We start from the raw sequence: 72,089 nt of genomic DNA on the forward strand, positions 1-72,089 counted from the left end.
GAACTCCTCATTTGTGACCGCACTGAATAAAGCATTCAACGTCTTGTTGTTGAAGTTAGCCACCTTGATCTTAGCATCATCCTAATCAACTGGTGCTTCCTTTGGCTTGGTCCAGCCTATCTCCACAACTTGCCACACTTTTTCATCTAATGACTGCAAGAAAGCTCTCATGTGTACTTTCTAGAATGCATAGTTAGTGCCATTAAATAAATGAGGTATAATTAAAGATTGTCCTCTATCCATGACAACAGGGGTCAATGGATCACACAGTAAAGATTAATCCTAATCAGAGTATGCTTGCTCTGATACCACTTGATAGGCCAAGAATATATTGACCCCTTGTGATAAATTAACCAATTAATTAGTCAAGTTAATTAATTTATTCAATTACCATGCAATACGCATGGTAGTACAAACAAATCACCAACGAAATTAATATACAGCGGAAAATAAAGTTGACACGGTGATTTGTTTACGAATGAGGAAAACCTCCAAGGCAAAAACCCCACCGAGTGATTTTCAGGTCACTACTCCCGAGAATCCACTATTATCACAAGCGATTACAAGTAAAGGAATCTCAATACCTTATACCAACCTACAGTTGAACCCTTACCCCAATACTCAATTAGACTTGTTCTATAGTGACAATCTCTCCTTTTAATGCACAACTTCCAGTACGTGACTAACCAATCGATGCACGGATCCAAGTACGTAACTAACCATCAACTTGAGAAGGATGTTGGCTGCAAAGTTCTTCAGTTCATCAATACGATGAAGATCACGAAACTCCATGGTTACAAAACCCTACGACATACAAACGTAACAGCTTCTTAAAGAGGAAGATGAACTAGGGCATATGTCTCTAGTCACAATATGCTTGTGAAAAACTTTTGCATTGAGTTGCATCAATTATGACAGCCCTTAAAATAATCCTTATATATGTTTAGGGTTGTGAAAAAAGAAAGTCTAAACAAATATACACGAATTAGAGTGAAATCAAAATTGAAAATCTTATTTTTGTAAATCTCGATAGATAGCTTATCTATCAAGCAACTGTCGAGCATCAGGCTTACACAGCCTTTTAAATGTCGATAGATTCTATATGTCGAGATAGCTATTGAGCTTTAAAATCCAGCACTTCTTCACTTGATTCTTTGACAGATTTGTATGGCTTTAACACTTGGACTTGAAACCTTATTCCTTGAAGTATTAAACACGTCCTAAATCTACCCAATTACAAGTAAAGTGTGTTTTGTCAAAGGATTAGTCAATTCTATATTGACATATGTTCCTAACAAACTTGAATTTAAAAAACTGATTGATGACATAGCTATTAATCTTTGATCGCCTTGAAATTTTGCAAGCATGGAGAATATACGAAGTTAATGTAATTTAACGGTAAATTTGTCAAAATTTGTATCCAATTAAAAAATATTGAGTGGTGTAATATTGCTTAGAATTACACCAAGTGTAATTTCAACCCAACCCTATATATATATATATATATATATATAGTAGTAATTCTGAAACTGTAATTTAAACCTCTTCCACTATTCCACAATCACCTCGACGTGACTAATATTAACATCTAGGTTTTTGTTTTTGTTTTTTTTTTCATATTATTACTCTTATTATATTCTATAAATAATTGAGTGATACTTGTCACTATTACTATTATTAAACTAATATTTGGGTTTAAAGATTACATATTAGTTGAAATATGTACTTAAAAGTTACTAATTCATATGGGTTTTTTTATGAATAATATATATATATATAGGTAAACCTGAAACAGTATGTAACGGTTTACCGAAACAATATTCAAATTGGAAAAAAGTAGAGAAATTTTTTTTGAAAAAGAAGTATTGTGTCAATACTTTTAGAATCTAATCCAACATGTGAGTAATGAATAGATAAATAAATAATTTTAAATATAAAATTGAATTTGTTTTTTTTTTTTAAATCTTGAAAAATATACTAATGAGATAAGGAAGATGAAGAGCAATACAAAATATTTGTAGACACTTTAAAAAATTACTTTGAGTATCTAGGAACGTCACATAACAAAGACAACAATTTACTTCTAATTTGTCAAATAAAATATTTACAAACAGTTAAAAGAAACTACACAAAAACCATCTTCTTCAATTACATAAAATTTCTTCATTATATTGTCCACACTATCTTGTTCTTATCCAAATAAACTAAAACCTAAAAACAATACAAAATATGACAAATTATACTATGATTTTCCCCCAAATTAGGTCACAACAAACATCATTCATTAAAAGCATTTAAATTACTTGCATCAAGGAACACATATGAATTAGTTCATAATAGAATAATGGGCGTACAAACCTCTTGTAAGAGATTTGTAACTCTCTTGATTCGAACTCCTATAGGGTAGTTGTTAGGTTGTATCTTTTTTAACATCAAAGATTAAGCAAGACTTGTGAATACCTTTTTATAGAAATTTTCTTTAAAAAATTTCATTGATTTCATTTTTCAGTTGCAAACATTTAAATTAAAGTAGATGAACATGTAAAGATAAAATTATATGTAAAGTTAAAACTACCAAAATGAATATGTATAAATAATATTTTTATTTTTATTTTTCATTGATTTATTATTTATTTATAGCATCAAAATTAAAGTAGATGAATGTGTAAAGTTAAAACTGTCTAAGATGAATTTGTAAAGTCAATATATTTATATATATATATATATATACTAAACAAAAATGTAGCAACAATAAATATTGCGTTTCAGTTTTATATATATATATATATATATAGGGTTGGGTTAAAATTACACCTGGTGTAACTTTAAGCAATGTTACACCACCCAATATTTTTTAATTGAATGTGAATATTGACAAATCCACTGTTAGATTATATTATCTTCATATATTCTCCATGCTTGCAAAATTTCAAGATGATCAAAAATTAATAACCATGTCATCAATCAATTATTAAAATTCAAGTTTTTATAATTTAAAATAATGCATAAAAGATAAGTTTATGGATCAAATGGTAAATAACATCCGACTGATATGAAAATTGGCATGCATGTTAAGAACATATGAAATATGTAATTTAATAGTTGGATTTTCAATGTATTAATTCAATAATAAATTATTGGGTAGTGTAATATTGCTTAAAGTTACACCAAGTGTAATTTAAACCCGACCCATATATATATATATATATATATAGATTAGTGTCATCTATAATCACATAAACATGATATAATAACAATTCTAAAATGATGCATAAATCAACTTAACATAAACATTATATCATAAAAATCTTAATAATAAGTTGTTCTTGTTTCCTCTTCAAATCTTTTTCTTCTTTGATACGTTCTGTTTAGTAGTTTGGCCGCGTTTGTGAAGTATTTGGATTGGCATATTATTATCATCTGATTGTAAATCTTCAACAATTTTGGCAGCTGTCAATGCATCATATTTAACAGAGGTTTCTGATACTTCAATTAGTTGATTGTTGAAGGAGTTGTGATTCTCTGATTTTCCTACAAATGCAAATTTGTTTTCCTGCAATGATTGACAATTTGGTTAAACAGAGCATCGCATTATATACAAAATATTGTGTTGTTAATATCGTTTATGATGATTTTGATGGCAATTGAGATGTCATGTATATGCTGAAAATTAACTTATTATAAGAATGAATTAGTTAACAATTACCTTTTGGATTTCAACTTCATATGAGATATTCTGTTGTGTGAGATATCTGTCTCAAAGATTCTTGAAACCGTGTAGTCCTCTCTTCCATTTCAAATTATATTTATCAAGAATCAATTGGAACAAACAATCCTTGCCAACTATGTTCCCAATCTCCCAAGGTAGGCTATTATCATTCAAATCCTGTATAAATGAAAATGTCATAACTTTATAAGGTTATAAGAAGAGAAAATATGATGTATTGTGTGTGTAAATATAATATTTAATGTTGTTGTTTCATAACACAAATGTACAATTTGTATATTTTAATTACCTTTTCTTTCATCTCTTCAAGTTCTTTTGCAGTCTTAGATATAATTTTTTCAGCCCCTCTGTCAAACAAAATGAACATGTTGACCCGGTTTCATCTTCTACTTTGGTTTGTATCATATATCTATTTCATTTGCAAATTTGTTAGTAGAAGTGTGTATATATATTATGTGTGCGCGTGTGTGAACTTTAAAATACATTTTTAGAATTGCTACTATATATTTGGCATTCAACATCATTTGTGGTTAACCTTGGTACTGCAGATTTAGGCTCGACTTTACAACGCTCACACCATTTTGACCTTATTCTTGCATTTAAGACATGCATTATAATACCATCTGCATCTATTATTGACATTAAAGATTTTGGCTTGGCATGTCACCACTATGACCTGCAATATAAACGTTTTTTTTTTGAAGTTATTATAGAACTACTAAATAATCATATACGACAGCAAATTTAAGCCGAATAAGTACAATTGATACCTCTGTCTTTGAGTTTCATTCCATGTCCTTTAATTCAGCTCTCGTCTTTCTATCATGTAGGGGAAGTTCTCCATCTGCTACTCTAGGTGATCCTTTTATTGTGTTGTGCAATCTATTCATAATATTTTATATAATTTTTGGTTAGTTTGCATAATTAAAAAATAAAATAAAATAAAAGTAAAAAGCATGGTAGTACTTTCACTTGTCTCCAGCTCCTGTAACCTCTGGAATGTCAAGGTTGATGTACAGCTTTGTTGCACATGTGGATGATAGATGATAGTCACCTACAAAAAGTTAAACAGTATATATTAGGATTATTGATCTTGAGGCATTATATATATTTTTTTAAATTGCTAAGTGAAATGTTTTTTTAGAGGAAAATAAATTCATTCATTAAATAAAAGTGCAATCCTCATTCACAGGCCGTGCACAGAAAAGGCACAAAAAAAGTACAAAAGAACAAGAAATAGGAAAATAAAATTCATATAAATTTTAAAAAAAACATCAAACAGCTAACTAAATTACTGAAGTACAAAGAATCCATGATATCTAATAACCCCTCAATCCAGAAGGATACAAGCAGCGAAGTTCACTCATAACGTTTTCAAAAACAAATGTTCCAAAACCCTCTAAATTATCTCCAATTTATCAACAACGCCCACAGGTTATCAGGCAAACATGAATCAGAAGAATCAGAAGTCAGAAACTAAGAAGAAAGGAATGAAGAACAGAACGACACAGTAGCTGGAGAATGTTGAATGAATAGCCAAAGCTACAAGTAGTTTAGGCATTATTTTCAGTAGCAGATAAGTCTCACGTGTTGTTACTAATCCTTGCACGTGCTGTAACTAATTTCCTCATAATTAGGATAGTTAGTTAATTAGTTATGCTCTGTTATGGACGTTTAGGTCCAGAGGTTGGGGATTACTGTATATAACTCTAATTTGTGTACAGATTCATTTCATTCAATAAAATTCAGAAACTTCTATACCTCTCTCTCTCATTTTCTCTGTGATAGCTTAGCTTCTTTTTCCTTTATTCTCTTATATGGTATCAGAGCTAGAGCCATCATCAATGGCGCCGAATACTCAAGCTACACAGACCAATTCATCTTCCTCCTCTCAGCGAGAGCTAACTCCAATGGAAGATCCACGAAGCCCATTCTTCTTGCACCATGGTGAAACACCAGGTGCGATTCTGGTTACTCAGCCACTAACTGAGGATAATTACCCTATGTGGTCCAGAGCAATGAGAATGGCTTTGGATGCCAAGAGCAAGCTTGGATTTGTTGATGGCACTGTCAATGCTTCCATGGCAGTCACGCCATTAGAGAAGCAAGCTTGGTCCAAGTGCAATTCAATGATCTCATCCTGGATCTTGAATTCCGTTTCTCCTCACCTTACTGCTAGTGTGATTTACAGAGACACTGCATTTGAGGTATGGAATACTCTCAAGAAACGATTCTCTCAAGCAAATGGACCAAGGATCTCTCAGCTTCAGAAGCAAATCACAACTATGTTGCAAGGTGCTGCTACTGTAACAGGATTTTTCACTGATCTTCAAGCTGCATGGGATCAATTGTTGAATTTCAAGCCTCTACCGTGTTGCTCATGTGGAAAATGCATCTGTGGAGTAAATGACAAAATTGCATCTTTTCAACATCAAGATTCTCTCATGCAATTTCTGAATGGCTTGAATGATTCTTACTCTCAGGTCAGAACTCAAATCCTTATGATGGAGCCTAGTCCTTCCATTGATAAGGCCTTTTCCTTAGTAATTCAAGAAGAAAGGCAAAGGTGTTTGGGATTTCCTGCTATTCCTTCTGTTGAATCAACTGCTCTTGCAGTCAAGAATCAAGGATTCAACCAAGGAAATTCGTTCCAAGGGAACAACAGTAAGAACTTCAAAGGAAGTAATGCAAAAGGGAGGCCTGTGTGTAGTCACTGTGGGAGGCTCGGTCACATCATGGAGAAATGCTACAAACTGGTAGGATTTCCTCCTGGCTACAAGCAAAAAGGAAGAGTAGCTATGGCAAATCAAATCTTGGTTGAAGATGATCAAACCAATTCTGGTACTCAGCAGATTAATTCTTTCCCATTCACTTCAGAGCAGTATCAACAGTTGCTTTCAATACTCAGCTCTCAGGCATCTACATCTGGTGGTGCCAATGATGCTTTACACTCAGCAAACTCTGCTCTTTCAGGTAATGTCTGTAATACTTGGTCTGATCATGTTTCCTTAGATTTGCATCATTCAGTTTTTGCCATTAACCCTGTCAACAAAAATGCTTATGGTAATGATGTATGGATTCTTGACACTGGAGCCACAGACCACATAGTCAATTCCCTATCCTTATTTACACATATCACTAGCTCAATTTCAACCTTTGTTCAACTACCTAATGGTGAAAAGGTTACTGTCACACATATAGGAACAATTCAAGTTACTGCAACCTTAAAGCTTGAAAATGTCCTATGTGTTCCTTCATTCAATTTTAATTTGATTTCTGTGAGTCAATTAACCAAAACCTTATCTTGTTGCCTTGTTTTTCTGTCAAACTTATGTTTTATACAGGACCTTACTTGTTGGAAAACGATTGGAATGGGTGAATTACATGACAACTTGTATCTGCTTCATACAAATTCATCTTGCAAGTTTGTTTCAGAAGCTTCCTCAATTCTTGAGTCTGTTTTTCATTCTTTTGTTAATTCTGTGTCAGAGTCTATGTCCATTCCTAGTGTTACTAAGCCATATCTGTGGCATATGAGATTAGGACATGTATCTGATAATAAGCTGCATGCTTTACACAGCTGTATTCCTGATGTACATGCCTTTCGCAGCAATAAAACTTGTGTTCTTTGTCCAATTGCTAAACAGAAAAGATTGCCTTTCCCTTCTTTTAATCATATTTCAGACAATGCATTTGATTTAATTCACTGTGATGTCTGGGGTCCTTTTGCAAAATTTACTCATGATGGTTATAGATATTTCCTTACCATTGTAGATGATGCAACTAGGTCCACTTGGGTTTATCTTATGAAATCAAAAACTGATACTAGACCTCTATTGGTTTCATTCTATAACATGATTAAAACACAATTTCATGTAGGTATCAAGAGCATTAGAACTGACAATGCTCATGAATTTTTCTTAAAAGATTTTTATGCCAATCATGGCATTATCCACCAACATTCATGTGTTGCCATTCCACAACAAAATTCAGTTGTGGAGAGGAAGCATCAACACATTTTGGGCATTGCAAGGGCATTGAAGTTTCAATCTAATGTTCCTATTTCTTATTGGGGTGAGTGTGTCTTAACTGCTGTCCATATTATCAATAGGCTGCCTTCCAAAATTCTGAAACAACAAACTCCTTTTGCAAAGCTTTATGGTAAACCTCCTTCCTATGCTCATTTGAGAGTTTTTGGTTCCCTATGTTTTGCATCTACTCTATCTCACAACAGATCAAAATTTGATCCGAGATCCTCATCTTGTGTTTTCCTTGGTTATCCATTTGGTGTTAAAGGTTACAAGTTGCTTGATTTAACTACCAAAAGGATTTTCATATCTAGGGATGTTCATTTTCTTGAAACAGTGTTTCCTTTTGTCTCATCTTCTCATTCTTTTTCTCCTCACACTAACATCCCTTTGCCTCACCTTTTCCCATCAGTGGCTCAACCATCTGTCTCTTTGTTTGATTTACCTCCCTCCAACCCTGCTTCTTCCCTGCCACAAGTTCCTCATTCTGATACTCCACCTAATCCCATTCTTCTCTTAGATAATTCATCTTCCCCTATTGAAGCTCCTGCCAATTTACCTACTCATACTTCTGCAGATTTACCTACTGTCATTTCTGCTGACTTATCAACTCATAATCCAACTCCTTCTATTTTACCTGTTCCTCATTCCACCATTGTTCCATCTGCTCCTTTGAGGAAGTCTTCTCGGGTACATAAAACACCTGCTTACTTGGATGATTTTAAGTGCAGCACAGTTGTCAGTGATCCTCTCAATTCTTCTGCCAACAAGTCAGGTACACACTACCCTTTATCCACTTACCTTAACTCCTCCAAACTCTCCTCCAATTATGCCCATTTTTGTTCTCTCATTTCTGTCATCCCTGAGCCTACATCTTACCAGGAAGCAGTCAAGGATCCTAATTGGCAGGCTGCTATGGCATCTGAAATTGCTGCTTTGGAAGCAAATCAAACCTGGGATATTACTCCATTACCTGTTAAGAAAAGGGCTATTGGGTGTAAATGGGTCTATAGGGTTAAGTACAATGCTGATGGCTCTTTGGACAGATACAAAGCTAGGCTTGTTGCCAAGGGCTTCACCCAACAATCTGGTCTGGACTTTACTGACACCTTCTCTCCTGTTGCTAAGCTCACCACTATCAAGACTTTGCTTGCTATTTCTGCTGTGAGAGGCTGGCATTTGGTTCAACTTGATGTGAACAATGCCTTTCTCAATGGTGATCTCCATGAAGAGGTTTACATGCACTTGCCTCAAGGCTTTCACAGCAAGGGGGTGAACTTAGTTTGCAAGCTTAACAAGTCTTTGTATGGTCTCAAACAGGCATCAAGGCAGTGGTACTCCAAATTCTCTTCCACCATTTTGAAGTATGGATTCAAGCAGTCTAAATCCGATTACTCCTTATTCACTAAGAAGTATGATCAGATTTTTATAGCATTGCTAGTGTATGTTGATGATATCCTAATTGCAAGTAACAATATTCAGGCAGTTGAAGATCTCAAAAGTTCTTTGAATCATGACTTCAAGTTGAAAGATCTTGGAACTTTGAAATACTTTCTTGGTCTTGAGGTGGCTAGATCAGAAAGGGGGATTTCATTATGCCAAAGAAAATATGCTATAGAGGTTCTTAAAGATGCTGGCATGACTGGTTGTAAACCCAGCAAAGTGCCAATGGAACAAAACTTGAAATTGAGTAAGTTTCAAGGTGATTTGCTGCCTGATCCTGGTATCTATAGAAGACTAGTTGGGAGGCTGCTCTATCTAACTATAACAAGACCAGACATCATGTATACTGTCCACAAACTTAGTCAATTCATGGCTAAGCCTAGGAAACCACATCTTGATGCAGCCTACAAAGTTTTGCAGTACATTAAAGGATGCCCTGGTCAAGGCATTCTCTTATCATCAAAATCAGATTTGCACTTGAAGGCTTACACAGATGCGGATTGGGCCTCTTGTGTAGACACTAGAAGATCTACCATAGGTTTTTGTGTGTTCTTAGGAGATTCATTGGTCTCATGGAAATCTAAGAAACAATCTATAGTTTCTAGATCATCAGCTGAAGCTGAGTACAGGGCGATGGCTTTAACAGTGTGTGAAATGACTTGGCTACTGTCATTGTTGAAAGATTTAGAAGTTGAACATCCACAACCTGGCATGCTTTTCTGTGATAACCAGGCTGCAATTTACATTGGAGAGAACCCTGTCTTTCATGAAAGGACAAAACACATAGAGGTAGATTGCCATTTGGTTAGAGATAAAGTACAAGACAAGGTGATACGTTTGTTCTTCACTCCTACACATACACAGCTAGCTGACTTGTTTACTAAAGCTATTAGTAGTCAGCAGTTGAGATTCCTAATTTCCAAGATGAATGTGTTGAACATACACAGCAGCGAGTCTCATCTTGAGGGGGAATATCAGGCAAACATGAATCAGAAGAATTAGAAGTCAGAAACTAAGAAGAAAGGAATGAAGAACAGAACGACACAGCAGCTGGAGAATGTTGAATGAATAGCCAAAGCTACAAGTAGTTTAGGCATTATTTTCAGTAGCAGATAAGTCTCACGTGTTGTTACTAATCCTTGCACGTGCTGTAACTAATTTCCTCATAATTAGGATAGTTAGTTAATTAGTTATGCTCTGTTATGGACGTTTAGGTCCAGAGGTTGGGGATTACTGTATATAACTCTAATTTGTGTACAGATTCATTTCATTCAATAAAATTCAGAAACTTCTATACCTCTCTCTCTCATTTTCTCTGTGATAGCTTAGCTTCTTTTTCCTTTATTCTCTTATACAGGTAAAGGGAAAAGAGAAAAGAAATAAGTGCAAGGCTAGATAAGTACTCTTAATAAGTGTGAGGCAACCCCCGTTGGACAAATTCATCCTCCAATCAACTAATCTCCTTAAAAGAAGCTCCCAAATACTTCATGGGAAGGGAAGAGATATAGGACCCAGTGCATCTGCCAACTCCTCAATATTTGGAATTGGAACTTCTCCTACCGGCACAATTTCAGATTTACCCAAATTAATTCACACTTTAAACTGCCTCAAAACACACCAAAATACAATGAAGATACCAAATATGTGTAGAGTTTGCATCTCAAAAAAAGGAGAGTATCATTTGCAAAATGGAAATGAGAAATAACCATTGAGTCCCCTTTATTATCAATAGAAAAACCACTTAAATAACCTCCTGACAATGCTTTAGTGATCAACCTACAAACAGCAATGGGGAAAGCGGGTCTCTGGGATGAATACCCCTACTACTCAAAGAAACCAACTGGAGCGCCATTTTTTAAAACTGAAAATTTAACAGTTAAAATACAAAATTCTATCCACTTTCTCTATTTTTTCTCAAAATCACGTCGTTGAAGCACGTAAAATATAAAGCCCCAATTTTCATGATCACCCACCAAGCTTACACAACTCCCTCAGTCTACTAGATTTTAGGCGGCTATCCAAACACTCATTGGCTATTAGGACCAAATTAAGAATCTGCCACCGTTAAATGAGGGCATTTTGCTTATCCGACACTATCCTACCCAACACACCCTTAAGACGATTGGCTAAGAGGGGCTATTATTTCACGAACTTAAAATATATACATATATACAGTATTTTTTTTCCTTTGCTCGTGTCTGTCCCAAAAAATGTCTCTTCACATCTTCATTCATACTCACTATTAATCTCTTCGGACCCTTCCCTAAACTGTAACACCTCTCTTCACAAGTTGAGAGATTTCCTCTCTCATGGGATGCTTTCCTTTATCATTATCCATGAGAGTTTTCAAAGAAATTGCTTCATTGTGCCTTCTCTAACCACCACCAGATATCTGAAAAGATATTATGCATAGACAATAGGCGATTGAATAGGATGACTGTAGGGTTACCATCAACTCAAAGTTAAAAAGGAAGATCTTTCTCAAAAAAAAAAAAAAAAAAAAAGAAGGAAAGAAGAAGAAGAAGGAAGATATTCTTAAGATTGCCATTCATACATGTTATGGACAATACAGAGTTTTAGCGATGCTAATTTGGTTGACTAATATCTCTCTTTTTTCAAGGACTAAGGTATGTCAAGTTTAGAGGACTAAACTTATTTCAAGGGGGTAAGAGTGTAATACCCCAATTTTGTTTTTATGATTATCACCGTATCTTGTCATTTTTAATATATAGTTGATGTACTATATGTGTGTGCATAGAAAGATGGGAGTAGACAATTTTATGGTGCTACAAATAGGTGAGAAGATTAAATTTTAGTGCATACAATTTAGTGCGGCAATTAAAATAAATAAATAAAAGAGGAAGGTGTTTTATGGGTTTCTTGGAGACTAAAGAGATAAGCTCAAGTGGATTTTAAACTCCAGCCCACTACCCCACCAAACCCACATCTCTGATGTGTTAAAATATAAGGTGGAGGAAAAGATAAATTAGGGTTTTCATAAGAAGGGTTTCATCACTAAGGAGGTTAGAAGGTGTATTTTTCCTTGGAGTTAATTGAAAAGGCAACCAATTGTTCCAAGTATGATTTTTCACTTGCTAGAATCAGAGAATTAAAAGAGTTAGTGATGTGTAGATTGTTAAAAAGGGGGTATTTTCCTAGAATTGTTATTTACACTATTAAATCTTAGATTGCCCACTGCCCATGATGCGGGTTCTTGAAAGATTCATGGAATTTCAATTCCTAATTCAAGAACACGGCTATAAAATTTCAATTGTGGTTAATATATATATTATAGGATGGCTTTAACGTTAGGATGGCTTTAACGTTGTTTCATTGGGTATATATATATTAAATCGGTACTTCCTTTTCATTAAGGGCTTTGCCAATCTTTTTCCCCAATTTATTTGGAGAACCATACACTCCCAAGTAACTAAGGACATAAGTAGCATACCATCTTAGTCCATGAGAAGATGTGTGAATGCAGATCCCCTGGAGGTTGCTCACATTTTGTCAAAGTCCAATCTCTCTGATTGATGGATTAATAGCCTTGGTAGCCTTTGCCTAGACTTTGACTAGTCCAAACACAATGAACCATTCAGGTTCAACACTTCTACAATTGTTTTAAAGGATAATGACAAATTTGAGATTTCATACCAAAATTCTTATATTAAATCCGTAGAGTCAACGGATGTTAAATTCATGAGCGGAATCATATTGGTTTTGGCCCACCGTTTGCATTGAGGATATATTAAATCCTGAAGTGTTGCCTATTGCATTCCTCATGGTAAAATGAGTTTCGATTAATGCAAGGAATGCATTATTGATTAGAATACCATCGGTTAGAAAAATGTTAATTTAGTACTAAAAGTGTTATTAGTTCAGCAAAGTATAATCCTAGTGAGTCCATTTGTATAGTTCTATAAGCTTTATATTTTGTAGAGGATATTAAGTATATTTTACGATTGATGATAGGTCCTATTTAAGAGAATTTTGAGGCTTTTTGGAGGTTGTTTCGGCTGGACTTTCAGAGACATTCAAGTGCAGTAAGTAATTAAGCATAATATGTACAAGTTTTATTCTTTAGGTTCTTAAAAGTTAAAGGTTTTCAAAAGTTATGTTTTTAAAGCTTACATTTTCTAAAGTTTATCGAAAGCATTATTTTTACATCATTGAAAGAGAAACTTCGACTTTTAGACAATGTTTTAAAGAGAAACTTTGGATATTAAATAACATTTTGAATGTCCAAATCTCATTTAAAAGATGATTTCTAAACTAAACTATTTTCCGAAAATAATTGAGTTTCAAAGTAAATTTTCTAAAAAGGTTCTTGTTCTTTAAGTTTTTTTAAAACCAAGTGATTTCAAAGTCATATTCTTATTTTTCAAATGGTATTTAAGACGTTTCTTTTAGCAAATTGGGTTTTTGTTGACACCCCATTTTGCAACCCGCATTTAACCTCACATGGAGGGTAAAAGGGTAATTTCACCTTGAAAATATGCATCTTGATTCTGGTCACTAGTCCTTAATCTCACTTCACCAAAATAATATTGATGTTGTAACAATCAAATCGACTAGTCATAAGCCCTAATCGGACCATCAGATTGAAAGTTATCACCAAATCAAGTTTCAATGACCGAGATGCACTATCACAAATTAAGTCTGACTATATGTGATTATGAACAATTGATTCCAATTGGTTATAATTATAATCAATTTGAGATTAATGATGTGTCATAATTTGCTTGATTAAGACTACATTTTATGATGAGGTTGCATACACCTAATTAATTAGATAGTTAAACATTAATTATTAAATGAGTAATTTGTGCAATTATCTTTTAATTAGGGTAAATTTGGAATCAATTAAGTCTGAAATGGGAGTGATTAGAGCCATTTAATATTAATTGGGAGCTAATTTGGGACCTATTAATGTTAATTATGCTGAAATCATTTTCTAACAAATGACCTCTACTCATCATTTCATCGATATATCTCAGAATATTTTGAATCTATGAATGAGGTTAATTTTCCCTGAAAATAGACATTAGGGGCTTCAATTTGAGCACAAGAACGAGACAATTTCGATCCGAAATGAGTCAGATATGATTTTTCGAAATTGGCTCTACAGGCTGTTACAGTAGTAACGGGAAAACCGAATTTTGGCTTACTCCTCACTTCCACCAATCTCTCCATCTAATGCACCATATTTTCCCCAAGGCTAAAATGAGGTCTAGATTCATGATTCTTTTTCAACCCTCATTAAATGGTCTTCCATTCATATTTCCTCCACCACTACTATATAAACCCTCCATCTCCTTCATTCCAAGACACGAAAAAAACCCCTTCCCTTCCCCTCTCTTGAGTTCTAGTGATGTTGAGTAGTCTTGTCATATCTTGGTCTTCCTGAGACTCAAGGTATTGAGTGAGACTCACTCTTCCTCTCTTAACTTTTCTGTTCCTCCACCCTTAGGACCTCTACCAAGAATCTCCTCCTGCACTATATGGATTTTGCATGAAGGTATAATCCTTTTCTCTAACTTGTTTTTTGTGTTGCCATAATGAGAATTTAGGATTAAAGCATGATAGTAACTATTTAAATTCTCTTGAATATGTTTAAATGTTCTTAAATGTTCTTATGTGTTCTTCATATGTTCTTGGTTGTTCATCACATGTTCATGCATAACACTAGTTTCGATCTTAAATCCACATAAAAAATATGACAAAAATGTTTGTTTAATAATTCTTTTAAATTCTTGAATCTAGGATATCACCATTCACACACATTCACTAGAATTTATTTTTCAATTCAAATTAAATGCTTAATAAATTGAATTAGGGTTTATCACGTGCACATACAATGAATTCAACATACAAATTAATTGAGAACATATTGGATGATGTAATATGAATGTTGGCCACCATAGTCTAAAAGACCGGTTTCACTGGGTAAGGTGGGTGCCTAACACCTTCCTACCTTGTAACATAGCCTCCGAACTTAGATCAAGGGCTGATAGACCAATGTTTATCCTTGTAATTTTCAATTTTTAGAATGTAACTAGGAAACAAAGTTATGTACTTTATCTTAGATTGTATCTAGGACCAAAGCCATGTAACTTTCCTATGATCAATGTAAATTCAATTGAAAATTAATAAAATGAGGAATTTTTCAATTTTGGTTTTCTTATTTATCCCAATAATTAAATAAGTAGTGACTCCATTGTAAAACCCTTAATCTAAAGGGGAAAATATAACTAATCGAACCTCAATTTTGAGAGGCAATAACACGACTCTACCCATTCACGTGGGTTTGGCCCAACATCCTGAAAAAGGCCGGGAGCGCGGTCTCTCACAGTTTTCAAACTTACTTAAGAATTGTAAAAAATATTTATGTTAGGTTCTAAATGTTTAGAACAATTGGCAAATCGTGAACACAAACTTGTCTAGATATAGATCTTAGAGTCTATATGTTTTATTAGACAATACTCAAGGTGATTCAAGTCAAGATTCAAGAACATACAAGCTGCAAGAAGAAGATTTCATAATCTGTCTAGTTTGATCGATCGAAAGACAGGCTCGATCGATCAAAAGTCGTATCTGCAGAATTTTAATTAAGCCCAAACAGCAGTTCAAGCCCATTTAGGATTAGGGTTTCTAATCTACTTCTCCCAGTATATAAAGGAAATCCTAAGCATGTTTTTACGTGGCTTTTCAGAGAGAAGAGAGTGTGTCTTTTTTGTATTTAGGGTTTTGTTCCTAAAAAACTCTCTTATGTCTTCTACCGGTGCTATTCCTTGAAGAATCTCAAGATCCGGTGTTGTAGAAGTTATTGCCTTCTCTTGTCATCAAAGGTGTTGATGATCTAAATCTTCAAGGGTGGTCTTGGAGTCACAAACAGGAGAGTTTTTGTTGCTAAACCTTTGAGTGGGATCTCAAAGTCACAAACAGGAGTGTTTATGTTTTGCAAAGGCCAAAGAAAGAAGGAGTCCGTGGATTCGGAGCTTGCACGTGGTCGTGTCAGTAAGTTCTACTGATTGGTAGAAATAAGAAGTCGAGCATGGGGGCTTGTAAGTCTTATTGTATGAACTTCGATTCTTTCTAGTGGATTTGCTTTTTACCTTGAGGATAGCTAGGTTAAATCCTCCCCAGGTTTTTTACCGGTTTGGTTTTCCTAAGTGATCATATCTTGTGTTATTTATTTTCCGCTACTTTGCATGATTTGATCTTTGTTATTGTGATAACCTATACTTGTTTAATTGGACTAAGTAACAACTTGGCTAATTACCTAGGTTAAATCAATTGTTTAAGGGGTCTAAAAACTAACAATTTATATAAACTCTTTAGTTCTTATTCATTCCCTAAGAGAGTCAAGCATTCTTTGATTTATGTTCAATTCGATATTGTGATATTCGCTATGCCTTTATATTTGGAATAATTATTAATATTAAGAAAATTATTCTATTTTGTATATATTTTGTTTTGTGATATGTGACTCAAAATGAATGTTTTTAGAATTGATCAGATAAATGTATAAATCCACTCACAGGATGGTATGTGAGAATATGTGTTGATCCCTCACCAGCAAGGGTTAGATGTTGGTATCCGTTCACAGGATTGTATGTGAGAATATGTGATGTGCATATATGACACTGTGCTCTGATCAATTATATGTATGTGTTTTCTAATGATTTTCAGATGTGATTACATTTGTATTAAGTGATTCATTATATGTTTTGGAATAATTATTTTTGATATCATTGAATGAGCTTATGAAAAATCAAAATACTTGTACTTTGCTTGACTCTATTCCGTTGTATATTCTGTATAATTAATTACTAGATGTGTGGCTCACCCATCAATTACTGTTTTCAAATTAAAGTGTATTTGGGAATATAGAACCTTTGGATCACTTTGTAAGGTGCAAGGTAAAGTGTGGAAGTTGGAGGCGACTTCAGTATTACTTGAAGACTTATAGAATTTTAGTTACCTTTATTTTGTAATTCATGTCTTATATAGTGGAGATTATTTCCAATTTGTGGAGTTTATATTTTTGTAAGAGGTTTTTTTTTTTTAGAGTATTGTTTCTTTGGAGTTGTAATTTATTTTGGATTAATTATGTTTATTGAGTTATATAAGTTCAACAAATTAGTCATGCATCTAAATTCATGTTCCATGGATTTGGGTCGTGAAATCTACCCTTACCATATTAACAAAATAACAAACTATGAAAATGCTAATTATTCCTCTCCCCCTTACTTAATTTTAAAAACATCTAAACAATGTGGAGGATAACCATTCCCCTCTACTCTTTCCTCCCTTCAAACTTCCAAACATAGCATTAGAGTTGGTTCTTGTAACTTCTGGGGCAATTCTCTGACTTGGGACAAAAGTACATCATTTTCTTTTTTTTTAAGATAAAGGAGATTTTAGTTTTGATGTTTAATTGGAGGTGGAAAAGTAGAAAGAGGTAAAACTCTTTTGTTTGGTAAAGAATAAGAATGAGATGATGAAAAGAGAAATTAGATATTAAAAAAATGAACAAACCAAAAAAAAAAAAAAAGACAAATGCCAAAAAAAAAAAAGACAAAAACCAAAAAATCAAAGAAAAAATGACAACCATGTGAATGTTGCACAAGGTCATTTTGGTCTACTTATGTGAGAACTTTTTGTTCCCAATTTTCTTTCTAGTTTTCTCCTGTTTTGGGAAGAAAACACTTGGACCTTACTAGTTTTCTCTCTTAAAATCACTCTAATCAAACACCTACACAAATCATTCTCTCCCCCTCATCTCTTAAAAGGAGACAGTATATTAAAAGATTCGTTTAACGAATATTCTAAAAGCATTTAATAATAGCTTTAACTGACATGCAATAAAAAAATACATAATGGGCCCCACTATTCTTAGGAGAACGAAAAAGATTAGAGGTTAGAAATGACGTTTATGATAAATTGATTTTTAGAGCATTCATATTAGTCTGTAAAAAAAAAAAAAAAAAAAAAAAAAATTTGTTTATTTTAGTATAAAAACCTACTTTTTCTATTTTACACAAACACTTTTCAAAACTACCTACATTTATCTCTTTTACACTATATTTCATTAAAATACTTTTTTTTTTCAATTTTTAATTATTACCTCAAATCATATATCTCTCTTCCTTACCAAGACTACAACCCCATAACTGCAAACACACTGCTCCCATCAACTAGAATTTCTAGCAAGTTGAAACCAAATAGGAAGAAAAAACCCAGTCAAAGTAACACCATAACAAAACATCATAATCCATAGTTTTCTAAAAAATTAAAATTAAAATTCCTTAGATAACAAACAGAAACTAGAAACTTCTTCTCAACAAAACCCACAAACTTCTCAAATATCAAATACCCATACCCAAAACAAATACCCACTGCCATTGAAATTTTCTTTCAAATCAAATTTCTTCCACTCCAATCTCTCGAAAAAATCCCCAAAACCCAGGTCTCAAATATCAAAACCCAACAAAATTTTCATCTTCTGCTTTTCTAGCTTCTCAAATATCAAAGCCCAACTTCTGCTTTTCTAGCAAACCTAAAACCCAACAAATTTTCCAACAAATCTTACCCAAAAATTTCGATTTAAGACTACACCATGAGAGAGAGAGAAATCAGTGTGAGAGAGACCGATATTGCGAGAAGAAAAAATCACCGTCGCAATGGTGGTGGCAAGTGATAGCAAGAAAGACCTTGAAGTGAGATCGGCCATGGTATGTGAGAGAGAGAGAGAGAGAGAGAGAGAGAGAGAGAGAGAGAGAGAGATTTTTGGGTTGGGAATGTGAGAGAAAGAGATGAGAAATGGTTAAAAAATGAAATGCAAAACTATAGTAATTGTGTATATTTACATGGTTACTGTAACAAATGTGTATATTTGCACATTTAGAGCAATCACATTGATGGTTTTAAATTGTTAAAAAGTTATTTTTAGTACCACAAACCACAAAAATTAAGCTACATTGATAGTGTTAAATTGCTAAAAAGTTGCTACCTACTTTTATTTTATTTTATTTTTTATTCTTTTTCTCATCATTCAGCCTCTCTCTCTCTCCCTATCTCTCTCTCTCTCTCACAAAAATCTCACACCGTGGGTTGTTGTGACTAAGGGATATAAACTCAAGAGACTACTTGTTGCCTTTAGCGTGGCATAAGGGTAAATAGAAGAACTCTCCCCTAGATGTATTGCTAATAGAACTCAAGAGACTAATATGACCAACGAATGCATTGCTAATTAAAATCCTACTGAATGTCATAGGAAAAGTCATTCGTCCTTGGATTTTATTAGCAATACATTTATCCTACATCGTTGGTTTTTGGGTTGTGCAAATGGGTCGTGGGTCAAAAAAATTTGGTTGATTTTTGGGTGTTGATTTGTGGGTCTTTGTGGTGGTGGATTGTTAATCGCATTGTGGGTGTGGTAGGTTGGTGGGTCACGCCATGGGTTATGGGTGTAGCGGGTCATTGATTTGGTTTTGGTGTGGTTGGCTTGTGGTCACAGTGGTGCTGGTAGTGTATAAGGAAAATACATTTGAAGCCAAAAGATGTACTTTGTTTGAGACATCAAGGCTAAGGTGTCCTTTGATGTTTTATCATCAGGGTTAGGGACCTAAGTCATAGGCCAATACAAAATGGGGTATCCATTTAGGTTCCCTAATTAATTTCAATCATGTGGTTTATTGGACACAAGATGGTTTCTCAATTTTCTCTCCTAGTTGTTTGATCAATGAGAAACTAATGAAAAAGAAAACAACAACAACAAAAAAAAAAAAAAAAAAAAAAAAAAAAAAAAAAAACAAATCTGATCTAGTATATTTGATATCATTTAATTTGATTTCAGTAAATAAATAAATAAACAGATTAAATCCAAAATTTGATTACAAATCCTACTTATATAAACGAGAAAAAAAAAAGATATAATTAATTAATTACACATCCTCTTATTCTCATAGCCAAACAAATAACATTTCACTCTTCTCCCTCACTCATACAAGGTCACACTCAAAATGCATCATCAAAAGCACCAAAACTACAAGTAGTAGCCACCTTATTCAGTTACACAAATCTTGCTGCCACAATCAACAGCGTTATCACCATTATCAACCCGAAGTTGCCAACTTACATAAACCCCGTGCTGACATAACAAAACCGAACACACAAATAAACTCATCAGGCAATACACCCCTAAATTGATTTATGCCATCTTTAGCCACCATTCAAAACTCAAAACCTACCTAAACAAGATACAACCCAACATAACTCACTAACCCAATGAAACCAACCCAACCCGACTCCCTATATATATTAGTTCATTTTCCTTATTTAAGTTTTTAGTTTTATTTATTTTAGTACCTTTAGAAATAGTTTTGATGAATTTGGAAATTTGGAATATAATTTAGGTATATAATGTGAATTCAAATAATTTATTGAAAACAAAATAGTGTTTAAATAGCTTATAAACGTCAATTTTTTATAAGACATGAAACATGTAAGCACAAGTGCATAACCCATTGACCTGACCTAACCCAGTCCATTCCAACTTATGTGGATTGGGTAAGATGGTCTAGGAGACAATGTGAAATTCTAAGGGCAAGATGGTCACTTCTCATGGGTAACCTTAAAACCTACCCTTACCTTCATGTATTGGCATATTTAGAACCTTCCCATAGGTCAACCCACTTATGTAGAATTTGCATTCCATATCATGCTTATGATTGGTCTTTGAATGATTTTGTGTGAACTTTGTTTGGTGTGCAAATAATGGGCTTTAAAAGGAAAAAATATATGTAAAAGGCCTAATTTGTTTTAAGGTAGAGCTTGATCTTGTGATATTGAAGGGGGCTAAAGCGGGCTTCACCAATTCCTTCACCATCATCAAAAGTTTGGAATCCAAGCATAGTTAGTTTTTATTTCTTAGAAGCTCAATTTCAACTAGAGAAGGACCATTGGTTCTTGCTCCCAGGTTAATCCCTGCTTGGGATTCCTCCCCCTTATTTTTAATAATTTTTCTACTTATTTAAGAGAAATATATATAGTAGGGTTTATTACAGTAGACTACTCTGAGGTTTGAGGAAATACCAAGCACATCCACAACTTGTTAAAAATGGGCAATTTAATCCTTCAACACAAACAGTGTTAATTTTTGTTGTTAATAACAAAGTTTTCTCAAAAAAATTTGAAACTCAGATCTGACTCTCTCTCTCTCTCTCTCTCTCTCTCTCAACTTTCTTTTTCTTTACTTATCCAAATCTTAAAATTTTGAATAGTCCATTTATGGACCCAAAGATTCATTCTCTAAAATTTCCTCTATTTTTCTTATTAAAATCAACAACACAACAGTGCTTTTCTTTGGTTCTTTTTCCTTAAAATAAAATTTAACAAAAAGGGTAATTACTTTGCTATTTTGCGTTTGGTAGCCAAGAAAATCAAAGAGACAAGTTGAGAAAATCAAAAGAAAAACCATAGAGAAAGTCTCATCTCCTCCCTGTAGTGTTTAGTAGCCGAGAAAACCAGAAGAAAAAGCTCTTTAAAAAAAACAAACCCTTTTCTCCTCCACAAAGAAACCTAGGAAAACCCAATCACACCAGCCAAGATCCTAATACCAATGTCAACCAAACCCAAATCCAATCCCACCACTACAAGATCTCCATCATTGTTCACTGAAATAGAGATATGAGAGAGAAAGCAAATCCATCATCCATCACCAGCAAGATTTAGACAACCAAAGGTAAAGAAAATTGAGAGAGAAAAAGTGTTTGATGAGATTGGGAAAAAGATAAGAGAGAGAGAGAGAGAGAGAGCTAGATTTGGAGAAAACAAAAATTGAGAGAGAAAGAGAGAGTACAGTGATATTAGGAAAAGGAAAAGAGGGGAGAGAGAGTTAGATAACTTTGTTTTTAACAGCAAATGTTAACACCGTTTGTGTTGAAGGATTAAATTGGCTTTTTTTAACAAGTTGTGGATGTGTTTGGTATTTCCTCAAACCTCAAAGTAGTTTATTGTAATTTACCCTATATAATAATCCCTGCATTATTTTGCCCTTGATATGTTTTTTCAAACCAAAACAATCATCCATGTTATGAACATGGCCACAATGGAATCAATGATATTTGTCCCACAAACTTTTCTCTACCGGTGTATGCAACTTGTGGGTCACTTGAGATTGTCAGGTCATCTTGGATCCACAACAATACTCAATAAGTGCATTAAATTGAATGTAGCAAGTGAAACAGCTAGCCCAACCTCTCTTCAATTGTGGATTAAGAATGTCTTCTAATTCTTTATACTATGATCTAGAGCTCAACCTCTCAAGCTTTAGGTCTTGTCCAATCTCTTCTTGTTCTACCAACTTCCTTTCTAGTCAATCTTGATCCCTTCGACCATTCATGACATCCTCAAAGTTTGTGTGTTTTTTAGCTCACAAAATCAACTCGAGGGATGCTTTTGTCCAGGAGAACAAAACTCAAAGGGCCACAACCTCACCAAGAAGGTAGCTAATGCCTCTTTTTCATCAACCTCGTTTACTTGTAAAATCTCTATATTAAAATATAAATATTATTCCCATAATATTTTCATAACAAATCTTATGTGATAAGTTATTATTAGTTATGACTTAATATCACTATTAAAATTGCTTCTTCTTTTTTTCTCCAAAAAAAAAAAAAAAATTGCTTTTTACCTACCAATAACTATCCATAACAACTTATGTTAAAGTGTTTTGAATTTTTTTTTTTTTTTTAAAAAAAGAACAAGTGTTGTGTATAATATTGATGGCTTAATGATCAACTCTTTTTCTTTTTTCATCATAGCTTTAGGTCTTGTCCTATCTCTTCTTGTCCTACCAACTTCATTTCTAGTCAATCTTGATCCCTTCGACCATTCATGACATCCTCAAAGTTTGTGTGTTTTTGAGCTCACAAAATCAACTCGAGAGGTGCCTTTGACCAGGAGAACAAAACTCAAAGGGCCACAACCTCGCCATGAAGGCAGCTAATGCCACTTTTTCGTCAACCTCATTTACTTGTAAAATCTCTATATTAAAATATAAATATTACACCCATAATATTTTCATAACAAATCTTATGTGATAAGTTATTATTAGTTATGACTTAATATCACTATTAAAATTGCTTTTTTTTTTCTCCAAAAAAAAAAAAATTGCTTTTTACCTACCAATAACTATCCATAACAACTTATGTTAAAGTGTTTTGAATTTTTTTTTTTTTTTTAAAGAACAAGTGTTGTGTATAATATTGATGGCTTAATGATTGACTCTTTTTCTTTTTTCATCATAACCCCTCCCTAGTCTCTAATGATTGTAGCCAAGGGATGTACCAACGATATTTGGCATGGATGGCCTTGATGCACCTTGAGCTTTCACTGGAGGCTCCAATACCACCAGTAGACTAAAGAGGACGAAATCTAGGGTAATTCTTACATGCTTCGAGAGCAATGCTCCCTCCTCTCACATGAGGGGTAGGCTTTATGGTGGGACCCACGCATGGGGCCCACCCCTTATGTGAGAGGAGGGAGCATTGCTCCCAGAGTACCTAAGTTTTTTCCGCAATCTAGCCATGTACGGACATGGGCAAGAAACTCATGCTAATGTGGGACCACACCATATATAAACCCCTCCTTCAGATCCTCCACATGCATGCCCCAACTTCCATAACCGTTCTCTCTCTCTCTCTCTCTCTCTCTCTCTCAAAATTTAGAGAACCAAATTACCAAAACTGAATCCTCACTAAAAAAAAAATCTCAATCGGAATACAAAAATTCAAAAAAAAATCATTCACAATGAGAGTAGCATTGATAAAGCGAAGCGAAAACTCGAAACAAAACCAACTCCGCTCATTCAAAAAAATCTTGTTACTTAGCCAATTTTTTTTTTTTTTTTTACTTACACCCATTGAAGGGATCTTGTCATTTTTGGTTTCATTAGTAACTTACATCCGTCTAAGCAGAATCTTGTTACTTAGCCAATTTTTTTTTTTAGCTTTACATGCATCACGCTGGCTAAATAATTCTTTCATTGCTTTATTTCAAACATGAATACAATTGTCAATTACATTTACTGATGGTATTGTTTCAAATGCTCAATATTCCATGGTCGCGGCCGTCTCCTCCTGTCCAGCGTTTCCAGGTGATAGCTGTCTTGCCTGGAATAATGGGTGACTTTGGAGGGTCCTTCCCAGGTTAGGCCAAGATTCCCCTGAGTTGGGTCCTTGGTAGCCAGTGTGACTTTGCACAGGACGAGATCTCCTATGTTAAGTCATCTAAGCTTCACTCTATTATTGTAGTACTCGGTCATCTTTTGCTGGTACTCTGCCATTTTGCGGGATGCTCTATCTCTGGATTTGTCCAAGCAATCCAAGTTAATTCTTAGTTGATCGTCATTGCTGCCTTCATGGAAAACCTCTTGTCTCATGCTGGTGTCCCTACTTCAACTGGGATTACTACTTCGGTGCCATAAGTAAGACTAAAAAGGGTCTCTCCTATCGAGGTCCTCGCTGTAGTACTGTACGCCCACAAAATGGTTAGCAACTCTTCTGGCCATGCACCCTTTGCCTCGTCTAACCATGCCTTGATGATCTTGAGCAGAGTTCAGTTCGTCACTTCTGTCTGGCCATTAGCTTGGGGGTGACCAGGGATGAGAATTGGTTCTTGATTCCTAGCCCCGAGCAGAAGTCCCTGAAACCTTAACTATCAAACTGCCGCCCGTTGTCTAACATGATTGTCCATGATATCCTGAATCGGCAAACTATATTCTTCCACACGAAATTTTGGATCTTTGCCTCCGTTATGGTTGATAGTGCTTCTGCTTCAACCCATTTTGTGAAATAATCAATGGCAACTAGTAAAAATTTTACCTTTTTTTACCTTGGGGTAATGGGCCAATGAAGTCAAGTCCCCACTGGGCAAACGGTCACGGGGAGGCTATTATCATCAGTTTCTCAAATGGGATACGTTGGACATTTCAAAACCTTTGGCATTTGTCGCACTTCTTGACGAACTCCTTTGCATCCTTTTGTAGGGTAGGCCAAAAGTAACCCGTTCGGATGACCTTGCTAATCAGGGATCTCGGGCCTACATGGTCTCCATAAATTACTTCATGGATCTCCTCCAGAATATAATTGGCTTCCTCCTCGTTGACACACTTTAGGTAAGGCATGGAGAATTCTCTTTTGTATAGGGTGTCATTCAGGATCGTGAACCTTGTTGCCCTCTTCTTGGCCTTCCTAGCCTCTTCGACGTCCTATGGAAGCTGTTCGTCCTGAAGGAAGGATAGGATTTGGGTCATCCAGCTGTTTTCACTCTTATTGTGAAGATGTGGACCTCTTCGATGCTAGGGCATTTCTGGACTTACAATCTTCAGGTCTGCACTTGTTGGTCCTGCTTCTGACGAAGACTGTTTCACCAACTCATCTGCCCCCATATTCTGGCTTCTGGGGATCTATGTGAACTCCACCTAATCAAACTCCTGTGTCAAAAGTTTCATTAACTTTAGGAATTTTTGCATCATTTCCTCCTTTGCTTCGAATTCCCCCTTTATTTGACTTGCAACGAGTTTTGAATCGCACTAGAGAAGTAAGTTTTTGACTCCTAGTGCCTTCTCAATCCTTAGTCCCGCCAGTACTCCTTCGTATTTTTCTTCATTTTTGGTGGCCCGGAATGCTCGCTAAACTTCGTATTTGAGCGTCTCTCCTTTCGGGGTAATGATAATGACCCCTACTCTGCCCCTCTTTCGTACTAATGAACCGTCAGTCTGAATCGTCCATCTTTCCACTTCGTCTATAATTCCCTCCTCATTGGGGACTGTAAATTCGGCGATGAAATCTACCAATGCTTACGCCTTAATAGATGTTCTGGGGTGGTACTCAATGTCGAATTAGCTGAGCTCGATAGCCCACTAAATCATCCTTCCTGCAACCTCGGGCTTGGTCATCGACTTCTTTATAGGTTGGTCCGTCATCACCAAGATAGGGTTCACCTGAAAGTAAGGGTGCAGCTTGCGTGAAGCTACAATCAAAGCGAATGCAATCTTCTCTATGCGTGGGTATTTAGCTTCTGCCCCTTGGAAGGTCTGGCTGACATAATATACTGGGAGCTGCCTTCTATCCTCTTCTCAAATCAAGGTAGCGCTCACAGCTATTGCTGACGCTGCTAAGTATAAATACAGGTTTTCTCCCTCCTTGGATAGGCTCAAGAGGGGTGGATTGCTCAGGTAGCGCTTGAGTTCCTAGAAAACTTTCTCACACTCGTCCATCCAAGTGAAGGCCTGCTTCAATGTCTTGAAAAGGGCAAGCATTTGTTTGTCGCTTTCAAGATGAATCTGTTGAGCACTGCTATCCTTCCTGTGAGCTTCTAGACTTCTTTCACGGTCTGGGGCGATGCCATCCCTAGTATGGCTCGTACCTTCTCTAGGTTCATTTATATTCCTCTCTGGGACACCATGAACCCTAAGAACTTCCCGGAAACCACCCCAAAGGCGCACTTGCTGGGGGTTTAACTTCATCTGATATTGTCTGAGAGTGGCGAACGTCTCTTACAGATCCTCCAGGTGTGCAAACTCTTCTTTACTCTTGATGAGCATGTCATCCACGTACACTTCCATGTTCCTCTCGATCTGTTTACTGAACATTTTGTTTACCAACCTTTGGTATGTTGCTCCTGCATTTTTCAACCCAAAGGGCATCACCTTGTAGCAGTAGAACCCTTGGCTTGTGATGAAGGCAGTTTTCTCCTGATCTTCCTCTGCCATTTTTATCTGGTTATACCCCGAGAATGTGTCCATAAAAGTCAGGAGCTTGTGTCCTGCAGTAAAATCCATCAGCTGATCTATCCTTGGTAAAGGGAAGCTGTCCTTTGGGCAGACCTTGTTTAAGTCTGTGAAGTCCACGCACATCCTTCATTTCTCATTTGCCTTCTTTACAAGGACGACGTTGGCCAGCCAGTCTGGATAGTAGACCTCGTGGATAAAGCCTGCTGCTAGTAGCTTGTTTACTTCATCCATGATTGCCAAGTTTCATTCTAGAGCAAACACTCGTCATCTCTGCTGGACAGGCTTTTTCTCGGGGTCCACTTCTAACTTGTGTTAGATGATCTCTATGGATATGCCTGGCATGTCCTCGTGGCTCCAGGTGAAGATGTCTAAGTTCTCTTTGAGGAGTTGGACTAGTTTCCTCTTCATGTCTATACTCATGGTCGTCCTTACTCTTGTAGTCTTCATTGGCTCTTCGTCTACCAACTCCACAGTTTCTAGGGCTTCCACCTTCTCCTCTTCTTTTTCCTCGATCATCCACGTATGGTTTTCCTTTGCTACCAACACTACTTGGTAGCACTCCCTAGCCGGTACTTGATCTCCTTTTACTTCACTTACACCATTTTCCGTTGGAAATTTTACCTTCAGGCAATAGGTGGACGTGGCTGCCTTCCAACGGTTGAGTGTGGGCCTCCCAATGATCACATTGTATGAAGAGGGACAATCTACCACTAGGAAGTCTAACTGACAAGTTAGCTATCGTGGATAAGATCCCACTGTGACCGTCAGCGTCACTATACCTTTGGGATACACTCTATCCCTACTGAAACTGACGAGAGGGGACTCAAAAGGGCGTAGCCTCCTTGAATCTAACTTTAGCTGTTGAAAAGCGAAGAGGTAGATGATGTCTGGGGAGCTACCATTATCCACGAGGATCCTTCTGGTATTGAACCCTTCTATCGTGAGCATTATAACCAGGGGTTCGTCATGAGGCTACTTCACTCCTCTAGCGTCCTCTTCCGAGAAAAAACATGTCCCTATCCGTCCATCTTTGCTTCAAGGTTGGTATCCAGTGGATGCTGTTTACTTGCCTCTGATATGATTTCTTAAGGGATTTGAACGACCCACCTGTGGACGACCCATTGCAATCGTCTTCATCTCCCCAATCACACTTGGCGAACGTTGGGACATGAGGTCTTCGTCCCTTGGTGACGCTTCGCGCTTGTCCTTGTTGTCATCCTTGGACCTATTGGGTTCTCCCTTCTTTACAAACCTCTGCAATTTCCCTTTTCGTATGAGTTCCTCTATTTGCTCCTTCAGGTCCCTACAATCCTCTGTGTAATGGCCGTGATCCTTGTAGAAACGGCAATATTTCTTCTTGTCACGTACATTGGGTGATGAATGTAATGGCCTTGACCATTTGAGGTAGTGCTCATCCTTAATCTGCGCCAAAATTTTGTCAACAGGCATAACCAAAGGAGTGAATTTTACCGTTCGAGGAGCTTTATTGTCTTTCCTTTTGTCCTTGTCCCTGTTCTAACGATCTAAACGCTCCCTTTTTCATCCTCTCCAATCATCTTCCTTCCTTTCCTTTTCATTGGTCTTCTCTACATCTTTTATCACCGCTAAAGCGTCTTCGGTGTTCATATACTTCTACGCCTTTAGGAGCATCTCTGCCATCGTCTTTGGGGGATTCTTCACTAGTGAGACCACAAACTCCCTAGATTTCAATCCAACTTTAAAGGTTGAGCTGCACTTTGTCATCAACTTCGTCGACCTCTAATGTTTCTCGTGTGAAACGCTTCACGTACGACCTCAGGGTCTCCTTTTCTCCTTGTCTGATGGTAAGTAAGTGGTCTGCTGGCCTCTTCGACCATTGTCCCCTGACGAAGTGGCGTAAGAAGGAACTGCCCAACTGCTTGAAGCTATAGATGGACAATGTTGGTAAGTTCGTGAACCACTCCCTTACAACTCCTTTGAGAGTGGTAGGGAATGAACGGCACAGTACTTCGTCAGAAGGCTGTTGAAGGCCTAGGGTCATCTTGAAAGTGTTAAGGTGATCTAGGGGGTCCTTCAGTCCGTCAAACGGTTCAAGTTGAGGCAAGCAAAATTTTGACAGCACTGGGCATTCCAAGACTGCCGCTGTGAAAGGTGAATCTATCATCGTAACCATTCTATCCAAGCTTCGATCTATTTTCCCTTTAATGGGGCTCCTTAGCTTGTCCATCTCCTTTCTCATTTCCCGAAGAAGATCCGAGCTTGGTCCATCTGGAGTGGCTTGTCTTCGACAATCACTCTTTCTATAACTATCTCCATTTTCCTCCTGATTAGACCTAGACCGGTTCTCCTCTTGTTGAAGCCGCAACGTCATCTCCTAGTTTTTTTTGGTGAGTTCTTCCATACTAGCTGTAAGTGTATGGATTTGCAGGGCTAATGCTGCAGAATCTTGATTGGACTCCATCTAAATTTGGAAATTGATTGGAACTACGCTTTCGAACCTAAGTGCGAAAATGTCATTCCCCACAAACGGCGCCAAACTGATGATGTGGAAATTGTCAGTTGTCGTCCAGATGGAGCTAAATCCTCGTCACTATACCTGCAAATGTAGCGTAAAGGCTTTCTTCAAGTGATCACCGGTGTAGTGTCTGCCACAACGCCTCCAATGCCAAAATCAATATACAGAAGCTTTTGGGGAAATAAGAGAGTTTAGAGTCTCAGAAATTACCTTTACTTGTGTATTCTAGTTGTATATATAGTTTTGTAGTTTCTAGCCATTGGGGCCTTAATTGTGGCTTTAGTGCTCCTTCCGTAACGCCTCAGGACTTGTTAATGCAGGTTTTGAAGAGCTTTCAATAGTTTGATAGCTATTTGGTAACGGTCTGAGGCATTAAAGCTTCTCATTAAAGGTTTGCTTTTCCTCGTCCATGCCGTGGCTAGGTAGATGGAGGTATTTGATGAGGTTGTTTGGGCAAGGGAGTTCGTTGATCCCATCAAAGAATGTCTTCAACTTCTTTATACTTTGATCTAGAGCTCAACCTCTCAAGCTCTAGGTCTTGTCCTATCTCTTCTTGTTCTACCAACTTCATTTCCAGTCAATCTTAATCCCTTCGACCATTCATGACATCCTCAAAGTTTGTGTTTTTGATCTCACAAAATCAACTCGAGAGGTGCTTTTGACCAGGCGAACAAAACTCGAAGGGCCACAACCTCGCCATGAAGGCAACTAATGCCACTTTTTTGTCAACCTCGTTTACTTGTAAAATCTCTATGTTAAAATATAAATATTACATATATAATATTTTCATAACAAATTTTATGCAGTAAATTATTATTAGTTATAACTTAAAATCACTATTTGCCTACCAGTAACTATCCGTAACAATAACTATACATAACAACTTATGTGAAAGTGTTTTGAATTTTTTTTTTTTTTTTTTTAAATTTAAAGAACAAGTGTTGTGTATAATATCCGTCGCTCTTTTTTCATCATAACCCCTCCCTAGTCTCTAATGATTGTAGCCAAGGGACGTGGACGGCCTTGATGCACCTTGAGCTTTCGCCGGAGGCTCCAATACAGCCAGTAGACTAGAGAAGACGCAATCTGACCATGTACGGACGTGGGCAAGAAATTCATGCTGACGTGGGACCACACCATATATAAACCCCTCCTTCAGATCCTCCACACGCACGCCCCAACCTCCATAACCGTTCTCTCTCTCTCTCTCTCTCTCTCTCTCAAAATTCAGAGAACAAAATTACCAAAACTGAATCCTCACTAAAAAAAAAAAAAAAAGCTCATTCGGAATACAAAAATTCAAAAAAATCATTCACAATGAAAGTAGCACTGAGCAGAGCGAAGCGAAAGCTCGAGACAAAACCAGCAACGCTCATCAAGAAGAAGCTCCGCTCGGAGCTACCTCGCCGGAGACGATCACAGATCTCTCCGATTCTATATTCGTCTCTGAATTTAGCTCTTCCTTGTAAGAATTCTGGTTTCTCTGCTTTTCCGGTGGACTCTAGCTCTTTCTCCTACTTCAGCAGCGAAGTTTCATGCGATTCGAGCAGAGTCTCCGTTGGATCGGAGAACAAGCCGAGTTCGAAATTGAGGAAGAGAAATCTCGGTGAGATTGAAGGCTCTGGAGCTGTGGTTAAGGCCAATGCACCGGTTCGTAGAGTTACCAGATCGTATTACAGAAGGAAGGAAAATGAAGGTAAAGTCGGTGAAGCGGAGGTGTCTGAGTCGTCGTGTGTGGAATCGAATTCTGAAGTTGATGCTGGAGTTTTTGTGGAGAGAAGCTCCAAGTTGAAGAGCAGAAGTGGAAAACTAAATGAAATTAAGGAAGAGATTGAAGCAAAAGAAGGCTCCGAAGTGGTTTCGAAATCGGAGATTTCTTGTATTGAGCAAGTTTCCGATGGAATTTTGAATTTCAGTGACGGAAATGTAAAAGCAGATTCCGAGTTCAATGAAAATGAGGCCGTTTCGGTTGCTTCTGCTGCTAAGTTAGCTGAGGAAGCAACTGAACAAGTTGAGAACAGAGCATCAGAATTTGAATTTTCTGAGATTTCAGGAAATTTCTTCGACGCGAATATTACGGTTCCGAACTCTGAGTCCACGATTGATCAAAAGCAAAAGAGCTTCGAATTCGACTCCGATCTCGCTTGTACGGAGCAATTCTCATACGAAGACGTCTCCGAGTACTCGTCTAGCTTCCAATCGGAAAATTTCCTGGAAAGTTCTGACCTAGAGTTCTCGGATTACACTCCATCTATTTTCTTCGAAACTGGAAGCGAATTTTCGGAGCGCTCGGAGGGAGATTCAACTCCTTCGCGTACTTTCTCTCTGCTCCTTCAGTACAGAGAGGATTTCTCGCGCTCAACTACTCCTCTTGACACCAAAATTTCTTCACGCCTCGAAAACGAAAATCATCATCAATCTACTGTAAGCTTTTCATGCAATGCAATTCGATTGGTTTCTGTTACTTTTTTTTTTTTTCCGTTTGTTTTCTTGGCAACCAAACAGAGTAGTACAGTTTGCGTGTTTTAATTAAAATCTAATTATCTTATTTTATTTAATTTTAATTATCGAATTTTGCTTTTTATTCAAGTCCGTGAGGAGGTTCGAAGATGAGGTGGACGAAGAGAGCTACGTGGCATTGAGAAACAGAGAAAGAAGGCAATTGTTTCCATACAACTACGCCGAGGAGTATTGCTCCACCACAGACTACGGCGATCTCGTTCTTCAGCTACGATCACAAATGGTCCACTGGATCGTTGAGGTGAGTGAGTGAGTGAACGAGCGAGAGAGTCCACGTAACCACGTCTTCGTTCATGTTTTCAATTAATCGCCGTAGTTGAAACAAACACGTTTTAGTTTCAGTTAGAGAAGGGGCAAAGATTTTCTGCATTGACTTCTTTTCTGCATTCATTGCTCCTTCCAGTCGTTTTCTGACACGTCAGCTTTTATAGAAAACTGAACGACCATGCACTTTTTCTCGTTAAATGTTCACTCTCATGTTAGAACTTGGAACCAACTAATAACTCGTTTTGCACTTCTTCTATTGGCTAGCAACTGATAAAGAAGCTGTATCTGATAGTAGTACATATTCCGAGGGTGATTTTGTCATTTGCATGCATTTTTGGTGCTATGGTTTACGTTAGCATTTCCCTATTAACTGAATGAACAGAGTGTGGTAGTTGCCAATAGGATCTAGGCTGGCACAGTGTTGAGTGTCAAAGCTTGTTGGACAATTTTTCCTCACGAGTTTTCGCATACATATGGAGGTTATGATTCAGTGTGGAAAGTAACCTCAAGTGTCTATATATAAATAACAACTCGTTAATATTTGTTGCTAATTATTACAAATATAGCACAATTTTACATTTTAATTAAAATTGTATTTTGAAAACACGATTTCAAATGAAGTGGCGTGCACACTCCATACACACCAGTGTGTAATAATCAGCGCTCATTTTAATTCCTCCCTTAAAAGAGTAATTAGTTTCACCGAGGAGTACTAATTGTTTAGTATATATGAATATGATTCAAAGAATCTTATAACTGCAAAAATATTGAGCATGTACACACTTGTCTAGTGGCTGAATTTCAAAATTACAAATTGGGAGCACTTGTGGATCCCCATTCCCATCGAAGCTCATTCAAGTATTGGTTACTTAACCGATGTGTTATAATGGTTGCAAAGTCTTCCACGAATTGGTCGCTCTTCTACACTCTTTATTCTAGAAAAAAGAAAAAGAAAAAAGAAAGCAAGAAAGAAGTGCACCCATTGTCTTTTTTACTTTTTATTTAAAAGATTTTGATGCTTATTGTATTATTGTTAGTTTTGTTACTTGCTAATTTGATAATTTGTGCAATTTGGTATGAATGGGCAGCAAAGTACTGAAAAGGAGCTTCACCAGGAGACGATGTTCCTAGGAGTTACCCTCCTTGACCGATTCCTAAGCAAAGGTTTCTTCAGAGACAAAAGACACCTTCAAATTGTTGGAATAGCCTGTCTTACATTAGCCACTAGGATTGAAGAGAAACAGCCCCACAACAGGTAAATCACACTTCTCTCATCTTTCCTAATTATCGTACTTGCAAAGTTCCCCAGAAGCATATATAGAAAGAACTCTTAATAGTCCACTTATATTGGTTTGTGCCATAGTAACAGGTTCACTATTAAATGGAAATGATATTTTACTACAATGTGTATTATTGCCATGTGACAGTATCAGGAACTTTAGCCATCTTCTGGAAAACATAGGTAGAATATCTTAACGTGTCAGTTCATATGTCAAAGAGAATATAAGGCAGTTTCATTTCTTATAGATGGTTCCTTTTTAGAGACTTCTAGTAAAAATGAATTAAAAAAAGAAGAGTTACTGTTAAATTTATGAGAGCTCTAGCTCGTGTTCTTGTCTTAAATAGCTCGAATACCCACTTTTTCCAAATTCTCTGTCCAATTCTGTGTTCAATTGCAATAAGCCTATTCCAAACATGTTCTAAATCACACAATGGTATGATCATGACAACTGTCACTTAATTGCTTCGGAAGCTAAGATGATTAGTAGAATCGTCAGTTTTCCCAGAAGGATGAGAATTTTGATGACTGTAAATTTTCTGATGGGAATTGTAGCGTTCAGGAAAAGTATTTCTTCATGGGAAGCAATGTGTACAGCAGATTCGAAGTTGTGGCCATGGAATGGCTGATTCAAGAGATCCTCAACTTCCAGTGTTTCTTGCCCACCGTTCACAACTTCTTGTGGTACATCCTTTTTCCCCTCATTGTATTCTTAGTAGTCTTGAGTTTCGCATTGAGCAATTCATCTTTCTGTTTTAACTACTATTTTAGCCAAAAAGTTTTAACTGCAGCTTGCATTGTCTCCACTACCTATTAATGCCTAGTTTGAAACACATCATAGGTTCTACCTGAAAGCTGCTAAAGCTGATGCAGATTTAGAGAAGAGGGCCAAGTACCTGGCAGTACTAGTTCTTTCAGTCCAAGAGCAACTATGCTACTGGCCCTCAACAATTGCAGCAGCTCTTGTCATATTGGCTTGTCTAGATAGCAGACAATATGCATTCCAAAGAGTACTTGAGGTATACATATATGCTTAGAACATAGCAATACTAGCTTTATTGAATTTTCTGGTCTGCAGCTTCTAACTGCTGCATCATATAATTGAGCTGGTTTGGGCCACCGCTGATAACCTCAGGCAGTGCTTACAGATGCCAATGAACAGTAGTAGTGGGCTACACAACTCCCCCTCCCTAATATCCTACCACTTCGCTTAAAATGCTATTGGCCATTGCTTTATAAACTATAATCTCGATTTTGTATATAAAACTGTGTAAAATTTCCAGTCTTGCTTTATAAAATTTGTTTAATCTAGTCAAAATTTCATAATCTATAAGTTCTATTATTGCCCATGTCCTCTTTCTCAGGTTCCACCTCTTTCTTTTCCACTCAATTCTCATTTTAGTTCCTGGAAATACTAGAAAATCCCCTTTAGTTTGCCCTAACTGGCGTCACTATGAGATTGTTATCATATAAAATGCATCAAAATCTTCAGTTTTTCACTTAGTTAACATGTGATTTTGCAGACTCACATCAGGACAAAAGATCACGATTTACATGAATGCATAGAGGTATGGAAGTAAAATGAAATCCTCTTTTTTGTTCAACTTTTCTTCAGTGCGATTTCTCAGATTCAAAGTTGCAACTAGTCCCATCCACTCAGGCATTGCTACACATGAGAACTTTAATAAAAAATTGTAATATCATCATTTAATTAGAATTTAGCTACAATGTTTCCTGATATTTGTGTTTGTTGCAACAGAACCTCGAGTGGTTGTTAAGGTACATATGATGGCATGCTAGCAGGGAAGGGACAGTAACATCAAACATTGTTGAAATTTTCTTCACCCATCCCAAAGGCATGGGTGAAAATGTAGCTCAAGGTGATCTTCTTTCTAATACCTGATTAATAAGACAAAAACCTGATTCTTTTTTCAATGTAAACACATACTGGCTGCTTGTTTTACACTTCCCATAAAAGTAAAAATTCTAGCTGTACGTTCTTTCAGTAAGCCCTAAACATTCAAACTTGTTCATCCGTTCCTATGCAAGCAATGAGAGGCAGAGGATTACTTCCCATAAAAGAAAAAAAAAAAGGCTTTGTTTCTTATGTTCTCATTCTGCGTTACAAAAGATCTTTGGTCTCTTAACAGGCAGAGTTAAGTGGTTGCTGTGCTTAATGTGGGAGCATATATGTTGTAAAATGTCTGTCAGAATGACAAGGACAAGAATGACACAGTTCAAATATTAAGGACTAAAATGAAACACTAAATTTGTTGAGGATCAGCATGAAACCACCCCAAAAATTCAGGACCAAAAATATATTCAAGCCTATTTTGGTAATCTAAATCATTTACTGTTAACTTTTAAATGTGGTGTTTCAGTGGAAACAGCTATCCACACCATCTAGTTTTCTAATGGAGGGGCATGCTATCATAGTTCATAGTTTTCGTGAATTAATATTCCTGCCAAGGCTGTGCTTGGAAGCAACTTCCTGTTCCATTCTTTGAGGGCAGAAGCTTATGGTGTTTGCAAGTCTAAATCTTCATACAGAATCCCCCCACTCACTCTCTCTCAAATCCTGGTAGTGAGGAATGAGGATTAGTTTTTGGGCTAAAGCATTTTGTTCAGTGGCATTCAAAGCTACCATGGAGATTGGTTGATATCCTGTCAAGTGATAAAACTAGTTTTGGGATTCGGAAGTTGCCTAATTGGATGCCAATTAACCCGAGTGTAGTGCAGCTTAATTTAATGCAACCCCATAATTGCGTATCATCAAGCTACTTGAAACTAGCTTCCTTACCAAAATGTATTAGCTTTTAAGAGTGTCCCTGACACCACTATTTCGCACTCATTGTTGAGTGCAAAAAATGATAGACCAATACAAGCTTCTTTTTTACCCCTGACATGGATAGTATCAAAGTAATATGTCCATTCATGCATTATTCAGTGGCAATAGTTCTTACAATTTCCGGAACAAACACAATGCCAAACTTTCCACTTGATTGCTTTTAGATGTTGGATTATGATGCCCCACCAACCGTTTCATCATTCCTCTTCTATCATTCTTTCGGCTAAGTGATAGAACCCTAATCTTTATACACTACCCTCATGGGCTTTTGCAGCCTTTAACTTGCACCATATTGAGCTGCCCTTTGTAGCCACCCAATTTGACCATTACCATTCTTAGTAGAATAGCAGTCGATGCATCAGATTTCATTTCAAATAATTTACAGTGTAAGTCACCAACATCCCCCCTCTTGTTACAATCCATATGTGTACGAACTTATTCAAATGATCATGTATTGAGCTGGCAGTAGTAAATCAAGCGAAAAATAGAAGATAGAAATACACAACCACAAAATTTGTTCAATGATTCATGAACAAGACCCAAGAAGACATTTAATTAGCAAATGAGATTAACTTCTTCATAGACTAATGGTCTGTTTGGATTGACGGAGAGGGAGGGAGAGTAGAGTAGAGTAGAGTAGAGTTAGCTGGAAATTAGCCTAGTTTTCAGACAACTATACTCTACTTTTCCTTCCTCCCTCCCCCCTCTAACCAAACAGGACATAAGAGAATTTGGAAGGAAAAAAACCTAGAAGCAATATATACCATAAAGGAATCATTTACTTAAGCAAAATCAACATTCTGGTTGGAAAAATTATAAATAAATTCATTACCAGGAACAACACACGATTCTATAGCTAAATGGAGGACAGTAGCATTTCAATATTTCAGCTGACAAAGGAGGTTACTTCATATAAACCAAAAGAACAAAAATTTCTATTTCAAAATGAAATTTATGATGGAAGTAGTCTAAGACTGCTATCCACTTGACTTAAGAGCAACTCCTTTCAAAGGCAGTTGTACATTTCTTACCTATTAATATATATATATATATATATATATATATTTTTTTTTTTTTTTTGAGTTAATTTCTTACCTATATTTGAGTTCAATGGAGATGTAAGGAGCAAGCCACAAAATTTAAATTCACTAGAGCAATTAACATGACCCACCATTGTACAACAGGCAATCTATGTCACTGAATCTTTGTACTGAAGCATATCACACAGCAAATTGAAAAGTAATCCAAATGTATTGGAGAAAGGAAAATCCAAAGCAGTTATATCATTCCAAGCTTACTGTCATAAGCTGAATTGAGCGGAACCATTGGAGGCTCTGCTGTGGAAGACCCGTCAAGATGCATCTGTGCAAAATCATTGATGATCCCTGTCCTTTGCCTATAAATTATCTCATTTTTTTCCTCCTCAGCCTTATCGACCTTCTCCTTGGTCATCATAGTTACATCCTCAGCTGCCTTTGCAACTGCACCAAATGCACTTGAAATCCATGAAGCTCCAGTTAATAAATAATGATTGTTTACAATAGCAGATCCTGCACCGCTTGCCTTCTGTTCAGCAGCAGCAAAAGCAGATTTTGTCTTCTCAGACACATGGAACCACTCATCCATCTCTCTCACCTTTTCATTGACTATTGTGGTTCCAATGCTTAGCTTCTCACTCAGGCCAATTTTACGGTCAATGGAAGCAACTGTGGCAGAGGCATTTGACGTCAAGTGATGTCGTTCATCAAGGGCTTTAGTCTTGTTAATTGCGTCCTTTCCCAAGACAAAACCCTTAGCAAGCATGGTGCTCACCACATCTTCAGCCTTCTTAACAGCAGAGCCAGTAGCAGCTGGCTTTTTCTCCTTTCAAGAAGAATATATAGAAAGTTCAGAAAGAAGGAATTGCCTTTGGAAAACTTTTTTTTTTGGGGGGAGAGAGAAGAAGTTACTTCATATAAATCCACACATATGCAGCATTAATTTTAAATTTCACCCAAAGAAGGAAAGAAAGAGAGAAATATCTCATCTGAAGTGTTCCAGACAGAGAAACACAGCAGTCAAGCAAAGCAAACCAGATTCAGTGTAACTTCACATAGTCATTCTCTTTTGAAGATGGTTAGAACTTATAACACCACTAGGCCGCAAATGTGGCGGTTCAATATACACTCTGTCAAGTTCATAATTTTCGTTTATTGTCTAAATTAAAATTTATTGCAATGCAATAAGTATTTACTGATAGAAAAACCATTTCACATTTTAGAGATTAGACATATGTGAATAGCCTCTACCCACACTAAAACATCTGAAAGCAAGAGCCTATACCATATGCATTTAGTTGCTGAAATTTAAATAATAGATGTGTGTGCATGTGTATCATAAATCATATATACTACTTGAAAATATAGAAGTTTAGCTCATTGCTAATTTTTGCCCTTTAAATATCTGAGATCTAGAATATAACTTCAAGTATTACTATATATGGCAATCTCCATATGTGACCAAATGATGCACATTATTTTATTTCTTTTGGAACTGTAAAGTCTCCAATATTTCATAAGATCTGAAGAAAAATAAATAAAGAATATGAGCCTGAACACCAGAAAAATGGACAAAAATTATTCTCCTACTTGTTATTAGCCATATTCCACTAAATTTACATGTCAAGTGCAGCACTGGAGTGGATAATCATCCTTAATGATGTGAATATAAAGATATAATTCTAAACAAGCTAAATGATTTACCGGGCTTGGTGGGATTGCTTCAGGGGGCAGCTGGTAATTCTCAACAGGTGTAATGGAGACAGAAAGATCAGCTATTGTAGCTCCCTGGGTTGACATGTAAGAAAATTTAGAATAGGTACATATATATTTTTAAAAAGTAAAATATTCAAATGGTATCCAACAAACATAAGAGTGTTAGGAAGGCATGCACGAATGATGCATCCAAGCTTGCCTTGAGTTGTGATCAATGCCATCAAGTGAGACCTTGAGGCCCACTCCTTTAGTGCTACTACTGCATTAGGCCGGGCCAATGCCTTAAGCTGACTGACTAATGCAGTACTGTGAATGAGTTCTACACAGAGGACTAACACTTAAATTACCCGGTGTTGTAAATCTTCAGAGTTTTACTATTTATGATTTTATTTCGTTTCAAATTTTTTGATTTTTAACGATAAGGGATTTTTAGGGCTCATGTATTATCTCAACACCTTCCCTGGTCTCACATAATTGACTAATGAAACTTTCTGCACAAGTATAAGAACTAATAGTTCAAACACCATTATGGACGGACATACTGATAGGAGTGCTGCTGTTTCTGCTCCCTGTGAATCCTTGAAGGTAACATAGGCAAGCCAGGTCTTATCAGTTTCCCTGCCAAGAGTATAACCAAACTTTTTTCAGAATGACTTTTCTGACAACTCTAATGTACATATAATTCAAACATATTGACCTTTGCATTTCGACATAGTGAATATCACCCGAAAATGAAAAGAATTCTCTGATATCCCTCTCAGAAGCAGCTAGTGAAATGTTGCTAACCTTAACCGTTCTTATCTGTAAGGTGTAAAAAAAGAAATAACTCTGGTTACTTTTTCACCGAGGGACTGATGCATCAAAACAAAACTTTATGGTCATTTACATTGAATTAAGTCGAATGCTTGAATGCCAGACAAATTTTACAATTGGGTTTATGACAAAAAAAATCTTTTTAAGTCCAAGTTCTTGACTGATAACCTGACAAGTTGTTAGTGAAACTAACAAATAGGTAGATAAGTGATTGAATTGAAACCAGACTTTCACTTTAAAAAATTACCAACTCTCATTCACAACCTCAAAGAGACCTCATATGAATATGAAGCCATAGTTCTTATAATTATTGGTGGTGCTACTGCTAGTACCAATACTATTCTTGCTGATGCTGAAAAGTTCCAAAAGAAAATACATGCATTCAAAAATCCAAATATAAAAGCAGGATTTTCACAACTAATATCCAGATCATGAATAAAATTCTACTGTTAATAGCAGTAGCTAGTGTTATGCCTAATTTATTTTTACCATCACATCTGACACATTGATTATCCAGTTTGGTGTCGTGGATGATTGGGGACTTGCTTCAATCCCCTGATCGGTATGGTCCTTTGGGACCTGCAAAAAAAATCTACATAAGGTACTTTTCAAGGTTAGAGGTAAAACAGAAAGCTTTATAAGCAACAATAAGCAAGAAGCATTATACAAATTAAGTCATACAAGGACAGAGTAGAAATCAGTTATTTGAGCATAGCATGGCAATGAAGTAAAGGTGAAAGAAAAGGAACATATGCAAGACAGGATAGACTACAGAGGATAAGAGAAGTTGGCAAAAACGTATACTGAATTAATTGAAAATTCATAAGGGAGTGATATGATGTAGCCATGCTATATCATTGGATGCTAAAATGCATCACTGGGACAATAACGAGTATGGTAAATATTCAATTCAATTTAATCCGATTTGTGGAGCCTAAAGCTCATGTTCAAAATTCACAACAACTTAGTGAAGAAATTAGTGTACACGAGATGATAACTAGTAATTATTCAGTACTTTGAAAGCAATACTCCCTACTCACACACACATAACAATGGATCAGCAAATTATATTTACAATTCCACCTCATTATTCATGTGAGAGGAGGTAGCATTCCTCTAGTAATATATACTAAAGAATTTTCCACAATAAAACACAAGCAATATCTCTTAGTCACAAAGCTATAAAGAGCAATACAAAAGAAACATACATTCAAATTTCATTTCTTCCCTTGAATTAAGGTCCTATGTTTAGTTCAACGTTAATGTAATTAAAACCAAGTACATTTGAATAGTCTAACCTATTGGTCCGATCATTCATATTCCGATTCCATGTTTGCTTGCCTACTTGGCACTTGCTAAGAAAATTAAGGACAGAAAAATTTTATTAAAAAAAATAAATAAATAAATAAATAAAGGAAAAAGAAAGAAGAACAGAGTGTCTAAAGTTACATTTGGTTTGTCTCTTAGACATAATCAAGAAAGAAATCTTAGACATTGGCATCAAACACAAAACAAATCTATCAACCAAAATGGTAATGAGCTACAAATCATGATGGATCTGACTAAGACCCAAATATTACTAAAATTATATGACACAAAAAACACGTAAACTCACCGACATTTCAAGATTGTGGTAACAGGAGCAAAAAAAGGGACCTCCGGTGGGAGAGAGGAGAACGTAGAAGAAGTGATCTGATAAGCTTCAATGTTACGGAATCCTAGTAGAAGAATGCATTTGATTTGAGATTGTGTTTTTTGTGTTTGTGTATTTGTTTTTTTCTATTATTATTATTATATTTTATGAGTTCGCGCGCTAATCACGAGAGATTTTCGGTCTGGGTTGATTGTGCTTGGATGGTATGGATTGTTCCACCAACAAGAGTGCCTAATACTATATATTACCTTATTAAACTTGTAGTATTATTAGATTTTTTTTTTTTTTTTTTTTTTTTTGGTGATGATCATTACTCTATATATATAAATTACATATTTTTCACTCTAAATTATATATATTTTTACATTTTACTCCATAAACTATTGAAAGACAGGAAACTATTGAAAGGCAGGAACGACCCCTTAAAAATTATAACTTTGTAATACCTAATTCTCATCCGTTTTGGGATCAAGTTTATCTAGACATGACATTAAAAAACTAATCTACTCATCCCTCCAAAACATTTGGCTGAGGGTAAATTGGTTTTTTAACACTACATTTTGTTAGACTTAATACAGAAAGTGATGGGAAGGAGTAAAGTGTTGTTATACAGGTTTTAGTTTGAGTGATCGATGGTGCATTCTTTTAGTTTGGGGGTAAGTGTGAAATGTGGTATAGTTTAGAGAGGAAAAAAAATGTAATTTTTTTATTTATTTTTCCTTTAAACTTTCAAAATATTATGAGCTATATCAAACGAAAGTGATTCATAATCCCAAGTCTTTATAAACTTTATACAGCTTTACCATCTTGCCATCATTTGGCTTTTAGTTCACGGAATCTTGTCATGATTAGAGACTAATATCTATCACTTTCTGTTTAATGTGATGACATGACATTACCATATTTGATCAAAATTAAATTAAGTTTTTTTTTTTTTTGCTTTTTTTTTTTGAGAAACCAATAATTAAGTTAGAGAATTAGAGTTTCGGCTTTGTATTTTCTATATTTTTCTGGGAAATTGTAATTTTATTTTAACTATGATGTAATTGCAATGTTTCCATTAAATTACTAAAATAAGTAATATATCCCCCTTAGTACTCGGTAATAAAAAATTGTCGGTAACAAGTACTTTGTCCTTTCGATCCTTGCCATTAGGATTTCCACCAAATTTAACATAGGATATGTCTTTTTGAAAAAAACAAAAAGGGAATACAAAAACTTTAATAGTAAGGATCAGATGCTTAATTATTATATACAGTATATCAATTATTAATAGAGAAGATTGTTTGGTTTAGAAAGTTAAGGAGCAATTATCACTGCACCATAGTTTAAGGGTAAAGTGTAATTAACCTACATTTTTAATGGTTTTTTTTTTTTTCTTGTCCAAAATTTTCATATGGATTTCTTGTTTAGAAGTAAATGTAATTGTTATTTGACAAGAAACTTTCCCAATTAAACTAATTTGAACACACAAAAAATCAATTAGTATCGTAGTCTAATAAATAAATAAAAAATCATTATGGAGTAGAAACTAGCTAAAATTCTGTAGTATTTATCAAAAAAAATATAATTGTTATTTGAATTAATGAAGAATTTATTGCTCTATGCCCGTAATTGTATTTCTAATTAGAATAATATTCATCTCTCTCTCTGGCTTTCCATTGATGTCATGGTACTACAAAGGTTTTGTATGTGCTCAGAATCAATCAAGTTGCACTTATTATGTGAAAGAAGGCTTCCCATGAATCTTACTACATGTATCATTGTATCTTCTTCCCTCTCATAGTATGCCTACGTATATTTGATTTATGAGATAATTATTATGAAAGGATGGATGCAGATATCACAGCAACAAGGCAAAAGAATAGCTACATACAATTGTGCGATTATAGCTTGTGGCTTCTTATTGTGGATTGTGGTAGACAACTGCATGTTGTGGCTTCTTATTGTTAAAAAATAAGCTACAAGTTGCGATTATGCATTTTTGTTTTATGATTTAGAAGTTAGAACCTCACTAAGTTATGGTCTTTTGTATCCATCCCCGAAAAGCAAACTCGGGATATAAAATCTTGCCTGCAAAAATTGTGTACCAATTGTGCGATTATGCATGTTCAATGAATTGCCCTTTTTGTGTGTGTGTGCGCGAATAGGTCCCACCCCCCTTAAAAAGAAATGGCAATCTTGTGTTATTTGAATGAGACAATTGTACTACTTCTAAGATGGAGAAGCCACCTTTCTCCAAAAAAAAAAAAAAAAAAAAAAAAAAAAAAAAAAAAAAAAAAAAAATGGAGAAGCCACAACCAATTATTAGGTAATTAGGAAAATTATTAAGTACTCCCAGAGTATTATAAATACGTATACTCTTCTCTTACATGAATGATGGGTCCTACCATGAATTTAATTAGTAAGACTCACCATTCATGTGAAAAGAGGAAGCATACATTTATGGTACTCTGGGAGTACACAATAATTTCCCAAGTAATTGAGTGGCATCCATATAACAATTGTCTTAGAGTGCGTTTGGGAAGCGCGTTTTGCGCTTCCCAAACGCGCGTTTGTGTTTAAGATTTTTTTTTTTTTTTTTTCAGCGAATGAACAGTAAAAGTACTGTTCATACACTATGCAGGAGACAAATTTTACTGTGCAGAGACAAATTTTACTGTTCATACACTGTTTGTGCACTGTTCATGGGACCCACAATCACTTTATTCAGAAAAAAATATTAAAAATGGGTCCCACAGTACTATTTACACATTTAAAAATTATTTTACTACAGTGTTTTTCAGTTTTCAGTTTTCAGCTGTATCCAAACGGACCCTTAGTGTAGTGCTTCTAATGAAATATTTTTCAAAATAATTAAGTTGGCAAACTTTTATTAATTCTCATTTAGGGTTGCCACTAATATTATTTAATTTTTTATTTACCAATTACAACATAAAATTTCAACAATTATAAATTTTTTTTGTGAAATTTTGTATGTCTTTAGATTTATTGATTAAAAATGTTGCTACCATAAATTACTATAAAAAGCTTACAGATTATGGTAAGATTATAATAAGTACCACTTAAACTATTTTTTTTAATGATTTGTGATGTCGGTTTTTGTAAAGTTTATGTAATAAAATTGTAGTATGCCTAGCATTAGCTTTTTGAAAATTACCTAGAGATGGATTAAATTTTTCATCCGACTGACTTCAAATCCGATCCTGCATTTGTGTAATTCTCAATCACTAGTGCATGGAACTCTCAAATATACACAATAACTAGTGAAACTTGTAAAACAGTGAAGAAGAAGAATTCTTTACTTTGAGATTATATTGGAGATATTCTTTTTTAAAACAAAATCCAATTAATAGCATTACTTCTCCAGTACTGGTCTCTCGTGTGAGAGGAAAACTAATTCGTTGCCTCAAAGAACAACTCTTAGTACCCCATCCAATCCTCCATAATTAAAGCTTTAAACATTTTGTTCCATCAATTGCATAAAAATCTTTTTCTTTTTCTTCTTCTTTTATTTTGTTTTAAATTTTTTTTTTCACCCACATCTAAGAATGAATCCAATGCTAAGCTTGTATCTCGTCTAATATTATTTTGTTAATTGTGGCAGATTGGTCAGTAATTAGATATTGCAATTTTACCCTAAATTACTAATCCAGGGTATCCAAATAAAAGAAAAAAAAATTAATCCAAGTTTGAGTCGGATTATAAATATATCAATAGAGCTAAATACAATACTATAAAACTCATGAATTTGTTTACTGTAGAATTTCGGCATTAAGTTATCTTTTTTGAAGAATAATTAAATTAAATAAATAATACAGTCTTTTTAATATAATTATAAAACCTAATACATTGCAAGTAACGTAAGGAAGTGTAATCAATTTTTAAGCCTAATTGATTCTCAAAAAAAAAAAAATTAAGCCTAGTTTTTATTCAAAAAAAAAAAGTTTTAAGCCTAATTTGTTTCCCATAAAATAAATAAATAAATTTTAAGCTTTGCCGCCTTTGTGTATTCTTATACTAGCCTGAGTCCGAATCCTATTCCTATTTTAATTAGTACTCCGTTCTTTTGACGAACAGATTGTTATAAATAGCACACGTACAAACACAAATTGTTTGCAGAGCCACAAGTACTATAGTTTCTTGAAAATTTCTCCTTTTAGCATTGCAAAAATCCTGAGTTTTATTTTCTTTTCTTGAAGTTGATGAAAAAGAAGAGATGATGAGTAAACATACTGATACAGATTTGAGGATCGATTCTCTTCCCCCAAGCGAAAACAACGATGGGGATAAAGCTATTCTGACAACTGAGGGGGTTTTGAAGAAGTTTTTTTTATTTCACATAAAAAACTCAGCACATAAGCAAGTATTCGAGCAATCCTTCTCGTCTGCATGTTCGGATCGTGAAGCCAATAAGAGGGTATCCAAGACCATACCACCCAAAAAACCTGATGATAATCACGCTGTAACAACAACAAAGCCAATGCCAGAGTCCAAACCTACAAGCTCCAAGCGGTGCTTCTATGAAGACAATAAAGAACAAGAAGAAGGAAAGAATAAGAAGAACAAAAGGAGAGTGAGGGTGCAAGCAGACCCAATAACACCAAAGCTGCCCACAGAGTTCGAACAAAAAGTTAAGGGAGAGCTTAAAGGTTCAGATGTGAAGCTTGTGATTGAAAAGGAATTGTTTAAGACTGATATGGAGAAACATCAAAATCGGCTTTTAATACCAAGGGCTCAAGTAAATGTTGAGTTTCTTACTGATGAGGAAAAAGCGTCTTTGAATGAAAAAAAAGGGAACCATTACGTAGGCATAGAGGTCCCAATGATATACTGGAAGACAAAAGAATTGGAAGCTCCATTGATGGAGCCAAGGCTTGACTCATCGACCATTTGGTTGAAGAATTGGAAGTCGGGTAACAAAAACGCATTGGTGTTGGCCTCTCCATGGATAAGAATTGCATCTGAAAACGGACTCGAGATTGGCAATATTATACAGCTTTGGTCTTTTAGAGTGAAGCAAGAGCTCCACATGGCCCTCGTTAGGCTATAGAGTTAGTGTTTTAGTTTTATTGAAGGTCAAAATGCAAAAACAATCTCAAAAATTTCAAGACTTCATTATAACTCCATGAGATTTTTAAGAAAACTCACCAATTAATTCATGTTACTAGTCACGTGATGACTGTATTATTTCCGTCCATGTATAAGAGCTAACAGAAGTTGGTCTTAGGAATCAATTTGATATATATAAAAATCTCAAGGAATTATAAGAAAGAATTGATACCTTAAACCTAAACGAGTGGTTTTGCATTTAGGGTTTATTTTATTTTATTTTATTTTAGTTTTAGTTTTTAATAAATTGTATTCTTCCCCTCAAATAGTATTAATAGGTAAACGGTGACATTGTTCAACTTTGAATTTTGAGAAATTACAACTCCGCCATAGTTTAGTGACGAAATGCAATTAACTTAATTTTTTTTCTTTATGCTTTTATTTGTTAACCAAACTTTTCATAGGGATTTTCCTTGTTGTACAAGTAATGAACAAAGATTAAATTAAATGTTATACACTATTTCCCTGTTTTGTGAAGATAAAGTTTTGAGGAAATAAATTCATTATCACCTATTACTTCTCACTCACAAATCTCAAAAAAAAAAAAAAAATTCTCTCTCTCTCTCTCTCTCTTAGAATTCTTTCATCACTCTCTCGAATTCTCTCTCTCACAAATCTCAAAAAAAAAAAAATTATCTATCTCTCACTCTCTCAAATTCTCTCTCTCTCTCTCTCTCAAAGAAATTTTCTCATTCTTTCACAAAGGGTCAACTTCTCACTCTCACAAAGAAACTATGTCTCAAACTAATACTGAAATTGAAGTTGTCCCACTTCCAGAATGGGAGTACAACATCATCAATTCTGAAGGGGAGCCCGTCAAGGTAACACTGAAAAAGCCTCCTCAAGTAAATTATATTCTCTCCCCTTTGTTGCAGAAAATTATAGTTTTTTTTTTTTTCTTAGAACCTATTGCTGAGAACTTATAGGTTTTTTTTTTTTTTTGCTGAAAACTATTCTACTTTCACTTTTTCGTTTCAGTTTGTCTCTTTAAATAAAACTCAAAACTCTGTAACTCATCAGTATCTCTCTGTATCAATGGGTTTGTTTGTAATAATTATGATTTTTTTTTGAAAAGAAACTGAATCACTACAACGAAAAAAATTGTTGCAATAACATTAGAATCATTGCAATAGTTTATACGAAGTGTTGCAATAAACTTTGAGGTAATAGGTTTGTGCTACGTAAAAATTTCGTTGCAATAAACCTTAAATATTTTAATGACAATTTTGATGTAATAATATATTTGTTGCCGCAATAAACAATTTACTTTCGAATATCTTGTTGCAATAGGCTATTCTTTCCAGAATTTTATTATAATAAATTGCAAAGAATTTACAAAAATAATTTGGATCAAATTATTGCAACGGTATCTTTATTGTAATAGATAATTGTTTCATATTTTTTATTACAATAGATTGTAAAATAATTGAAGTTAGATAATTATAATTATATATTCATTGCAGCTTCATGTTTTTCATTACAATAAATTATAAAATAATTGATATTTTATTATTGCAATGTTATATTTGTTGCAATTAGTTGTTTCCTTGAAATTTCTATTGTAATATATTGCAAAATAATTTGTATCAAGTTATTACAATGGTTTCTTCAATTTAAGTTATTGGATAAAAATTTTGATTTCTTTATTGCAAAAAAATTTCTAAATTCAATTTAGTATTGAAGCCTCTATTGCAACTGAAATTTATAAATTATTGCAACTAATTATTATTAATGTAATAATTTGCTTGTTACAATCGCAACGACTCATAAGTTTTATATATTTTTAAACCTATTTTTCCCCCACTAAACATACCATATTTAACATGTTAACAATATAAAAATATCTTCAAAAAATAAATAAATAAATCTACAAAAGACGAAAACCATCAACACTTGTTGAATTTATATTCAACCACGTAAATTCATTATCACAACCATCAAATATACAACTAGTAGAAAAGACAATGCTTGAGAAAATTTTGTGAAGATAAAATTTTGGGGAAATAAATTCATTATCAGCTTTTCTTCTCACTCACAGATCTCAAAAAATACTGAAATTGAAGTTGTCCCACTTCCAGAATGGGAATACGACATCATCAATTCTAAAGGGGAGCCCATCAAGGTAACACTAAGAAAGCCTCCTCAGTTAAATTATATTCTCTCCCCTTTTTTGCATAAAATTATAGTTTTTTTTTTTTTTTTTTTTTTTGCTGAGAACTTTTTTTTTTTTTTTTTTTTGCTGAGAACTTATTATTATTATTATTATTTTTATTTTTATTTTTTTGCTGAGAACTATTTTTCTTTCACATTTTTCATTTCAGTTTGTCTCTTTAAATAAAAACTCAAAACTCTGTAACTCATCAGATTCTCTCTGTATCGATGGATTTGTTTGTAATAATTATGTTTTTTTTTTTTTGGAAAGAGACTGAAATTATGGGCAATGCTTAATAGTTCAATATTTGGTAGAGTAATACCTATGTCCGATGGAAGACTCCCTTGAGGGATTTGCCCAAGAAATTTGTTGTTTTTGAGGGTTAGATTTCGCAAAAAAACTTAGCTTTCCAATATTTGTTGATATGGAACCTACCAATTTAAGAGAATGCAAGTCCAACGTGGTGACTCTCTGATGTTTTTTGACCACAAATAACCCCTGGCCATTAGCAAAAGCTATTGCTGTCAATGTCATTCCAAGAGCTCAAAACCCCGAGAAGGTCATGAGTGATCATAGTTTTGAACTTCAGCAACGATAAGCAATCTGTCTCATTATTCGCACCAACCACAGAGGTGGCTTGCAAACCAAACCACCAAAGAAGGACAAAAGCATATGCATGCATGCAAAAATACGAGGATGGTGGAAGCCCCATATGGAGAAATATGGCTGAAGCAGTTAATTGATACAACTATATATAAGTGTGTGTTCTCAAGAAATCTAGGCTATTTTGATTGTTTAAAATCTCAAGAAGTGGCAAATTTATAACGAGGGAGAGAAGAAAAAATTGGTTCGAGAATAAAGTGATGTTCGAGTCCAATCCAAGAGTTCAAGTGAGATACAATCTGGTCCTCTCGATTGCCGCTCAATTGCTGTTCGATTGATCGGAAGTCGTATATCAGTAAACATAAAAAGCCCATAACTTGTCCGTTTGAAGCCCAAATCGCGATCTTCTTCTTTTTTCTTTTTCTTTTTTTCTCTTTTTTTTTTTCAGTATTTGAAGGACATTATAAGCTAACCCTAGAGGGGGTTTTGAGAGAGAAAAGAGAGCATCTTGTGCCTCCAATTGTAGATCTAGGATTTTTGTACCCAAAACTCTCTAAAGTCTTATACCGGCAATATTCCTAGAAGAATCTGAAGATCTGGTGTCGTAGAGGTTACTGCATACAAGATCAACTACTGATGGTGATCTAAAGCCTTTGAGGGGGGATCTCAAACTCAAAAATGTGGGTGTTTGTGTGGAACATATTCAAGATAGAAGAGTCTGTGGATTCAGAGCTGCACGTGGTTATATGAGTAAGTACTATAAGAGGTAGCAGTAGATGTAGGGTTAAGTCTATTGCAAAAACTTTCATTCTATCATAGTGAATCTATTTATCTTGAGAATAGCTAGGTTAAATTCTCCCCAAGTTTTTACTTTGAAACTGTTGGTTTTATTAGTTTTCCTAGGTAATCATATCGTTGTCTTATTTATTTTCCGCACTATATGATATGATTTATTGTTGTTTAACCTAGATCTGAATAATAAACGTAAGTGTTCATTTGGTTAATTAATTAGGTTAAACAATCTGAGTGTTCAAGGATCTAAACAAATAAACATTTTCTTTTTTCTAAAAGTAATGGATGTTTCTTGACTAAATTCAAATGTAAAATGATTCTTAAAAAAAATCAAATGTAAAATAATAATAAAAAAAACCTTTGCAAAATTTTTAACATAATATTATTTAAATTTGAACTATTTTGAACTTATTTGGGATTCTAGCATTCTTTTAAAATCGAGTTTTGAAACATAATTTCAAATATTGGAAATAAAAACACAATTTAAGAAAAAGACCAAATCTCCACATATCTTCAAAACAGTGTCAATTTAAATATTTATTATGAAAATAATATTATTTTACAAATTTAGCCCAAGAAACCTTAGTAATAATTGAAAAACTAATAGTTTTCCTTGGTTTTTTTTTTTTTTTTTTTTGAGGAGAGTTTCAACATATGGTGTCCACTCTTGATAATAACTTTTTTATTATCAAACCAAGACACCGATTGATTTTTGGTGTAGGCGGGGATTGAACTTTAGATCTCTTATTCAACCATCAGAGACTTTACCAATTGAGTTAACTGAAACCCACAGCTTCCCTAGTTTTGGTGTTCAAGAAAGAATATAACATTGATTTTAGATTTTAAAGGTCAAAATTACTTAATAAATTAAGCACACCTATTGTAATCGTGGAGGTAGCTGTTGGGTTCTAAGATTTTACGTTTAAATATATTAGAACTTCAATTTGTAATGTTGGTAAACCATGATCAAAATGTTTAGTTTTATTTTAGACTTGCTCAAAATATGTTTATGTATAAAGTTGGAATCGAGTGTACTGCAGGATTTACTGTGTAAATCTGCCTGACTCGATCGATCGAGAATTAGACTTGATCGATCGAAACTCGTGCAGATTGTTTTTCTGCAAAATTTTCCAACTCAACCTAGGCTCATTTGATGTGTAAGGTTTTATGTTTTGCCTTAAATATAAAAGGAAAAACTCTAATCACGTTTTGAGGTAACTCTTTGTGCTGTGTGTGTGAATCTCTTGTGAAATCTAGAGGTGCTTGCCTTCATACACACTTAGGATTTCCAATCTCAAGATTGATGTCAAGAGTTTGGTGATCAATTCAGTTGCTGCTTTTAAGAGCTTAAAGATACACAAGTGGGAGTGCTTGTACTTGCTGTGAATCCAAGAAAGAAATAGTCTGTGGACTCGGAGCTATCACGTGGTCGTGATAGTAAGTTTTCTACTCGAGGTAGCAATAAAATGTTAGTGGTCTAAGTCGTTATTATGTAAACTTCAATTCTTTCATAGTGGATTTGTTTTACCTTGAGGATAGTTAGGTTAAATCCTCCCCAAGTTTTTTACCGGTTTGGTTTTCCTAGGTTATCATATCGTTGTGTTCTTTATTTTCCACATTTGTCAATAATATGCTTTATATGTGTTAACCTAGATCTGCATAATTTACCTAAGTTAATCACTTGGCTAAATCACTAGGTTAATCTGGTTGTATTTAAGGGGTCTAAAAACGTACAAGTGGTATTAGAGCGGGTTAGCTCTAGTGTTTAGATCCTTTGATCTAAGAGTTGATCCTTGACCCCTGTTGTCATGGAATATGGTCACTCTCTTGTTATTCCACCTCACTTTGATGGGAATAATTATGCCTACTGGAAAGTAAGGATGAAAGTATTCTTGAAATCTATTGATGAGAGAGTCTAGAACTCCGTTGAATACGGATGGGAGAAGCCCACTACTCCAATGAGTGAGTGGCAAACTTCTTAAAAAGAAGCAGCCACTTTTAATAGCAAGGTTATGAATGCTATCTTTAATACTGTTTCTATGGAAGAATTTAAGAGAATCTCTAATGTTGAGGTTGCTCATACTGCTTGGAATATCCTTCAAATTGTGCATGAAGGCACAAAGGCAGTTAAAATCAATAAGTTGTAGTAAGTAACAACTAGATTTGAAAGTATTAAGATGTCTAATGATGAATCTTTTGATGAATTCTATGCTAAGCTTAATGATATTATTAATTCTACATATAATTTGGGTGAAATCTATGATCAACCTAAAATTGTTAGGAAAATTCTTAGATTTTTGACTGAGGATTTTAGACCTAAGGTGACTGTCATCACTAAAAGCAAGGATGTGGACTCCATCCCTGTTAATGAACTTGTAGGATCTCTTTAGTCCTATGAGTTGGACCTACCTAAGACTAGCAAATCCAAATCAATGGCTCTTAAGTCTGTTGATGATGTTGATGTGAGTAGATTTGATGATGAGCTCTCTGCTACAGAGATTGCTTACCTTGCCAAGAATTTTAGAAACTTTCTTAAGAACAATAACATAATGGCAAGAGGTAAAAACAATGTTGAACCTAGAAATTTTAGGAGGAATAGTCCCACTAAGGTGAATAACACTAAAAAACCTAAAGAGAAAGTAGGTCAACCTTCTAATAATTCTATGGGTCAACAATGTTTTGGTTGTCAAGGATATGGTCATGTGAAATTAGAATGTCCTACATTCTTGAGGTCTAAGGGTAAGACTATGGCCGTAACCCTTAGTGATGATGAAATTTCTGAGAATGAGTCTGGTAGTGATGAGGATGGAAATTTCATTGCTTTCACTGCTACTAAAAGTGTTGTTGTTGAGGAGAACCCTTCTGATGGGGAACTCTCTAAGGATGTAGATTTGCAAGAAGCCTATAATAAATTTTGCAAAATTGCTGTAAAGGATGCTATAAGTGTTGATCTAGGCTTAAAGAAAATTGCATCTCTTGAACTAGATAAGAAAAATTTGCTTGTGAAACTGTTTGATACTAATGAATTGTTGAATAATGTGAAGACTGAGAACATGTTTTTACTTGATAAAATTAAGAATTTGGAACTTGAATTATCTATTGGTAGAGAACAAACAAATAGGTCTGCAAGCTCCAAACTTGATCAAATGCTGAGTGTTCAAAAGTCTCCTTCAGACAAAACTGATTTAGGTTTTGTAGAAAGCATCTCTGTGCCTGAAACTCATTCCACAAAATTTATTCCTTCATGTGTTGATATTGTTCATGCATCATATAGATTGTTATTTTCTATATTTCTATGCTAACTTGTAGTTTGCCCTTGGTTTTTGTGTTTTTTTTTTTTTTTTCTCTGTCTCTTTTGTGTCTGTCCTTTTGATCTTTAGCATCATGTCTAGGAAGACTAGAGCTAATAGGAAATCCTCTTCTTCTTCTATCCCCACCTTTGATAATGAGAGGTTTCTGAGTGAGAAAAATCAAGAAACTTATGAGAAGCTGAACATTCGTAGGAATGTATGGGCTATGTGAAAGGTTGTGTTAGATGAGTTGAATGCTGAGATTCGGAGAAACTTTGAGCGTAGGGGTTGGCTTCCTTTGCTAGACATTTCACATCCTCCTCTGGCTACCTTGATTAGAGAGTTCTACTCGAACCTCTCTGTCCACTCCTATGATTCCAACACTCTGGTGAGAAGTTGGATATGGGGTGATGAGCACACCATTACTTTTTCGGTAGTGGCTGATACTCTAGGGGTGCCACTGGTTTAGTATCTTGTTTATCCTTACGATGAGTCTCCTCCCCTAGATGACATTATGTCATTTATTATTGGTACTTCTATCTAGTGGGGTTCTAATCCTCGGATCACCTCTCACGAGTTAACCGAGATTCCCTATCTTTTCTTTCGGATTTCTTGCCATTCCATCTGGCTTATCTCTCATCTGCACACCATTCCTTTGGAGAGATATGCATTTTTGTATGCGCTTGTCATGGATGCTTCTATGAGCTTTCCTCATCTTTTCATTCGTTCTTTGATTGAGGTTCATTGGAGTAGTTCTACTGCTCATGCTCTTTTCCTTCCGGTTTTTATTCATCGGATTCTTTTGCATTTGGGTTTAGAGGAGTTTCCGACGTCTGAGCCTGTTCATATTATAGCTCTTGTAAGTGCCACCTTTCTTCAGCAGAGGGCTGCTCAAATGCGAGCTAGCTCTAAACGCCCTAGAGTAGATTCTTCCTCTTCTGGTGCACCTCCTCCTTCTCCTCCTCCTCCTTCTACTTCAAGTGATCCAGCTATAGATGCTTATGTTGATCCGACCGCTGCTGCTATTCCTCCACCTTCGACTTCGAATGACTCGGACATTTGTCGTATGTTGGAGACTATCCTAACCGTTCAAGTGGCTCATGGTCAGCTTTTGATGGACATGCTTGATGAGCTTCAGTTCTTGAAAGCAGATTTAGAGAGTTTTCGTCGTTCACCTCCGCCACCTCCTTTTGGTGATGAGTGAGTGCCCTTTGGCAATTCGTCACAAAAAGGGGGAGTACATATATGTAGAGGAGATTTTGTTAATAGGGGGAGATTTTTTGTTTTGGAGCTGTGGAGTTTTAGATTGTATCTAGGTGCTTCATCATGTATTTATTTTGGCTCATGATGTTTTTTATTTTATTTGAGTTGTCTATGATAAGGGGAGATATTGTGATGTATTTATATCTGTTTCTTGTTTCACATTGTGCTACATTGATTATTGATTTATATTTATGAGGTTTTTCATGATATATGTCTTGTAGTTTATGCTTATGTGAAATCAAGAATTTATTTTGTTTTACTTGTATTTTCCACACATGCATTTATGTGTTTGTTAAGTGTTACAGGAATATACAAGTTGATTCAGTCGTGCTGCTATTTACACTTGCAACTAATAGATAGTGGTTAGGTTGAATTTGTTTGATGGGCAATATTATTGTAATGGGCTGTTTCTATAGCATTTTGTTTAGTTTATGTTTTGTCACGGATTTCCAAAGAGGGAGTTTGTTGGGTTCTAAGACTTTAGGTTTAAATGTATTAGAACTTCAATTTATAATGTTGGCAAATCATGATCAAAACGTTTAGACTTGCTTAAAGTATGTTTATGTATGTAAAGTTGGAATCGAGTGTACTGTAGGATTTACTGTGTAAATCTGCTTGGCTCGATCGATCGAGAATTAGACTCGATTGATCAAAGCTTATGCAAATTATTTTTCTGCAGAATTTTCCAACTCAGTCCAAGCCCGTTTGACGTGTAGGGTTTTATATTTTTGTCTTAAGTATAAAAGGAAAAACCCTAGCCACATTTTGAGGTTGCTCTTTATGCTTTGTGTGTGAATCTCTTGTGAGATCTAGAGGTGCTTGCCTTCATACATGCTTAGGGTTTCCAATCTCAAGATTGATGTCAAGAGTTTGGTGATCAATTCGGTTGCTGCTTTCAAGAGCTTAAAGATACATAAACGATAATGCTTGTACTTGCTGTGAATCCAAGAAAGAAGTAATCTGTGGACTCAGAGCTGTCACGTGGTCGTGGTAATAAGTTTCCTACTTGAGGTAGCAATAGGATGTTAGTGGTCTAAGTCGCTATTGTGTAAATTTCAATTCTTTCATAGTGGATTTGTTTTACCTTGTGGATAGCTAGGTTAAATCCTTCCCAGGTTTTTTACCGGTTTGGTTTTCTTGGGTCATCATATCGTTGTATTCTTTATTTTCCGCACTTGTCAATGATATGATTTATATGTGTTAACCTAGATCTGCATAATTTACCTAAGTTAATCACTTGTCTAAATAACTAGGTTAATCTGGTTGTGTTTAAGGGATCTAAAAACGTACAGTAGCAATACCAAATAATAATAATAATTGGCCTACTTCTCTAAATCCAAAATAAAAGTGAAAGGCGCTTGCTCTGTTTCTCGAATTTTTATACATCTATTTTTATAGATCCACCATATTATACTTTCTTAAAAGATAAAATATATAGTTCAATATACAAACATAATAACTATTAATAACTACTATAATTATCAAAACATTATATTAAAAGAAAATAAAAAGAGAAGGGAAAAAATCATATTATGTATTGCACATGTTTAGGTTACCAACTAGTATTAATAGATTTTCTAATTTATTCCTTACTCAAAATGGCAAAATAAATAAATAAAATAAAGTTATTGATCCTTTTTTTTATATAAATACAATAGTATTTCAAACTTTATTATGGTGCCCGCTCCGTAATAATTACTTTTTATCCTTAAGTCAAGACATCAATTGATTTTTTGTGTAAATGAGAATTAAATCTCAAATCTCTTATTTAACGACAAGAGAAATTTTACCAGTTGAGATAATTAAAATCCACAGCTTGTCTTTTACCTTATTTAAAAATTCAATACATCTTTGTCACTAAATTTAAAGTTTAAACAGTGGCGGAAAAATTTTGAAAACTCAAAATATTTTTATTTCAAAGACAATGCATTAAATGATGTTCATTTTCGATCAGGGAAAATGATGTTAGTTTAAAATTTTAATTTTTCTAAATATGATCAATAATAAAAGAAAAAGAGAGTATATATTTATCTAGTCATTGGAATGAGTAATACTTAAAAAATAAAAAAGAGCTTCAGAAAAGTAATTTAAGTTAAATTACTAGTAAATTAGACTGTAATAGAGGACAAGGAGGAAAATTTTAAGCCAGGGGCCACTCCCTTTGACCATGAGACAACCAGTGAACTAGTGGAGGTCTTTTGTTTTTAATAAAATAAAATAGTGGGTGATAAACTTGGTATATGACCCATTTTTTTTCACATGAAAAAAAAAAAAATATATATATATATATATAAAATACTTTTTTTATTTTTAGAAACAAACATACATAAGGGAGAGGAAAAGGGGTTTTAACACAAAGGCACACCACAACTCCACTCAAAAGCCATGGTAACTTTTAAGGGAAGGTGAGGCAGGTTATACTATACACAACACATTCTCTTAAGTAATGTGGGACAATTACCCATTCTTTTTTTTAAAAAACAAACACACACACACAAGGGAAAGGGAAAGAGGTTCTAACATAAAGGCACACCACAATTCTACTCAAAAGCCATGGTAATTTTTAAGGGAGGGTGGGGCAAGTTATACTACACACAATACACTCTCTTAAGTAATGTGGGACAATTACCCATTCTTTTTTCTTTTTTTTCGGAGAAACAAACACACACACAAGGAAGAGGGAAAATAAATAAACACTCAAAAATAAATGTTAAATAATATATAAAATCTTAAATTTACATAGTGTAAATTGAACACATTATGAATCAACACACTTTTTGCTATCTACGGTAATACGAATTCAAAATTTTGAATCCATTAGTAATTGTAGAGTGGATTCATACCACCCTTTCCTTACAGGTTACAGCTGGTAGGATAAAATTGACCCTTCATAAACTATAAGAGAAAATGATAGAATGTGATAGGATTTCTATCAATTATGGGTCTTTGGATTCACTACTTTCTTCTTTCGTCTCTCCAAATTATATAACATATAAAAACTTAAGGGTAATATATTTTGAAGCTGTTCACTAATCTTATCATCACCGCAAAAAGAATAAACAAAACAAAAATAAAAAGACAAAAACTAGATGATGATCATATCACAGTATCAACCTTGTCTAGTGTATATGTTGCATGCAAAATATAAGTTAAATTACCTTCAAGGATAACTATTATCTAAAGCTTTAAGAAAATATTAATAATTAATATAAATTGCATCTCAATGTACTCCATGTTAACTATATATTCAACAGTGAAAATATTAATATTTGAGAATTACAACTCAATTTGGCAAGTAATTTCATCAATATTTTCAACTATAATACAATTTTAGTATAACACTATAACTTTAGTATATAATGAAAACATAGGCCAAAATTGCGTTTTACCCATTTCAACCAAACTTTCCAGCAAAATACTCTATGTTTGAAACTATTTAAGGATATGTCCCTGTTTTGAAACTCGATTGTCCAAAAATTAAATTTTACATTGAAACTCAATTTTTGGAAAATCGAGTTTCAAAACAGAGGCATTTTCTTAAATAGTTTTAAACAGTGGGCATTTTACTAGAAAGTTTCAGACAGAGGGCATTTTGCTAGAAAGTTTTGGCGAAAGGGGCAAATGCCCATTTTAGCCTAAAAACATATATATAATATTCTCAAAAAAATAAAAACTTAAATACTATTCATTAAAAGAAAATTAGAAAAGTAGAAGCGTAGACTAAGCTACTATATATGCAGAGTGAGAAGAAAGGAGGGTGGGGAGAGGGGGGAATGAAAAACTCAACCCATGCTTTGTATTTTACCTACGAGTTAATGAGTCTAGATCTAATTTTTCCACGTCTAGTGGGGGTGAGTAGCAAAATTGGCATAAATTTTTTTTTTTTTTTTAATAATTCGATAGCTATAGGTGTGAAAGAGAGATTTATGTATGAATTTAAGAAAACTTTACGTGGCCCACATTTAAATGATGAATGAAAACTCATGTCTTAAAAATTTTATTTGTGAAAAACGTTATGGTGAATAACAATTTTTTAAGTAACTCTCAATTAGTATAACCCCTTTGGTTAATAAACACCTTGAAGTTACAAGTTTTAAACTCCTTGATGGAAGAAGGGTTATGGAACAAATCTTAATTTAAAAATGTCCCTAATCTAGCATATATATATATATATATATATATGTATATATAGCATGTCTCCATCGAAAGGATATGTATTAGGTAAAGGTCATAGACTAGAAGACACCTTTTATATACACTATCATATAGTGAGTTTTCTTTTCTCAAAACACTTAAAGAACTATGGTTGGAGGTATGTTTATTTTATTCTGTAACTCTAAATCTATCTTACATTTGGTATCAGAACCATCCTTCATGCTGTGTTGTTTAGTGATTTTTAGTTTAAGAAATTATTTGGCATTATTCTATAATGACATATGGTGTTATGTTGATCATGGAACTAAAATTTGGTTCCTGTATTATGATCCTCTCTCTCTCTCTCTCTCTCTCTCTCTCATATATATATATATATATATATATATGTTAATTAATTAATTAATATTGATGGAATTCAACTATGAGAGTCCAGTGACCTGTTATTCATACATCTCATATAATATACATTTGCCTGACATATGTGCACAGACATATGGGACATTAATTGATACTATTTATATAAGTTACAGAGGATGAAGAAAACAAGGGTACAGATTAGTATACTTTTGTATGTGGCCCACAAATTAAAGGATTGAATTGGCCTTTGCCTCTGCTACTATAGGATTATTGAACATTTTAATCCAATATAGATGTGAAAGGGAATTTATTGAGAACACAGAACTTGCTTAAAGAGAGAGAGAGAGAGAGAGAGGGTGCACCATCATGTGAAAAATGAAAATGCAACTTTTTTCTATTTTTATGATAACTGTGTATGTATATCATGTTGCTTCTTTGATAGAATTAAAACATGGTTTGGGCTAGCAGAACTTATCTTGTCTGACTTGCATATAGTTTGCAATGATTTTATAAAATTTGTGACTTTATATGAAAATTTGATCATTACATCGTTAAAATATATGATATTTTTAGTGTATAGTTTTTTACACTTATCTTGTCTTTAAATACCATATTATGGTTTATTTTAATTGACATGATCAATATTAGGATTTATTGATCTTTATGATGCCATATGAAGTAGAGTATATCAAAATGACATGGGAGTAGCCATAGCATCGTAAGCCATGATGATAATCACATCAATAAATTTTTATGAGATTTCATTAGGAATAAAGGCATCTAAGTGGTAATTAATTCATGAAGATAATGACTTGGCCCCATATGGATGTTATTATTTTTATGATTTAATTAGAATAAAATGGTGAATGTAGCATTAAGATGAGATTTTTCATAGGCCCATAGGTATGGAAAATTTGATTCTTAGTGTTTATATTTACTAGTTTTATGAATAAAGTTTTATAGTAAATCCATGCATGATGCCCCTCTGCCCATAGGAAGCTTGAATTTACTAATAAACACCTTTGGTTAATAAACACCTTGAAGTTACAAGTTTTAAACTCCTTGATGGAAGGAGGGTTATGGAACAAATCTTAATTTAAAAAGGTCCCTAATCTAGCATATATATATATATATATATATGTATATATAGCATGTCTCCATCGAAAGGATATGTATGAGGTAAAGGCCATAGACTAGAAGACACATTTTATATATACTATCATATAGTGAGTCTTCTTTTCTCCAAACACTTAAACAACTATGGCTGGAGGTATGTTTATTTTATTCCGTAACTCTAAATTTATCTTACAATTTGAACCTTGAATGTCTCCACTAAAAATATTTAGAAATGTCAACTAGTTGAAGTATAAAACTTTTAGCACATTTACTTGTTATTATTACAACCATAGACTTTTGTGAGAGACCGGGAAACTTGGCTCTCAAAAAGAATTAGGCATCGGCACCTCTCTTTTCACCTCTCTTTTCGGGATTATGCGGAGTCACCACTTATTTTTTGTAACCTTTTCGGGATTATGTGAAGTCGTCACTTATTTTTTATTACAAAAAATAAGAAAAACTACAAAATACCAGATACATATTCAAATAATACAAATTCTCATTAACTTTGAATAAGTTACAACTTGATGAAAGAATTATACATAGCTTAATTTCTTAGTTACAACCTAGTAAAAATTATAAGGTTTTGTTTCCTAGTTACAATTAATAAAAAAAACAAAAGACAAAGCACCATCTTACAAACAAAAAACCTAAAGTTCAGGGGTTAGGTTACAAAATGGGAAAGTGTTACGCACCCATTCTGCGTAGATAGTGTCTAGTCTTTTAGACTTTAAATAACCACTTAAATACCCTTAAAAAAGGGATAAGCAGCTTGTTGTATTAATATTCCTAAATCTATGGTTGGTTAACATACAAAAATCTTAGATCTGTAGCTCTTATGTAAGAAGAAATCAAATCTGAATTTTAATTATAGGGAAAGGATTTTTAAAGAGAAGTTTCAAATCTAATTTTTAAATTAACAGACAAAATTAATTTTTGATAAAAAATTTCAGATCTGATTTTTAAAATTAAAAAGAATGGATTTTAAAAAGAGTTTTCAAATATGATTTTTAAAATACAAAAGGAATGACCTTTTAAAAAAAGAATTTTCAAACCTGCTTTTTTAATTTAGAAAACAAAAGAGATTTTTAACAAAGTTTCCAAATATGATTTTTTTTTAATTAAAAAAATCGGTTTTGAAAGAAATTTTCAGATTTGATTTTTTTTATTTAGAAAACAGTAGAGATTTCGAAAGTAAATTTCAAATATGATTTTTAGTTTAGAAAAAAGAAGAGGTTTTTAAATGAATCTCCAAATCTGATTTTTTTAATTAAAGAACAGAATGAACTTCAAAGAGAAAATTCAAATCTTATTTTTTAATTAAAAAACAAAATGGGTTTTGAAGGGAATTTTCAGATCTGATTTTATTTTTTTTTAGAAAACAAAAGAGGCTTTGAAAATAATTATCAAATCTGATTTTTAGTTTAGAAAACAATAGGGGTTTTGAAAATAATTTTCAGATCTGATTTTTAGTTTAGAAAACAGAAGAGGTTTTGAAAATAATTTTCAGATCTGATTTTTAGTTTAGAAAATAATAGGGATTTTGAAAATAATTTTCGGATCTGATTTTTAGTTTAGAAAACAGAAGAGGTTTTTGAAAATAATTTTCAGATCTAGTTTTTAGTTTAGAAAACAGAAGAGGTTTTGAAAATAATTTTCAGATTTGATTTTTAGTTTAGAAAACAATAGGGATTTTGAAAGTAAATTTCAGGTCTGATTTTTAGTTTAGAAAACAAAGAGGTTTTGAAAATAATTTTCAGATCTGATTTTTAGTTTACATAGAGCAACAGATCTAAGATTTTATCATATGTATTATACATCTACATGATCAAACACATGAACATAAACAAACAATCATGATATGTTTACTTGAAATAAAGAAAAATCCAAAAAAAAAAAAAAAAAAAAAAAAAAAAAAAAAAACAGAAGAAAGATCATGTTAGAGAGGCATGGAGAATTGAATTGGATACACAAATATGTAAATGAAAAGAGTAGAAGCTTACCTGCATCAATGAATTCTACAAGGGAATGAGAAAATTACTTTAGAGTTAGAGAGAGGGTGAGTCTCTCTAAGTCCAAAAGGAGTTATACTTAGCAGAAAAGAAAGTCTTAAAGTTGAACTTCTAGAATTTCTTTAACGTTAAGGGTAGAGGGGTGCTGAATTCTGAATTTAATTTGTATTTATAGAGGTGTTGTGCTTAAAAACTAAGCTAGGGTTGCTTAGAAAATCAGCAAATACGAGTTAGGTCGAGTTTTTTCCTTAAAAAATCAAATCTGATGTGTTTTGACCTAATCTAAAAATTTCTAGGCCGAATTTGGAACCCATGCCAATCGGCACTGTGGAAGTGCCGATAGGCACTCTCGGGTGCTCAGCCTAATTTTCTCTTTTGGTTCAATTTGGACTCTTTTTTGGGCATTTTCTGAGTTGGGAATTGTACCTAGACGTTTTTTAAACTTGTATTCCAAATAAAATCCATTTTAATTTGATAATTAGGTCCTTAAAATAATAATTATCTAAAAGATAATTATTTCTAAAAAGCTTAATTATCAACAATTCCCTTATTATCTGATTATCCATTTTATTCCTATGCAATCAAGCTTATTTTTTATCAAATCCAACAGCCAATCACATAAATTACTTAATTAATTTTAATTTATTGACCAATAAAAATTAATTTCAATTAATTACACGTGATCAGCTTCACCCACACAAAATGCATGCAAACCGTGAAAACTTGATCTCGTGATATCTTTCAATCCGATGGTATGATTTGGGAATCGAGCATATCGTCGCGATCATTAGAGTCTCAATATCTTTTTTATGATATGTGCTGAATGATGTAATGCATTTTTAGGTATTTAGAATGATCATTTCGGTCATCTCCCAAGATTAAATTATAGGTGCAAAACTAAGTGTCTACAACTTTATTATAAATTTTACACTAAGAGAGCTCAAAATGACTCATTATTATTCATGGACTATATTAAAAACCTGGCAACAACGCATTATCATGTATTTAGAATAACTTTCTCAAAAAAAAACTATTTAGAATAACGGTTCTCCAGTCTTGCCAACTTCCAATACCAACATCTGAAAGTTGTGGAGTATGCATTGGGGTGATTGAACTGTGTGGACTAACGAGATAGCCAGTTGAGATTTCATTAATTTAAAAAGGGGTTTGGCTTACATTCAGTACTTTTTTAACTGGAGATCTCATTTTATTTTAAATATATAATCGCAAGTGGTAGTGGGTTTTAATCTCCACCTTTTATTTAGTTAATGAGTGGTGTGATAGTTTCTTATTAAAATAAAAGAAGATTCCAATTAAAAAAATACTGGAGATAAGCCAAACTCTTTAAAAATACTAGCCTCTGAGCACGCGCGTGAGGGCTCTTCTATTTTTTTGGGAAAAAGTTAATAATTTGCATAAATTATAATTTAGAATTACTACATTTTTCAATCACAAAAAAATCTAGGGGTGTGATGAAAAATTATTTCACCTGTAAACGCATAATACTCATCACACCCCTAGGTTTTTTGTGATTGAAAAATGTAGTAATTCCAAATTATAATTTATGCAAATTATTAACTTTTTCCTAAAAAAATAGCTAGTAATATATAACAAAGATATATGTTAGCACCATTCATATACATATATATCACACAAAATTATAATCTGTATTCACTAAGGTTAGGAATATTTATTTTGATGTAAAGACTATTAAATCATAAAATAAAACATACAAAAACTTATATGAATCCTTGATATTCAACTGCATAAGTTCATTACATAGATGAATGAGTTGTTATGTGCATTATTGTCGAAGCACCTATATACATTTTCAACCACCCCATCAACCAAAATATAGAAGAAAGAAGAGGAAGATGTGTCTTTAATTGTCTTTGAGAATTTGGTAGAGCAAATCCCAAATCACCCTTCTTAATTTACCAGCAAATCAACCTGTAAATAAATTAAAAATTGAGTTACTAATAATATGGTTTTGGTTGCTAGAAAAAAGAATCCTCAACAATTAACGAATAATAAATATTTCAAATTTTCATTCATTTTCCAAGGTTCCCAGTCACCTAAAAATAGCATAAATCCAAATTTCCAAAAAATAAAAAGAGAGTATTTTAATGCAATAAAAAAAAAGTAAAGAAGATATTAAAAATTGGAAACGAATTTAGTGAAGTTTTGAATGAAAAAAAAAAAAAGGAAAAGAAAATAGTTGAAAAATATGTGAAGGGAGTTTTTCATTTCGGTCCTATAAATTATCTGTAAATGTACCATTCTGTTGAATCCTAGTGCTGACTTTTTGTTTGAATTTTTTTTCTACAACTGCAGAAACTTTTATTAAATTAAAGAAATTGTTTAAATTGACATAGGATTTTCACTTTTAAAAAATCCATTCTTATTTATGTTTAACCAACAAATATTTTTTGAAATTACATTTTTATGGATAAAAAATAAACTAAGTATTAAAACCCTTCAAGAACAAATTTGAACCATTTTCACCCTATATAGAATCTGTGGGGCCCAATAATTCATGGACCAGGCCCATTCGCCCTTAGAGAGTCCAAAGGCCCGAGCCGAGAAGAACTACGGCCCAAGCTCTACAATGCAGAGCACCAAACAGTTTTGCGAGGCAGCCGAGGACAGTTCAGTCCTCGGCAGATCCAGAATCCCACCGGAATAAAGAGGTAAAACTGGTATAGGAACGAATTTGTAAGGAGATCCAAAATATTTTGGGGGAAGTTATCCTTACTACCCTTCCAGATAAGACTCTGCACCTGACAGAGCCATACTCTGCAGCCTTATCAACCAGCCCCAACAATTCTGGGATTAGACTGATGGGACAAATATCAGTCTTGTAAAGATTGACCCTACACGTGGACGAAGGACAGTTAACGCAGACGAGTATAAAAGAAGAAAGTAAGTAACTCGAAAAGGGGGGACGCTCGATCCCACCTCCAAAAGAGGGAGACGATCTGGGTGAGAACATCTCAACAACTCCTGAGATTACAGAAAAAACCCATCGTCGGGTAACCGGGGTAAGACCCCAATGGTCCTCGGATCAAGTCCGAGGAGGCCCATCCCATAGGATGTGACGCCGTAGGGCTTAAATGTTCAAGCCCAAATCCTTTTTCTCCACGAATTCCTCTACAACCAAGACTGGGCATCGCCCCATGACCAACGGCTAAGCTTTTCAAGCCCACTCTCTACAAATCGTATTGTGAGGGATCTTTCATGCGCGAGCCCAACGTCCTTATTGGGCCGCCAAAGAATTGTGTCCTTACAGAATCATAGATAGGAAAATTACCAATCCATTAAAGCTACAAAATTTGAAAACACAAATTCAAACTATACCTTGTCTGCTCGTCTTACTGTTTGTTCTCAAACTTGGGTTGCTTCAAAAGGTTCCTTTACACCTACAAACTCACAAAAGAAAAGAAAATGAAAATGAAAACCAAATAATTTATGGAGATTGAACAGCAAAACTACAAATTTAAGTTGAATTCAATTGATGATAAATGAAATGAATAATCAAATCCAACAGAGTTAAATAGACAAACCTAAGAACCTCACAACTTTGTACTTTTTGAGAAACAAAGGAGCAGAGAAAATAGAAAAACTAATACTTGAATCTCACATGTGTTACCCAATTTTAGTTTTGATTGGTGAAAAATATTGGGAGTTATTGATTGCTTGAATTTTGAAATTTCAAAGAATTTTTTTGAAAGAGAGGTAACTACCATGTACGTGTTTATTGGTGAGAAGTCAAGAGACAAATGAGGATTAGAAAGTGAAAATGTTTTTTTTTTTTTTTTTTTTTTGTGAAGGAAGTTCTAATTGTAGAAGAAGGGAATTTTTTTTTTTTTTTTTGGTAATTGAGAAAGTGGAAAACGTGGTTAGCAATTGTTGTGATAATTATATAAGTTTTCTGCTAATAAAAAAATATTTGTATTTGTTTATCTCTTAAAAAGTTTGAATTTAGTTTACAATTTGTTGAAAGAGGGAAAAAAATTGAATTTGGTAATTGGATAAGTGGAAAATGTGGTTGGCAAATTAAAATCATTTTTTTAGGAGTAAAACAATATAACGTGATTAATCGGCTGTAAAAGCGCCGGGGGGGGGGGGGGTGGAATTTGGTTGGTAATTGAAAATTGCAAAACGTTGTTGACACTTGACATAATAAAATTAGTTTTTAAGAGTAAAACATGGGATACTTCATATCCATTTTTCTATTTTAAAAATAAATAAATAAATGAACGTGCTTTAAAGAAATGGGTTACGGAAAGAGTGTTTTTATTTTGTTAGCAATATTTTAGTTCAAGTTAGACATATATTTTTATCAGACTATTTTTTAATTTTGTCTCTACTTAAACCTAGAACTGTAGAGGTATTTTGGAACAAAAAAAAAAATCCAGTCCAAACATTTGCAATCCCTTAAATAGTAAGTATAGAAAAATAAAAATAAGTTTCAATAAAATAGCATGGTGGATGACACACAGACCTGTAAATTGGGTTGGGAAAAATTCCATCATATTCGTGGTGGGAGAATCTGTGTCGATAGTTTTTTTTTTTTTTTTTTTTTTTTTTTTTCTTTGTGAATTCTGTGTGGATACTTGCGGTCTTCTAAAATAGCAAAGTGCTGCACAAGGTCTTGTAAAATATAACAAAGGATCGTTACTACATGCACAACACTTTCCATTATTTTTTTTTTTTTTTGTGAGAAAGAATTTTCATTATAATTGAGTTAGTAAATTTTAATTGATTCATATTTAAGTCCACCACTGATATCACTTTTTTATTTACCAATAACAACTAATCACCTACCAATTTTGTAAAAAAAATTGTGCTTCTATAATTATAGGATGATATAGGAAAATTAATATTGAGTTCTCCTTTCTCTTACGTTCATGCTAGATCTCTGCTTAGTTGGGATGCCTTTGGTCTGTTGGTCATATGCTGTTTTCTGCCAGGAATGGATGTCTTTGGTCTATTGATTATAGCTTGGTTTATATCTCTATGAGTCTGATGGCTTAGAGCCTTAGAGAGCCTTTGCCTCAACCGGAGGGCTTTCCTTGAGCCTTGTGGTTGAATCAACTTTATTGTCAAGTTTGGTACTTATTAGTGCCCGTTTGGATTCCACTGAAGCTGCGTCTGTGTTTGTGAAGCTGCGTTTTCGTTCTTTTTTTTCTTTTTCTTTTTTTTGTTTTCACGTGTTTTGAAGTAATGCGGTTACTGTTCATGCACTGTTTATTGAACAGTAACCGCAAATGTTGACTTCCCACAGTGAACAGTGTATATGTGCACTGTTCACGGACCCACAAATTATACTTTTCAGCAACTTTTTCATTAAAAATGGGTCCCACGGTACTATTCACACATTTAAAAATTATTTTGCTACAGTATTTTCAATTTTCAATTTTAGCAAAATAAATTCTATCCAAACATACCCTTAATGATATAAAAATAACATTTGGTTTTAGCCACAAATAGAAGGATTCTTTGCGGATGAATTGAGCAATGTTAAAGGCGTATCATCAGAAATTAATGTTATTAGTCTTTAGAAAGGAGTAAAGTTGTTGAGATATCAAATGTTGTCATTGGCTGATATGATTGAGAAGATTAAAGGGGAAATCTAAAGGGACAAGAAATGTACACTTGGTTTGACAATGCATGTGCCGTAAGCTAACACATTGACCAATAGGCATGCCTAACAAGTCAATTATTCATCAGATAAAACATTCCGATACTGGCCAAACCATTTCACCCTCTGATGTAGAAATCAAATTGTTCGTGGGCTTGGGCCATAGGCTAGAACCTAGAAAGGATTAAACGTGCTTTTAGTGGACACGCAATGCACCATTTTCCTTTTACAGATCGATGGCCATGTGATCTGGCTCACGTTGTCAGTGGTTAACGATATTGTGAGACATGCTTGATTGGAGACAAGCGACGGGATGTGAATGTTTTGTAGTGTGGTTATTCAACATCTACAGGTTCCATCTGGCAAGGACGGAATCATGATTTTATCTTTAGAGGCTAAAATATAATTTAAAATTCATTCAAGAAAATATACTAACATCCATTAATTATTAACAAGGTATTAAAAAAATTCCATCAAAAAAAAAAAAAAAACAAGGTATTAACAAAAGACACAAAATATTGTTTATTAGTAAGATATTTCAATTCAGTTATCCATGTTATATTAAAATAAAACTAACTATTCTTTTAAATCGTGAAAATATATGTGATCATGAAAATTACATAAGGATGACTTGGTAGTTCAAGCTAGTGAAATGGCAGGTCAGCAAGGGCACGAGAAGCCTCAACGGTTTTTTTTTTATACACGATAAAAATTTTACTCTAGTCTAATCTAAGTGTATATGTGTATGTAAAAGTTCTTCTTGAAGGCTTGAACCCTGACCCTTGCCGCGCTTCCTACACCCTATAAGTATTTATACTTATGAAGTGACCATTGCACCAAGGGTTGCGTAGTGGTGAAAAGCCTCGACTGTTAAACCTCAACAAATCAAGTCAATTCTTTCTCCATATAGAAGAGCATTCATAATCATCTACCCTCATTAAGATTTACGATACCAATCTCAATATCATCATGATAAACTCTAAACAATGGGGCAAGTTAAGAGGGAGAATCTCACTACCATATCAAAGAGATCAAGTCCTAGATAACAATTTATAGCATCAATCAATGTTTTGGACTTAAATAAAAGTGGAGAAAAAAAGAGTACAATTCACAATTTTTTTTTATATAAATTTTTTTTTCACTTATTGGCACCCACACTTGGAGGCCTTTCTCTAGCAGGGAGCCGTGGCTTAGGCCTAAGGCAGCCTGGCCAAAGAACCCTAGAGGATCCCAATTGTACTCATTAAAGTAACCACTTATTTCTTGTACAATAAAGAGCCAAAAACGTAACTATCTTAGTCAAAGACATAATCATTTGAATAAAAACAGAAGGACAAAAACTCAACAATGAAATAGTGAAGTGAAACACAACCAATACCCAAATTGTTTTTATTTTATAAGTAAAAACTGTTTTTTTTTTTTTTAAGTGGTCATATATATATTATAGTTTTTTTAGCTAGCTTTCAATTTTGAGAGGGGCGGAGTTTTCAATTTTGAGGGGCCAATTCTTGGAAAAATTAATTTTAAACTTTATGGTGTGTATATATATATATATAGATATAATTTTGATGGGTTAAACTTTATAGTATAAAGGGTGTAACAAATTAAACTCTACAGTTTTAAGAAAAAAAAACAAATTAAACCATAATTATAAGGGGTGTAACAAATTAAATCCCTCTCAAAAGTAAAAAAGAAATATACCTTGGAGTTTTAAAAAGTAACAAATTAATCCTAAGGTTTTGACTAAGGTTTTGAAAAGTAACAAGTAATCTCTCAACCTATATAAAACCTCAAACACTGAGTTAAAGATTTAATTTTTAACTGTTTGAACTTTAAGAGCATTCTTATCAAGAGTGTTATAAATGCTAAAATGTTATTTTTAGCATTTATAACCACAAAAACCTACTCCATCAAAGGCCCCATATGCTAAAAAATTTGACATCTTGCTATAGTGAGCTCTCATTTTTGAGAGCGCACTGTAGCAAGATGATATAATTTTTTAATATTTTTAATTCTCTCTCTCCTCAAACTCATTCTCATTCTCTCGTTCTTTCTGAGACTCTCCCTCTCGTTCTCTGTCCTCTCTCTCACTCTTACTCTCTCTCTCTCTCTCTCAGCCTCCCCGTCTCCCTCTTTCTCACTGAGCTAGGATCTGACTTTGGTCTCTCTCTATCTCCCTCTTTCTCATTGAACTACAGTTTGACTCTGGCAACCAATGTGGATAGGGGTGTTCATCAAACCGCACCAAAATCGCCCGTAAAATGGCATAATCGCACCGCACCATAAGTAATAGTGCACCGCACCGCACCGCACCCTCTTTATATATTAATAACCCTAGTTTTCCACCCAAAAAAAAAAAAAAAAAAGTTTAATAACCCTAGCAAGTGTTAACTAGAAAAGCCAACCCAAAATAAAGAAAAACTAGCTCAATAATTTAAAACTTAGCCCAAAAAAAGGGAAAAAATAGTTTTGGGTTGAGTAGGAAAAGCCCAAAATTTGAAAAATATACCGACTTCAAACTGCATCTTATACATAGTATCGCATATGTGACCGCAAAATGAGGTGCGGTACAGTTATGGTTTTGGCTAAACTCTAAACTGCACCACACCGCACTGCACCACACCGCACCGCACATGTGACTACAAAAATAAGGTGCGGTGCAGTTATGATTTTAGCTAAACTGCACCGTAAAGTGCGATGCTAAAAATGACCCAAATCCGCACCGCACCGCACCGCACCGCGAACACCCCTAAGTGTGGATAGTGGACCGGTGAAAAAGATGAGGTCAAGTTTGTGGTTCGTGGGTCTCTACTGTTGATCAAGGTGGCTGGATTGTGGTGGTTCAGCGAGCATGGTTGGGTTTGGGTGGGTTTTGTGATTTGATTTTGGGTGAGAAATTTCAAAAAATATGCTCTTTCTGATTTTGGATCTGTGATTTCTAACATGGGTTTGTGATATGTGGTGGTATTGGGTTTGATTGGTGGTTTTGATGTTGGTTTGTTGAGTTTTTTATTTGGTTTTGGGTGGTGGGGGTCCCGATTTGCAGAGGTTGTGGGTGCCACCGATGATGGTGGCTATGGTTGTGCTGAGGTAGTTTGTGGTTGGGTTTGTGTGGTGGGTTTGTGGTGGTTGTTTATAGTTTTTGAGTTTTTGGCATGGAAGCTATTGGTAGTGTGGTGGTTGTTGGCTTTTGGGTGAGGTGGCTGTTGGCTGCTAGGTGTGGTGACTGTTGGATTTTGTTATGCCGGTGGTGGTGGCTAGCAAGATTGTTGGGTTGAGAAGAGAGAGAGAAAGAGAAGAAGAATAAAAAATAATAATAAAGAAAGAATATTTAAATAATGTGGTAAAAAAAATAAAAGTTTTGATGTTGGGTATATTGTAAAGTAAAGTATTAAAAGATATAAAGTAAGTTTTTGAATTGTTAAATGCTAAAATTTTTAAGACTCTTGATAAAAATGCTCTAATGATTGAATTTGTTATATATAATATGCTCACTAATCTTCTGTTTAGGGTGGCTCCATCATGTCTTCTTTACTATTATCAGTGTCAGTTTGGTAAAAAAAATAAAAAATCAATCGCTGTTTTTTAAAGTACAATTAATTTAAATTTTACTTCTTTTTAGGTGCAATTTTTGTAAAACAACCTTATTTTTAAAAAATTGAAAAATAAATTGTACCAATTAGCAGTGGATGACTCATGCTTAGTTTTCTCTAACTGAAAATCTGAATCCGTTTTATGTTGTTTCTTTTCTTTGTTTTTTGTCTTGCTTTTCTAATGTGTTTCCATTGTAATTTTGATTTTTTTCCAAAAACCCAAAAGATGTTCCCATTATGTATGGGCCTACAGTCAGTGGGGCGTACTCCTGATTCTTGAATCCATAAAGTGGCAACTGGAAATATTCTTTGCAGTCTAGGAAGAAAAACATACAAGGCAGACCCATCAAAAAAAAAAAAAACATACAAGG

At 34.4% G+C, this 72,089-nt stretch overlaps 3 protein-coding genes across 5 annotated transcripts; 2 read left to right on the forward strand and 1 right to left on the reverse strand.

Moving 5' to 3' along the window:
- Window positions 1-30,756: 30,756 nt before the first annotated feature.
- On the forward strand, window positions 30,757-35,619 carry LOC115982633 (cyclin-SDS). Its single transcript, XM_031105279.1, has 7 exons — window positions 30,757-31,919; window positions 32,086-32,256; window positions 33,371-33,537; window positions 34,117-34,245; window positions 34,403-34,580; window positions 35,085-35,129; window positions 35,321-35,619. Exons 1-7 carry the CDS (start codon window positions 30,813-30,815, stop codon window positions 35,348-35,350), a joined length of 1,827 nt encoding a protein of 608 aa, XP_030961139.1. The 5' UTR covers window positions 30,757-30,812; the 3' UTR covers window positions 35,351-35,619.
- A 1,828-nt stretch (window positions 35,620-37,447) lies between these two features.
- LOC115981711 (binding partner of ACD11 1-like) lies at window positions 37,448-41,826 on the reverse strand. 3 transcript variants are annotated; one of them, XM_031104034.1, is made up of 7 exons: window positions 41,591-41,809; window positions 41,274-41,330; window positions 40,465-40,554; window positions 39,860-39,963; window positions 39,705-39,780; window positions 39,151-39,234; window positions 37,448-38,272 (listed from the first exon to the last, which is right to left on the reverse strand). In XM_031104034.1, exons 3-7 carry the CDS (start codon window positions 40,465-40,467, stop codon window positions 37,688-37,690), a joined length of 852 nt encoding a protein of 283 aa, XP_030959894.1. In that variant the 5' UTR covers window positions 40,468-40,554; window positions 41,274-41,330; window positions 41,591-41,809; the 3' UTR covers window positions 37,448-37,687. The 3 variants fall into 3 exon arrangements, with proteins under 3 accessions (XP_030959894.1, XP_030959893.1, XP_030959895.1); XM_031104033.1 differs by lacking the exon at window positions 41,274-41,330 and having other exon boundaries at window positions 41,591-41,826; XM_031104035.1 differs by lacking the exon at window positions 41,274-41,330 and having other exon boundaries at window positions 40,465-40,567.
- Window positions 41,827-45,848: 4,022 nt separating this feature from the next.
- Window positions 45,849-46,682, forward strand: LOC115980854 (B3 domain-containing protein At1g05920-like). Its single transcript, XM_031103064.1, has one exon. The coding sequence runs from the start codon at window positions 45,849-45,851 to the stop codon at window positions 46,680-46,682; it is 834 nt and encodes a 277-aa protein (XP_030958924.1).
- Window positions 46,683-72,089: the final 25,407 nt, after the last annotated feature.

The sequence above is a fragment of the Quercus lobata genome, chromosome 3, assembly GCF_001633185.2.
Source record: "Quercus lobata isolate SW786 chromosome 3, ValleyOak3.0 Primary Assembly, whole genome shotgun sequence".
Lineage (NCBI taxonomy): Eukaryota > Viridiplantae > Streptophyta > Magnoliopsida > Fagales > Fagaceae > Quercus > Quercus lobata.

What these genes read in the sequence shown, in the direction of transcription:
- LOC115982633 (XM_031105279.1), top strand. Translation starts at nt 30,813, where the DNA reads ATGAAAGTAGCACTGAGCAGAGCGAAGCGAAAGCTCGAGACAAAACCA. An exon ending in GAGAAACAGCCCCACAACAG is followed by an intron (nt 33,538 to 34,116) that starts GTAAATCACACT and finishes TGGGAATTGTAG; the next exon opens with CGTTCAGGAAAAGTATTTCT. An exon ending in ATTTACATGAATGCATAGAG is followed by an intron (nt 35,130 to 35,320) that starts GTATGGAAGTAA and finishes TTGTTGCAACAG; the next exon opens with AACCTCGAGTGGTTGTTAAG.
- LOC115981711 (XM_031104033.1), bottom strand. An exon ending in TCAATGTGTCAGATGTGATG is followed by an intron (nt 39,964 to 40,464) that starts GTAAAAATAAAT and finishes TACACCTTACAG; the next exon opens with ATAAGAACGGTTAAGGTTAG. An exon ending in AAACAGCAGCACTCCTATCA is followed by an intron (nt 39,235 to 39,704) that starts GTATGTCCGTCC and finishes ATGTCAACCCAG; the next exon opens with GGAGCTACAATAGCTGATCT.
- LOC115980854 (XM_031103064.1), top strand. Translation starts at nt 45,849, where the DNA reads ATGATGAGTAAACATACTGATACAGATTTGAGGATCGATTCTCTTCCC.